The sequence below is a fragment of the Pristis pectinata genome, chromosome 23 (genome assembly GCF_009764475.1).
Source record: "Pristis pectinata isolate sPriPec2 chromosome 23, sPriPec2.1.pri, whole genome shotgun sequence".
Taxonomy (NCBI): Eukaryota; Metazoa; Chordata; class Chondrichthyes; order Rhinopristiformes; family Pristidae; genus Pristis; species Pristis pectinata.
This window is the reverse complement of record NC_067427.1, coordinates 4670393-4742481: the sequence shown is the minus strand read 5'-3', so window position 1 is coordinate 4742481 and position 72089 is coordinate 4670393. Positions and strand designations below refer to the sequence as shown.

General features: G+C 41.0%; 1 protein-coding gene across 1 annotated transcript; it reads left to right on the top strand.

Annotated features, from left to right (window-relative positions):
* Window positions 1–14657: 14657 nt before the first annotated feature.
* Window positions 14658–65140, top strand: psmb7 (proteasome 20S subunit beta 7). The gene is made up of 8 exons (XM_052036942.1): window positions 14658–14743; window positions 16262–16355; window positions 20005–20102; window positions 21102–21242; window positions 27466–27581; window positions 45343–45401; window positions 62246–62397; window positions 64898–65140. The coding sequence occupies exons 1-8, from the start codon at window positions 14682–14684 to the stop codon at window positions 65007–65009; spliced, it is 834 nt and encodes a 277-aa protein (XP_051892902.1). The 5' UTR covers window positions 14658–14681; the 3' UTR covers window positions 65010–65140.
* Window positions 65141–72089: the final 6949 nt, after the last annotated feature.

Here is a 72089-nt window from a genome sequence, read left to right as displayed (position 1 = left end):
AAGTGCAATAAACAACATGGAAAATAACCTACTTGAAGCAGAAGGCCACAGTTCCCACGAGGTTCCTTCACCAGGTTGCCCAAGACAATGTCAAACGGAATGGTTTCTGGAACGTTTTCTGCTCACAGGGTGACTGCTGTCACTGGTGGCTCTCTGGAAGATGCAGCTGCCGTCCAGTCTGTGCAGTTGATTACAAGAGCCAAATCCACCAGAAGTTTGGAAGGTAGGCTGCTCAACGATACTTCAAACAGCACATTTATCCTTTACTCTGCTTAGGGAATCTCTCAAGGTTCAGGATAACTTGCTTCTACTCTAGTTCTATTGTCTAGAGCTACACCTTATCCATAGAATTCTCGAGGATGACAACCAATGTAACACTATTCCCATAGCTATCTCCTTCAGCACTCTGAGTTGCAAATTATTGGACCCTGGGGATTTATTACCTTTTGGTGTCATTCATTTCATTCCAGCACTTTTTTCTTACTAATACTTATTTCCAATTCTTCATCTTCATTAGATTCCTGACTCTATAGTATTTCTGTAAAGTGACTTGTTTCCTCCTCTATAAAGACGGAACCAATTTATCTGTTTAATGGAAAAATCTGAACAAAAAACAGAGTGTTGGAGATACTTAGCAGGTCAGTCAGCATTTGTGGAGAGACAACGTTAATGTTTCAGATCAAAGACCCCTTGTCAGAACTGAGAAAGAAAGAAAACAAGTCACTTTGATGTTTTGGGGAAGGCTGGGGAGGGATGGACAGGTCAAAGGGAAAAATCTGTGATAGGGTGAGCCCAGGATTGCCCTGGGGATAAGTTGCAGAGGTCAGCTGGTTCACTGAGGAAAGACTTGCTTCTGAGAGAGTGGTTAGGATGTGGAAGGCAACTCCTGATAAGGTGATGGAGAAAGCTTTGATTATGGCCTTCAAACGGGAAATGGAAACAGAAGGGATAGAAGTTGAAAGGATATGGGAAAGGGAAGGAAGTATGGGATGAACTGGCTTCACCTTGAAAGGGCCAGCTCAGATATGATAAGCTGAATGTCATCCTTCTGTGCTGTACTATTCAAATCAATTGACCATTAATGTCCTGTGCATTAAACTTTGGTTAATGTGAAGATTTGTATTTCCTGTTTGTGGATGTCTCCAGTTGTTAGATAATAAATAGATTATATTTTACTCAAAGACTGAGTTTTATTTTAAGGAATAGTGGGCTTGGAAAATCATTGCAATGGCGTGTATGAGAATCATTGCATCTTTGCTGGAATTAACACAATTTTGTCTTTGGACATAGTTAAATGTTAGACTAACTGGCAAAAGGCTTATTTGTTGAAGTCTAACCACATTCTTTCTGAGTAAGCAGTTAGAACTGTGGCTGAAACAAGCTACATCATCCATAACAGCCCTAAAGGATCCTTTGGCAGGTTATATTGTCCAGTGAAAGCAACAAAGTAAATGCAGTGAGCAACCTGCCACAACATGACTCATACTGGGTGGTAACACTCAAAAGGTCCAGTTCTGGGAACACAGCTTTTAGTCAGGAATGTAGGCAGTGCCCAGCGAGCAGGAAGAATGGAGACTAAAGTTTGGACCGGAATCTTGAGGCTTTAAATTGTAAGGACCTGGTAAATTCTATGAAATTACATCAGAATTATTTAGTTTCAACTCCGGAAAAAAATTTGTCTGTGCTGTGCATCCTGAATAATTATACAAATATAAAATTAAAGACAAAAGCTAGTCTGAGTAATAGAACATACAGAACATACAGCACAAAACCTACAGCACAATTCAGGCCCTTTGGCCCAATGATAAACATGAAAGAGCCATGTGATGCACTAATGTCCTTCAGGGAAGGAATATCAGGCCAGAGGGACCACTAAGGAATGTGATTTATCCACACAGTCTTTTTCCAGGGAAAGGGGGCCTAAAAAGGCATAGGTTTAAGGTGGGAGGGGAAGGATTTAAAAGGGACATGAGGGGCAACTTCTTCACGCAGAGGGCGGTGAGTATATGGAACGAGCTGCCAGAGGAAGCAGTTGAGGCCGGTACAATAACAACAACTAAAGGACATTTGGATAAGTATATGGGTAGGGTTAGAGGGATACAGACCACACACAGGCAAATGGAACTGGCTGTGGTGGGCAAAAAACATGACGATGCTGCAGGAACTCAGCAGGCCAGGCAGCATCCGTGGAGAAAAGCAGGCGGTCTACGTTTTGGGTCAGGAGCCTTCTTCACGACCTCTAGCTTTAGCTGTTTCTCTAGCTTTCGTGGGTACCTGGGTCGGCATGGATGAGTTGGGCTGAAGGGCCCATTTCCATGCTGTATTGCTTTATGATTCTATGATTTGTGGAAATGTATCTGCAGAACTCAACTTTTTGTTTGAATTATTTATTAATGGAATATGACTGGCAGTGCCTGCATTTATTGACCATCCCCAATTGTCTCCGAATCGAGGAGCAGTTAAGAGTGAACCACACTGGTGTATCTGGAGTCAGACCAGGTAAGGGTGGCAGATTTCCTTCCCTGAAGGACATTAGTGCATCACATGGCTGTTTCATGTTTATCATTGGGCCGAAGGGCCTGAATTGTGCTGTAGGTTTTCTATGTTCTATTACTCAGACTAGCTTTTGTCTTTAATTTTATATTTGTATAATTATTCAGGATGCACAGCCCAAACAAATTTTACTTCAGCCTCCTCCCATCTTTCTTCATCTAAATCACTTAAATTCAAATTTTCCAGCTGCTATGGTGGGATTTGAACTCATGTCCCTTGATCAATACTACTGTCCTTGTTATAATTAATTTTTTCACCACAAAGGCATGATTAATCAAGTTACAACTCTACCATTTCTTTGTTGCTTGCACCTATAAAATAAACACTTTACTATTGTCGAGGAAGATGTGGATGTAAACCCAAGACCTTATGTAGCACGATGCTGCACATGGTACATAGAGTCTTGCATAGTTTCACTGTGCCGTGTCACCAATGTAGAAATACAAGATATCTTTATTAGTCACATATACATTGAAACACACAGTGAAATGCATCTTTTTGCGCAGTGTTCTGGGGGCAGCCTGCAAGTGTCGCCATGCTTCTGGCACCAACATAGCACGCCAACAACTACCTAACCCATACGTCTTTGGAATGTGGGAGGAAACCGGAGCACCCGGAGGAAACCCACGCAGACACGGGGAGAACGTAGAAACTCCTTACAGACAGCGGCCGGAATTGAGCCCGGGTCGCTGGCACTGTAAAGCGTTACGCTAACCACTACACTACCACGCCTGCCCTAAATGGTGGTTATGTCGTGGGCTGGATACTTTTAAGCAGTGGCAAAGCAATGATGTTCATCAACAACTTCAAACAGCAATAAAAATCTAACAATCTCAGGGGAAAGATTTAAAAGGGGATCCCAGGGGTAGCTCACCTTTTCAAGGACAATTTGGGATGGGCAATAACTGTTGGCCTTTCAACAATACCTACACCCCATAAAACAGTTCCGGTCGCCACACCACAGGAGAGATGTGGTAGCAGTAGAGTGAGTGCAGAAGAGATTCACCAGGACGTTGCCTGGAATGGAGGGCTGTAGTTATAAGGAGAGATTGGATAGGCTGGGTTTATTCTCACTGGAACAGGAGGCTGAGGGGTGACCTCACAGAGGTTTACAAGATTATGAGTGGTATAGATAGGGTAGAAAGTCAGAATCTCTTTCTAGGGCAGTGAAGTCCAGAATTAAGGGGCACAGGTGAGAGGGGGGGAATTTAAAGGAGATCTGAGGGGGCAAGTTTTTCACACAAAGGATGGTGAATATTTGAAGTGAGCTGTCAGAGGAGGTAATGGAGGCAAATACTATTACAATGTTTAAAAGGCATTTAGACTGGTACTTGGATAGGAAAGGCATAGAGGACATGTACAATGCAGGCAAATGGGATTAGTGTAAATAGGTATCACGGTCTGCATAGACGAGCTGAGCCATAAGGGCCTGTTTCTGTGCTGTAATATTTTATGATTCTATGAAAGCAAATGGAAAATTATCTTTGCTTAGAACCACTCTGTTCTTGAACCAACCGGCACAACCCTAATCACTAGTTTAGCAACACTATAACCAATTTGCATAAAAATGGACTTTTTTATTCTAATTGTGTTTGCTCTTGTATAAATTGGGTATAATTTATGTTTAGTTTATGTTTTTCTTGTGAATGCTGTGCATATGCTATGTTGCCTGTGATACAGCTGCAACTAAGTTTTTCATTGCACCTGTGCACACATGGACTTGTGCAGATGACAATAAATTCGACTTTGACTGAAGAATGCTATGGTTAGTAACTTTAATCTATCACTATATGCTAGAATTAGGTGGGAGCAGGGACTTAAAATGAGATAAAGAATCTGAATAATGGTTGTTGTTTGCACTTCGATGAAACAACTTTTTTTTTTAAATTTGCAGTTGGCAGAATTAATAGTACCTACAAATTAAAAACATCAATATCAGCAAAAAATTATTAGGCTTTTTTCCAATTAAAGTCTGCCAGAAGTATTAATAACTAGGTAGATTAATTACATTAAGGAATGGATCACAGATGCTCTACAAACTTGCCTCAGGTCTCAGTTCCAATTACTTTGTTATTTGTGAGATTGCAATTCTCCCTCTTATAATGGCCACCCGCCCACAGGAATTGCACTTACATATTCCAAGGCTCACACTGTCATTTGATTTAACAAGCTGCACTTAATGTTATTTTGCTGTAGAGACATCTGAATGCTTGGAATGCAACAATACTCAGTTCCCATTGCCAGCTTTTACTGGTTGGTGTTGTATTATCCTGAGTCTGGTGACCTTCACCTTTACTGAGACAAAGATATTCCTGTGAAATGCTCCATTATCAGTGTAATATTTTCATCATTTTACAGATTGATAAGTTCCATGAAAAAAGTTAAAACTGAGTTTATAATTCTGGGCGCTTTGTTTGCAGGAGCAACACTTCTATGGTAAATAGATTCTGGTAAATATTACATGGCTAACCATCAAAGCTAATTCAGCTGGTTATAATTGGATGCAGTAGTTTTTTATTAAACTATGGGAAGAGAAAAGTTGCTCCTCTAGTATCTCAGGTTTTAATTTCAGTTCAGTTTGTATAAAGCTATAAATGCTCGATATTGAAACCAAAGACAAAATATGCTGGAAATACTTAGCAGGTGAGTCGGTATCATACACATTAACATTTAAGGTATAAGGCATCATCAGAACTGACAAGACAGCTCTGTAATATAAACTATTTGGTCTGGAATGTGGAGATCAAGTGGCACTCTCAACCATCAATTTCCAGAAGAACACAAGTACAAAATAAGAAATAGGAATTGACAACAAGGCCCCTTGAGTCTGCTTCTCCATTTATAGAGTCAGAGAGTTGGATAGCACACAAGTGGCCCTTCAGACAAATCTTTTGCCCGTCTACACTAATCCCATTTGCATGCATTAGGTTCATATCCTTCTATGCCAGTCCTGATGCACGGTTCTGAGCCGAAATATCAACAATTCCTTTCCCTCCATCGAAAGATCCCCAATCGAAGGTTCCACCCAGCTGAGGTTGGGAGGGTTGAGAGCTTCGTTCCTTGGAGTGAGTATCACCAATAGCCTGTAGACGCCACAGCCAAGAAAGTGTACCAGTGCCTCTACTTCCTCAGAAGGCGAAAAAAATTTGGCATGAACCCTTTGACCTTCACCAATTTTTATCAATGCACCATAGAAATCATCCTACCCGGATGCATCACAGCTTGGTACGGCAACTGCTCTGGCCATGACTGCAAGAAACTGCAGAGAGTTGTGGACACAGCTCAGCACGTCACAGAAACCAGCCTCCCCTCCATGGACTCTGTCTACACTTCTCACTGCCTCAGTAAAGCAGCCAACATAATCAAAGACCCCACCCACTCTGGGCACTCTCTCTTCTCCTCCCATCAGGCAGAAGGTCTGAAAGCTCGTACCACCAGGCTCAGGGACAGCTTCAATCCCACTGTTATTAGACTACTGAACAGTCCCCTAGTACGGTAAGATGGACTCTTAACCTCACAATCTACCCCATATGAATTTGTACCTCATTGTCTGCCTGCTTTCTCTGTAACTGTAACACTTTATTTCTCATTCTGTTATTGGTTCCCCTTGTACTACCTCAATGCACCGATGTGATGAGATGATCTGTATGGGAGTCAAGCAAAGCAAAATTTTTCACTGTACCTCGGTACACGTGACAATAATAAACCAAATTACCATCTGATCTATATCCTGCTGTAGCCTTAGACAACCTTCCTCGCTATTCACAACACCACCAACTTTCGTATTATCCATTAACTTACTAATCATACCTCCTACATTCAGATCCAAGTTGTTAACATATATCACAAACAATGTGCCCCAGCACCAGTCCCTGCTGTACACCACTGGTCACAGACTTCCAATGAGAAAATCAGCCTCCCATCACTACCCTCTGCCTTCTATCACCAAGCCAGTTTTGAATCACATGTGCTTTAACCTTCTGAAGTAGCCTGTCAAATGCCTTACTGAAGTCCATATAGATCAGCCATTCAGGACACATCCTGAGTCTCAAGCTTCCTTCCCTACTTGATTCCCATGGCCTCTGATCCCCTTAGTGTCCAAAAATCCATCAACCTCAACGTAGTCAAGGATTCAAAACCTTCTGCTCTATGGGTTAGAGAATTACAAAGATTAAAGATTTCTGTATAAAGAAAGTTCTCTTCAGTTTAGTCCAAACGGCTGACTCCTTATCCTGTGACTTTTACCTCTGGTTCCAGATTCACCAACCTTCAGAAATCCTCACAGAATCTTTAACATCTCAACAGATTTTCTCTAATTCTTTTAAAATTACAGAATGTTTAGGCTGATTTTACTCAGACAATCTCCTAATCCCTCTTGATTACAGGAACCAAAGCAACGATTCTACATTGAACTGACTCCAAGTCAGGTATATCCTTCTTCAATTACAGAGATCATGATGGTTTACAAACTGGTATGTTTAAGAGACCTAGGTCATTACTGATTTCCAGAATACATTTAAAAGTGATCTATGTCGGCATCAGAAGCAACACCTGGTCAGAATTTGACTAAGTCACAATCACTTTAAAAAGCAGAACACTTAAAATTTCTCTACTTTCAACATTTTTATCTAATCTCCCATCTTAAACCTTTTTGGATTTTTCTCTGTCAAAGGCAAATATATTTATGAAAATTGCTGTTAGAAATACACACAAAGAACATTTTACCTTTAGCTACGTCCAACAAATTAAATGGATTTTTATTTGTTAAATTCATTCATCATTTTTAGTGTTACTTATTCTCCCCTCAGATCCTACCACTCACCTACACACTCGGGGCCAGTTACAGTGGCCAGTTAAACTGCCAACCTGCATGCCTTTGGCACGCAGGAGCAAACCCATGCAATCACAGGGAATATGTGCAAAGTGCACACGCACAGCACTGGAGGTCAGGATTGAACCTGGATCACTGCAGTTGTGAAGTAGCAGCTTTGTGCCACTGTGCAGTCAATGGTCAGATGTGACCATGTTTTGGGATTCATGTCTCAGGATCAAAGGCCTTGAGATTAATAGTTCAGTGACTTTACCATTGTGCTTTACCTCCCTCACTTCACAACCTTGAATCTTACCAAATACCCAAAAACAAAAAACTGCAGATGCTGTAAATCTGGAATAAAAGAGTATACTGGCAATACTCAGCAGATCAAGCAGCAGCTGTGAAGACAGTAAGACAATTTCAGATAGCCAGACATTCCTGCTTGTGGCAGAACTGACCAGTTCTTATGCAAGGCCATCCACCTGTAACATAGCTCAGATTTTCTCTCTCCACAGATGCTAGGTAATTCCAGCATTCTCTTTTAGTTCAGATTTCCAGCAACTGTTCCGTTCTGCATCTCACTGTTCCAGCATTATTTATCTTTTCTCTCCACTGCACTCATTCATCTCCCTCTATTCACATCTCCTCCAAACTGATCAGCAGTGATTAACAAGCAGTCATCTCCCTCTCTTTGATGGCATGCTATGTGCCTGTGATGCTGCTGCAAGTAAGTTTTTCATTGCACCTGTGCACACATGGACTTGTGCATGTGACAATAAACTCGACTTTGACTTTGATCAATAGCATTTGAGTCACCTGAATAATCTTGGTATCGACCATAGAACAGACTTTCCCCTGTATTCCCCTCTGCAACTTTTTCTCACTTTTCCAGTCCTGATCAAAGGGCAACAAGTCAAAACATTAACTCTGTTTCTCTATCCACAGATACTGCCTGACCGGCTGAGTTTTCTAGAAACATTTGCTTTTGTTTACCCAAATATCCATTCTGCAATTTTACACAGAAGAGAATTGGGAAAAGATGCAATGGATAAGATGAAGCAACTAGATAAACTAATTCCTTTTGCTTTTAATTATTTTCATTAATAGTGATTTTAATTATGGTGATGGTTTCATTCTACCCAGCAGAGTCAATCACATTCTATTTTTATGTGCTCAAATAAAAGCTGACACCCCAACAGGGTTCACTCAGAAAAACAGGTCTGCTCACTGGGAGGTGCCAAAGGGAAATTTTAGAGCCGCAGACCATGATTTTCCATCTACTTAATCAAACAGAACATCCGAGGCTTCCGGTCTGCAATTCCCTGGCCAGCTACACCCGTGAGTACACTTCTTACCAGGAGCCTCTGATTGGGAAACAGTTGCTGCTGTCTCTAAGTTTATACTAAGAAGCACACAAGGTATTATTTTCTGATAAAAGGAATTTAACTCACATTTCTTTACATGCCATCCGGGCCATGCCATTTTTTCACAGGGACCATCGGCAGGAGGTTCAGAAACCTGAAGTCCCAAACCACCAGGTTCAAGAACAGCTACTTCCCTTCAAACCCTAATCACTAGAGTTTGGCAACACCAGGATCACTTTGCACTAAGACAGACTTTTTTTTGTTCTAATTGTGTTCTTCCTTGTAAAAATTGTGTATTATTTTTCTTGTGAATGCTGCTTTTATGATGCTGTGTGCCTGTGCTACTGCTGCAAGAAAGTTTATCGTTGCACCCGTGCACACATAAACTTGACTTTGACGTTAGTCAGCAGAATTGGTTGATAATTGTCTTTATCCGATGATCAGTTTTACTCCTATAATGATTATCACTGATGGAAATGTAGGACTGCAACTGTACTCATTGAACTGATCGAGCCAGGTAATTGCTTTTACCCTACGCAAGAAGTTTGCATAAACTCCATGTTCACAGATCAGGCATTGAGGCTTCCTCTGTTCCATGGGTGGGTCTGAGCAGTCTCAGTTGTGTGCTGGAGAGCTTTAAATTTTCCTTTTCGCCCATCATGTTTCTGTTTTTCCCATTGTTTGTGTGGATATGGTCTGAAGCATCAACGAGTACCATAAAAGATCAATGCCAGGCACCTCCTGTGCAGTGTCTTTCACAGGAAATTTGTTTGCAACTTCTTGTCAACTCCATTTTCTAACTTCACCAGAGCTGAAGTCATATTAACAGATCACTGGCACACTGAATGATGAACCTCTGTGCTACAAATTTTTAGTGCTCATGGTAGTAATCTATATTATCAAGCTATTTTCTGGGGTGTTTCATGTAAGATACACATGAAACTGTATAACATAAAGACCATGAGGACGGTTTAAGACTAGATTATCAGATGACTGCTGATCAGAGTTGATAACTGGCTCAGTGATAGCTCATAACTCAGTCTGCAGTTTGTAGATTCTGATCCCATTCCAGAGAATTGAACGCAAAAATCTCTGATGTTGTACTATGGGAACCTCAGCAGGGATACTGTCTGCTCCTGATATCCAGAGCACATGTTGTCTTTTTGACTTCTTATCAGTCTAAGGTGATAAGTCCATGGTTGAGGAATTCCTTCCAGCATGTGCTGACTGCCTCTCTGTCCTTGAAAAGCTCTCCTTTATGCTTGTCTCTCAGCAGGTTGGGCCCTTGGAGGTTTGGGATATAGATGGCCTTGTCAGTGCTGAAGAATCCGCACATGCGATGTTCTCTGCTCTGTCACCTAAATATCTATCACACCCAAAGGGGTAACCTATGTGTGGAGGGAGGGATGTGGGCGAGGTCCTAAATGAATATTTCTCACCTGCATTCACCAAGGAGAAGGATACGGAAGATAGTGAGTTCAGGGAGGGGTAAGTGGATGATCTGGAGCAGGTCAGTATTAAGAAGTGCAATGTTTTAGATGTCACAGAACACATAATGGCTGATAAATTCCCAGGGCCAGATGAGCTCTATCCTGGGATCCTATAGGAAGCAAGGAAGCAGAAAGCTGGGGCCCTGATGGAGATTTTAGCTACAGGGGAGATATCAGAAGTCTGGAGGATAGCTAATGTTGTTCCTTTATTTAAGAAGAGCAACAGGGATAAGCCAGATAACTCCAGGCTGTTGAGCCTTAAGTCAGTGGTAGGGAAATTATTGGAGAAAATTCAAAGGGGTAGGATTTATGTAGATTTGGAAAGGCAGGGGCTGATCAGGGATAGTCAGCATGGCTTTGTGCAAGAGATATCCTGTCTCACTAACTTGACTGAGATTTTTGAGGAGCTAACTAAGAAGATTGAGGTAAGCAGGGTGGTAGATGTCGTCTATATGGACCGTAGTAAGGTATTTGACTATGTCCCGCACAGTAGGCTGGTTCTCCAAGGCGAGATCCAAATTTAGATCCAAAATTGGCTTGGTGATAGGAGACACAGGGTGGTGGTGGAAGGTTGCTATTCTGATTGTAAGCCTATGACCACCTGTGTACCACAGGGATCGGCGCTGGGACCCTTGTTGTTCGTGATATATATTAATGACTTGGATGTGAATGTGGAAAGTATGATTAGTAAGTTTGCAGATAACACAAACATTGGTGGTGTTGTGGTTAATGAAGAAGGTTGTCCAAAGCTACAACAAGAGATGGATCAGATTAAAAATTGGGTAGAATGGTGGCAGATGGAATTTAATCTGACAATGACAAGGTGATCCATTTTAGTAAATCAAATAGGGGTAGGACGTATACAGTAAATAGTAAGGGACTGAGGATTGTTGATGAACAGAGAGGCCTTGGGGTCCAAATCTATACTTCCCTGAAAATGGCAACTCAGGTTGACAGGGTGGTGAAGGTGGTATATGGCATGATTGCCTTCATAGGTCGGGGAATAGAATATAAAAGTTGGGACGTAATGTTGTAACTTCACAAACATTGGTTAGGCTTCACTTGGAGTATTGCATGCAGTTCTGGTCACCACACTATAGGAAGAAGGTGATTGTGCTGGAGAGAGTGCAGATGAGATTCACCAGGACGTTGTCTGGATTGCAGGACTTGTGTATTGGGAGAGGTTGGATAGGCTGGGCTTGTTTTCTCTGGAATGAAAGAGGCTGAGAGGTGACTTGATAGAGGTATATAGATTATAAGGGGCACATGCAAGACTATTGAATGGTCCCCTAGTGCAATAAGGTGGACTCTTGACCTCACAATCTACCTTGTTATGGCCCTTGCACCTTATCATCTGCCTGCTCTGCACTTTCTCTGTAACTGCAACACTTTATTCTGCATCCTGTTATTGTTTTCCCTTGTACTACCTCAATGCACTGTCGTAATGAAATGATCTGTATGGATGGCATACAAGACAAAGATTTTCACTGTACCTTGGTACATGTGACAATAATAAACCAATTTACCAGTTTACATCATTGATAACCTCAGAACTCAGGATTGACGAGGAAGCAAATTATTCTTGATGAAGGACAGTTGCGGAATCGACGGGGCTAATTTTCAGATAAGACATTAAAATGATGCCCCATTTTCTCTCTCAGGTGGATATAGAAGATCCCATGATATTTTTCCCCCCAAGGGGAAGCAGAAGAGATATGACTAGTGTCCTAGCATATATCTCTCCCTCCACTTACATCATTTCGACATTATCTATTCAACATCGGAATGCCTAAAGTGGGAGCTTGCTTGGTTGTAAAATCCTCTGGGAAGTCCCAAGAGGAGGCAAAAGGCACATCAGAAATACAAGTCAAGGTGCTTAAATCAGAATTTGTAACATCCACCAATCCCATTTCTGCATCCTCCCTGGAAATGTTCCCCACCAGATCTGTGTGCTAACATCCTGTGTGATACTTAGGTGTTAAAGCAGAGAATTCCCTGACCTCTGGGTCAGGATCTTGTGGTCAGTGGTGAAACAGGGCTCGCTGCTGACCTCAAAGAAAGGGAGGTCTCTCTCTCTCTGTGATAAGAACTACCCTTTCCAATGTTAATCCTGAAATCTCTCCAAGTCACACACCACCCTGACTTGAAATATAATCGCCAGAAAAGCCAGAATTTATTGCCAATCCATAATTGTTCCAGGTTTCTGGACCATTTCAGAGGACACTTAAGAGTCAACCACATTGTTGTGGATTTTGCGTCACACATAGGCCCGAATGGATTTGCTTCCCTGTAAGACATTAGTGAACCAGGTGGGTTTCTGCAACAATCCAGTGGTCTCATGGTTAACATTACTAAAGACTATTTCTGTTTTTGAAATTCCAGATTATTAACATAATTGAAATCCCACATCTCCCATGGTGGGATTTGAACCCTGGAATGGATGAACAGGGTAGCGGTGTATCTGCTGATATTATAGAAGAGTAAAGAGGTAACTGATTGGAATCTTGACAGGGCAGATGCGGAGAGAATGTTTCCTCTTGTGGGAGAATCTAGAACTGCAATCCAGCATTTGAAATTAAATGATCACCCATTTAAGACAGAGAGGTCGGGTTGTTTCTCCTCTCTCGCAGGGTCACGAGGCTTTGGAACTCTCTTCCTCAAAGGGTTGCGGAAGTAGAATCTTTGAATGTCTTTAGGGCTGAGGTAGAAAGATTCTTGATATGCAGGGGGGGGGTGGAAAGATTGATATTGATATTTCTTCATTAGTCACATGTACATCGAAACACACAGTGAAATGCATCTTTTGCGTAGAGTGTTCTGGGGGCAGCCTGCAAGTGTCGCCACGCTTCCAGCGCCAACATAGCATGCCAACAACTTCCTAACCCGTACGTCTTTGGAACGCGGCAGGAAACCGGAGCACCCGGAGGAAACCTACGCAGACACGGGGAGAACGTACAAACTCCTTACAGACAGCAGCCGGAATTGAACCCGGGTCGCTGGCGCTGTAATAGCGTTACGCTAACCGCTACACTACCGTGCCTGGATTCTTGATAAGCGGGGGGGTTGGTGAAAGATTACCATGGGCAGGCAGGAATGCAGGATTGAGGTTACAATTAGATCAAGCATAACCTTATTGAAAAACAGAACAACTCAAGGGGGCTCAATCTGTATTTTTTCTTTGTACATTTCAGGACTGCTGGTTCAGGCCTCTGGAACACTGTTAATTTAGCCACTGTACCCCAAATGATCTTGTACACCTTGTATATGGGTATTTATTAGATCCTGAATATAAAGTACCTACATTAACCTTAATAAATAAAACAAGTATTGTCTCACAACTGATCTGAAGGCTGAGGTGGGCAAGTTCCTTTTACTCACATCATGCTGTCGTTGTTTTGCTTCATCAGATTTCTAAAATGCTCAGTAGATGGAGCCATTGCAATAAGAGATTAGTTTGTTAAACAAGCCAGGCTGGAATAAATGTGTCTATCTGCACACCTGCACCAGAGCCAACCACATACCTGAGAGAGTATCAAACCGAAAAAAAAATTACACAGAGGAAAAAGACGTGGCATTGGACATCTGTTTGCATGATGAAACATTGGAGAGAACAAAACCTGTTTTACCCTTTAGCTGTTTTATATCCTGAGACCTGAATTACAAATTGCAAAGTTCTGGTTGTATGCCAATCAAATCCCAACACCTCTCAACTTCCCAAAGGTACGAAATCCAACATGGAACCAAAAAAGCACAACTCTAAAATTAAGTCTCCAGTTGGCTTTGCACAGTTCCCTTGAATTAAGAGCAAAAATGTAGTAATTCATTCATACATTTTTTAAAAAAATATCTGAGTAAAGTTGACATTTATGGTCCGACAAGTTACCCCACTCATTCCTCCTGCCTCTCTCTCCACCCTCCCCATCCCTCAGCCTCCTCCTCCTCCTCCCCCATCCCCCATCCCCCATCCTCCTCCCCATCCCCCTCCCCATCCCCCATCCTCCTCCCCATCCCTCAGCCTCCTCCTCCTCCTCCCCATCCCTCAGCCTCCTCCTCCTCCTCCCCATCCCTCAGCCTCCTCCTCCTCCCCATCCCTCAGCCTCCTCCTCCTCCTCCCCACCCCTCAGCCTCCTCCTCCCCACCCCTCAGCCTCCTCCTCCTCCTCCTCCCCATCCCTCAGCCTCCACCACCCTCCCCATCCCTCAGCCTCCTCCACCCTCCCCATCCCTCAGCCTCCTCCTCCTCCTCCCCATCCCTCAGCCTCCTCCTCCTCCTCCTCCCCATCCCTCAGCCTCCTCCTCCCTCCACCCTCCCTGTCCCTCATCCCACTCCTCAGAATTCCTCCCACCATCTCTCCCCTCAGAACCCTTCCCACCTCCATGTCCTCCTCCCTCCTCCTGACCCCTCCCCCGGAAAAGCCTCTGCCCGCCGCCCGGTCGCTCCGTCACTTCCGGCCAGGCTGTCATGGCGGCGCTCGCAGTTCTCCGTCAGCCGGAGGGCGGCTTCAGTTTCCAGAACTGCCGGAGGTGAGGGAGGGGGGGGCCCGGAGGGAGGGGGTGGCGGGGCTGGCTGGAGCCTTTCGCGGGCCTTCGCCGAGCTCCGGGGGCGCTGGGAGCGGCTCCGGCTCCTGGGGTGGAGGATGACTCGGCAGGTTGGCCCGGGGTGGGGGCCTCATCGCCGCCCCCCGATCAATCCCCCCCCCGATCAATCCCCCTCCCCCCCCCGATCAATCCCCCTCCCCCCCCCGATCAATCCCCCCTCCCCCCCCCGATCAATTCCCCTCCCCCCCCGGATCAATCCCCCCCCCCCGATCAATCCCCCCCCGATCAATCCCCCTCCCCCCGATCAATCCCCCCTCCCCCCCCCGATCAATCCCCCTCCCCCCGATCAATCCCCCCCCGATCAATCCCCCCTCCCCCCCGATCAATCCCCCTCCCCCCGATCAATCCCCCCTCCCCCCCGATCAATTCCCCTCCCCCCCCGGATCAATCCCCCTCCCCCCGATCAGTCCCCCCCGATCAATCCCCCCCTCCCTTCTCCCCCCGATCAATTCCCCTTTCCCCCCTCCCCCCCGATCAATTCCCCCCCTCCCCCCCGGATCAATTCCCCCCCTCCCCCCCGGATCAATATCCCCCCCCTCCCCCCCCCGGATCAATATCCCCCCCCTCCCCCCCCCCGGATCAATATCCCCCCCTCCCCCCCCCCGGATCAATATCCCCCCCCTCCCCCCCCGGATCAATATCCCCCCCTCTCCCCCCCCGGATCAATATCCCCCCCCTCCCCCCCCCCCGGATCAATATCCCCCCCCTCCCCCCCCCGGATCAATATCCCCCACTCCCCCCCCCCGGATCAATATCCCCCACTCCCCCCCCCGGATCAATATCCCCCACTCCCCCCCCCCCCCGGATCAATATCCCCCACTCCCCCCCCCCCCCGGATCAATATCCCCCACTCCCCCCCCCCCGGATCAATATCCCCCACTCCCCCCCCCCCGGATCAATATCCCCCACTCCCCCCCCCCCGGATCAATATCCCCCACTCCCCCCCCCCCCCGGATCAATATCCCCCACTCCCCCCCCCCCGGATCAATATCCCCCACTCCCCCCCCCCCGGATCAATATCCCCCACTCCCCCCCCCCGGATCAATATCCCCCACTGATCAGTATCCTCCCTGATCAATGCCCCCCAGCTGATCAATCCTCCCAGTATCGTCCCCCCCCCCACTGATCAATCATCACAACTGATCAATCCCCCTCCCTTCCCAATGTCCCCCCCTGATCAATCCCCCATTGATCAATCCCTCTTCCTTCCTGATCAAACCCCTCCCCTAATTAATCCCCGTTTCCCCCCAATCAATCACCCATCCCCTCCAATCAATCCCTCCCTCCACCTCGCCTCCCCCCTCTGCCTCTCGTCCTCCTTCCACCTCCTCTCCGCCCCTCCCCCCGCTTCTCCCCACATGCTCAAGATTTCAGTGTGTAAAACAATTAAAAAATTAAATTATAAATTCTGGCTGAATTCACCATTTTTTTTTCATTTTTCAGGAATGCCTTCATTGAAGCTCAACTTACCAAGCAAGGCTTGAAAGTTCTTGAAGCAAGGAAGACTGGTACTACTATTGCTGGGGTTATATTTAAGGTACTGTGTCTTTGACCTGTTAACTTGGTTGACTATTAATCCTTTTTAATTTGTGCATTGACATCATGGATCTAAGAAAAAGTATTGTACTTCAAGTCCTGCATGATGTTACATTTAACCATTTGAATATTGAATGATGTTGTTAATCTATATTCGCCAGGAGTAGACTACTATTAAATTGCAGTGTTGTTAAAATCAGAGTAATTTTATGACTTTAAAATTGCAAAAGTCAGCAGAAGATGTTTTTAAAAAAATCACTGACAGTGACTGCTCAAAATTAATTGGCTTTTTCTGTAAATGCTAATCTCTGCTCCCATTATATCTTCTGATCAGAGATGGATTTCAAATGTTGTACCTCTATTAGAAATTTAACATTGAATCATATCCATGGAAATGAGTAACATAAAACCATTTGTAACAGTTTTGTACAGCAGAAAGTATTGCTGGTCTAGGGATGAACTTGTGGTTGATTTCATGGGTTTGATACAACAATGATTTTTATCCACCCTACTGCACCCCTCCCAAACAGCCAAATCACAGAGATCAGCAAATATACTATTCCCATTTCACAGCAGCCACAATTACTCTGTGTTAATGTGTTAAGCATTGTAATACTACTGTTGAGCAGTGTTCTAAAGGTATTGATTCCCATTTCCTTTACTGTTCTTAAAAGTCAAGTTGTACTTGTCATTAATGTGTGTTAGACAAAGAATCCCTTTCAGTTATCACACACAACATTCATAGAATTAAATAAAGGTTTACAAGAGGCCACATATAGTCTATCGTGTCTGCGCCGGCTCTCTACTGAAGCAACCTTCTAGTTCTACCCTGGCCCCTTCTCCACAGTCTTGTAAACTTTTCTCCAGATTTTTATCCAACTCCCTTTTAAGGGTCACAGTAAAATATGCCTCCACAGCAGACAGTGCATTCTAACCACACCCTGTGTAAAACAATAACCTTTATGTCACTTAATTCTCTTCCCTTTACGTCTGACTGCTGGTCCTCAACTCCTCACTAAAGAGGACGTTATCCAACTATCTAGTCTGTCTAGATCCTTCTTTGTTTTATATATTTCTATCAAATCTCCCCTCAGCCTTCTGCAGCCTTCAGCCTTCAGCCCTCTTCATGGAGACTGTTCTCAGGTACATTTTCTGGACCCCCCCCCTAATGCCTTCACATCCTTATAATGTGGTGACCAGAACTGTAGACGGTATTCCAGTGGAGGTTGCACCACTGTTTTATAGAGGGTCAGCTTTTATACTCTGTGCCTCCACTGATAAAGCCCAATGTGCGTCTTTCACTGCTCTCTCAAACTGCCTTGCCGCTTTCAATGATTTGTGCACGAGTATTCCCATGACCCTTTGTTCCTGCACACCGTTTAGACCTGTATCCTTTATTATCAAATGCATCATCTCACAATCCTGCTACAATCTATCACTGCCCTCTTTGCAGTTCACAATACTGCCAAGTTTTGTGTCATCTGATGCATGGCATTCTTCAATTTTTTTTAACTTGGAATTGTTAACAGCAGCTTGCATTTATATAGTGCCTTTAACAACAACGAAAAGTTTTGTTGTGCCGTTGAACCATGCAAGAAGGTGTCAGAACAGAAGGTTTCAAGAAATGTCTTAAAGGAGGAAAGGTAGATGGACACCTTCAGAAAGGGAGTTCCAGAGCTTGGGTCCAGGCAGCTAAAGGCACAGCCATCTGTGACAGAGTATAAAGTACTGGATAGACAAGGTCCAAATTGGGAGACGAAAGATACTTTGGAGGAGATTAAAGGAAAGACTGTATAGCTCCTCTCGTAACCACTAATCATCCCAATGTGTTTTGTAGTCTAAGAGGTACTTTCGAAATGTACTCATTGTTCTAATATAGGAAGCATGGGACCCAAATTGCACATGGTAAAATCCCATAATAACAATGCAATAATAATGAAATGAGTTTTTAATGATGTTGAGAAATAACTAAATTGAGAATACAGTTTAAAGGGACATGATGCCAGTCAGTTTTCACCTGCATTAGGGTGAATACCACATAAATGTTTCAAGCTTCAATCTTTTGAGCAATAACATATGTCTACAAAATTACTGGCTTGGAACTTTTGTGAAGGTGACTATGGTAACTCTGGATCCACACTGATTAAAGTGGAAAAGTATTCTGATTATGGTTAAGTGTCAGATGCTGTGCCTCTGTTTCCTGGGTCTTTTATGCTAACTTGCCAGGAGGGGTGAGAGGGGAAAGGTTTAAAAGAGACCTGAGGGGCAACTTCTTCACACAGAATACGGTTTGTATATGGAACGAACTGCCAGAGGAAGTGGTTGAGGCAGGTACAACAACAACATTTAAAAGACACTTGGGACAGGTACATGAGTAGGAAAGGGTTAGAGGGATATGGGCCAAACATGGGCAATTGGGACTAGCTTAGATGGGCATCTTGGTCAGCAGGGACGAGTTGGGCCGAGGGGCCTGTTTCTGTGCTGTATTAAGTTGACTCTATAACTGCAGCCCAAAATTTGTGATCACAGATTCGCACAGAACAAGTGCTAATTGATTGCCATTTCTACCCATAGATCCTATTTATTGGTTTGAGATTTATGTCAACATTGTTTTTGTCAATACGAGCAGTTTCACTGGCTCTTTGTAGTCACTCTGCTGGAAATACGGAACAAATGCAATGAGAAGGAAGCTTTCAAACTTTTTAAGCTTTTGCTTAATATAGGAGGGATCTCGAGTTATAAGGAATCCCACTGAATCTGTGAGCTTTTTCTCCCAATCTTGTTGCAAGTTTGTGGTTGTAGGTGATGTCACTGTTAGGGCTTCAAGAGTGGTGTTTTCATTTATTAATGGTGGATAAATCCCTACTCCCCCACCCTGACCCACTTGTTCTCTTACAAAGAGTACAAACCTCTTAAAACCAACATGAATGTGGCCTCCATCTCCCTGCAAATATATCACTGGCTGTAGTATTTCTAAGTTGTTGCTGCACTTGCCTGTAGCATTGTTTTCCAGGACATTTTGGTACAAATCAAGTTACTGGAAATCTCAGCCGTTTGGAGCATCTGCAGAGGGAGGAATGAGCTTTTCACCGAGGAATTAGAATGTATAATGTTCCAATGTTGCAGGAAAATCATGATCAAATACAATTGTCATAATTTTGGGAATGTCTGCTATTGGCACAGTTGCATGAAATGTGTAATTTATACAGGTTCATGCCAGATTGTCTGTAGGTACCTGTATTTGTTGGTATTTATTTCGTTTTAAGGAAGGCAGTTGGGGGAGAAACCTTGTTTGAACTGTAGCAGCTCCTGTACTTGCAAACCTTTTTTGTTGTCAATTTTTGTTGTTAATTAGCCAACTGTTTTGTTAGGAGTTGTAACACATCCTGTTCGATCATCGTCTTCGTGCCAGTATTGTCTTGGTCTAGTTGTGAGAAGTTGAAATTGGAAATTAATTCTTTCTCCATACTCAGAGACAAGCAAGCAATATAGAAAATGCTGAATGTTTGTTTTCTAATTAAACCTTAACTTGGATGTGTGCTTTGTAGAATTTGATTAGTCAGCATAAACAATGCCACATTTGGTTAGAAATTGTGTATGATTTTCGAATAGTATGCTCTGGTTAACCAATCTCATTTGTTTTACTTAAGGATGGTGTAATTCTGGGTGCTGATACCAGAGCAACTGAAGGAATGGTTGTCGCAGATAAGAACTGCTCCAAGATTCACTACATTGCGCCTAACATTTAGTAAGTAATTACATTTTAATTTTTAATTTGGGTTTGTGTGACTGTTCCCATTGCTTTTTAAAAACTGCTGCGCATTTAAGACACTGATCAAAGTGAGAGCCTGAAGCTTGAATTTAAGTCGGTTCTCAAACAGATTCGATTCCTCAAAAAAGAAATAAAAATAAAGAGGAAGAAATCTAGCAAAAAAGACCTGTAAATGTGTTAAAATGTAAGAAATATCTAAGCAGTGAGTCAGCTTCTATAGGTTATGATGCTTTGGCTGCTGGATCTTTCCTCAGTTATGATGAAGTTTCACAAGCCTTAATCATCTGATATTGGCTCAGGATACTTTCCCAACCTTGAACCCTGCTTTGGTCTTGATTCCTTATGTGTAATGTCATGGGAGTTAAGCCTCTGAGTGAGAGAGTTTTGCACTTAAGTCCCACTCCAGAGTGAGAACATGATCCAGGCTGATCCTCTAATGGAGCCGACGGTGCTGGGGTGCTCTCTTTTGGATGAGATGTTACACTGAGGTGTGGCTACCTTCTCGGGGGATGGAGAAGACCCCATCGTGCTATTAAAAGGAAAGCAAAAAGTATTCACTTCAGATTCAGTTCCAAATTTATTCCCACAATTGACTCTTGTCAAAGTGGAAAATTCTTGACAACCCATCATAGTTTATTGGATGTTGCTGTGCACAAATTGGCTACTGTTTCTTATAACAGAAATTAATTTAGAAGTATTTCAATACCTTGAAAGCACTGGGAGGATGTGAAGTTGTGAATATTGCTTATTTTTTCATTATTTTCCTCTCCCACTCTTCATCTTTACTTCTTTTGACTGGCAGTCCTGTGTAACAAGGTTCTGATCCTTATTATCTTTTGTTTCAAATTTTATGTTTAAAATTATCTTATCCACTGTCGGCAGACAGTGACAGAAGCAAATCCAGAACTGCTACACGTGACAGCTTTATTTCAGGTGAGAATTCTCACTGGCTGTGCTTTCTGCCACCTCCTTTAGTTGCTGTGGTGCTGGTACTGCTGCAGACACAGAGATGACCACTCAGCTGATCTCGTCCAACATGGAGCTCCACTCATTGTCCACTGGGCGCCTTGCCCGTGTAGCTACTGCAAACCGCATGCTGAAGCAAATGCTGTTCAGGTAAGTAAACCTTGGTGCAATTACACTTAAATGTTTAAATTGTTCGATTTTAGCCCCACCTAGATGTCTGATTTCTAACAAGCAGAGGGTTTCTGTGATTCCTTTGTGATTTATGCATTCAGTTTATTATAGCTTTGCTGCTCATTGGCAGTCTTGACTTCAGCACTATGATACGCGTGTGATCTGCTGTTTCTGGAGGCTCCAACACATTGTTAGTGATGGTTTTCATGGTACCTGCAGAAGCAGTGGCCACCCTAGCAGCTGCTGGAAGCCCATTGTCTGTTTGCCACCAGATCAGGTGTGCCTGGCTTGTCCCATGTAGGCCTGGACGTAGTTTTGCGATCATTTCATTTTGCAATATGATATAGTATTGCGCAGTCCACTGCACAATCACAGCTATACGACTGACACAGCAACAGTTTGCTGAGGCAGTACCATAAGAATATTTCTGTAGTACCAATGTTCCACAAGACAAAAATTAGTAAGAATTGGTTTTCAAATTATGTCAGAAGTGAAAACCTTTGAGAGTATCTTCAGCCTGCACTTCAGAAACTGCTCTAAGTACAAGTTTCCATAATTTTTTAACTCTTCAGGTTACTTTGTATGAATTTAACAGGATATAAATTCATTGTGAGTTATAGCACAAAAGAAGCAACAATGAATCAGCAGTTATTTTATATGCTGTCCTTCTTTTTCGCTTCATACAGTCACTAGAACTTAAAACCCAGTTTATATTCCAGCCATTTCAGGCATTCAAGCCTGTCATCTCTCCCATGGAGCAGTCCATCCCAGCTACCTTTCCTGCATCATGATAGGTATAGGGATGGCAAGGGAGCAGACTGGGTGTTCTCTTAAGTGGGGGCAATGTTTACCACGCCCAAGGAGGGGCAGCTCATCCTGCACAGATGCATAGGAGAGGGCAATGGGAAGATCAGGTTCTTTATTGAACCCTTACCCATGTGCTGTACTCATCTGTTTCTTGTAGTGGGGGTGTTGCAACCCAGAACTGGCATGGCATCAACTTGATCTGTTTAACAAGTCTCACATGGCTTCTTTCTAAATTCCATTTTTCAGTGCTGCTCCCCAGGCTGCTGCTTCCTGGGCTTCGTTTCCTTGTCACTGAAGCTTGCAAGTGTTCATCGAATGACGACTATTCTAGTGCTGAGTGACCCACCTTGTGCCGGTTTTGCTGCTGGTGCTTGGGAGGGATAGAGCAAACATTGAAGGATAATGCAGCATTGGTTAAGCTCAGGCTGTGGGTGTCGATCACCCTGCAGAGAGGAACTCGCTCTCTTACTATCCTTGCCTGTCTAGCAACCCCGGCTGATGGGGATACTAGATCTCATACATTCCTGTTACCTATTCACGTGTGGTTCGCTCGGTGCGCTGCTACTCAGCTGCTGAATCTTCAGATTGTCGGCCGCAGAGCAAGCTACTCTTCTACTTTAGTAGTCTTCATGAGGCTCATTAGACAGTGCTCGTTGTCTCTGAGTCAAACTTTGCAATCTTCTGCTCCAGACTTCTCAGTACAGGCTCAATAGGCTGAATGCAGAGAGGACGCTTCCCTCAGCAGGGGTGTCTAGAACCAGAACTCAGTTGTGCGATATAAGAAAAGTCACTTAGGATTGAGCTGAGAAATCTCTTTACCTAGCGGTTGGTGAACTGGTGGAGTTCTCTGTCTCTAGTCTGGAGGCGAAGTTGCTGAATATATTTAAGGAAAAGAGATTTCTGGGCACAAAATGCATGTAGGGATGTGAGGAAGAGGATATAGATACGGTGTTTGTGATAGAGGTCAGCCATGATTGTATTGAGATGAGGCTCAGAGCTGAATATCCTATTTTTTTTTAATTTCCTCTGGTATCAATAACAGAATATCTGGGGTGTTATCACTCGGGATGCTCATTTATGAGACTTTGTCTACCTTTGGATGCAGAAGGCCCCAGGCTGCTGTTTTGCAGTCATTAAGCTGGAAAGAGTGCAAAGAAGATTTACGAGAATGGTGCTAGGACTTGAGGGTTGAGTTATAGGGAGAGGTTGGGCAGGCTGGGACTTTATTCCTTGTAGCGTAGGAGACTGAGGGGTGACCTTAAAGGTGTATAAAATCATGAGGGGCATGGATAGGGTGAATGCACACAGTCTTTTTCTCAGAGAAAGGAAATCAAAAAGTAGAGGAAATGGGTTTAAGGTGAGGGGGGGAAAGGCTTTAATGGACCTGAGGGGTAACTTCTTCTTGCAGAGGGTTGTGTGTACGTGGAACAAGCTGCTAGAGGAAGTGGTTGAGGCAGGTTCAATAACAATATTTAAAAGACATTTCAACAGGTACATGGATTGAAACGGTTTAGTGGGATTTGGGCCAATGGGACTAGCATAGGTGGGCATCTTTGATTAGTGCGGATGAGTTGGGCTGAAGGACTTGTTTCTGTGCAGTATTACTCTGAATCATCGCCCTCCAAGTCCTGCAGACTCCAACTACTGAAAAGGATATCAAAAGGGGAAGAGGGGTACTAGAGTCCAGCAGTAAAAGGCTAGGCAGCAGTTGCTGCTTGCATGAGTGATTGCTTGAAGAGGCAGCACTGATACAAGTAGTGACCAGGCATCATTTTGTGTGCCCTTACCTCTGGATGCCCATTGATGTCAATAGCTGTCCTTCCCATCAAGCAAAGCACTAGTGGCTTGCCCACCCTCCCCTCACACAGAGCTGTTTTCTTCAGTAGAGAAGAAAATGTTGTGGCAAGAAATGTGCAGATGCAAGGGGCTTCATTTAGTATAAATTGTGAGCAGGCTGAGGAAGTGGTCATTTCAAAAAATGGCTGGAATGTTTTCTGGCTGATGGGAGTGTAATCTTCAGCGGTTGTTACCTGCTTAGGACAATGCTTTTTATATCTGAAATGAGGGCAATAATATAACTGCGCACTTGGATCTGTTCTTTTAGTCTATTAAGAGTCTTAATGTTTAGACTTTTGTCCCATATCACACCACTGCACATTATTTGCCTGGAAATTAATTTTTGTGTCACAAAAATTTACCGTTGTCCTTGTGGCTTATATTAAACAGAAGAGGTCCCAGCACAGATCCCCAAAGCATTTTGATAATCCTACCTTGTCTATCTCTGTAGCCACAAGGTTACATTCCTTTGACACCATATGCCTTAATAGACTCTGGTATTTTGTCAATGACTTGAAATATTATATTTTCCATATTATATCCAAACAGTCTTTGATTTCCTCTAAAGATCCAATTAAATCAGTCCAGCACAATTTGCCCTTTACAAACCACTGCCTAATGTCCCTGAGTAGCCTGCGCTTTTGGAAGTGTTAATGAACTTCATTCCATCACTGCACAGATTAATTATCTTATAATTTATTTGCTTTTTCCTTTTTCTTAACGAGTGCTGCTCAACAGCTACCCTCTGAGCTTTTTGTCATAAAACAAAAATCACCAGTTCCCAAACCACGTGTCTTGCTCTGGGAATGTGTGCCATGTGGGCCTGGTGAATTTTCCATTTGTTCTTAAGGAAATAAACAATACTGGGAAAGATGACATTTATTTTCATTGCTGCACTGTACTTGCCCTGAGAAGGTAATCGTGAACCTCTCCTCAAAGCTGTGTCTTTTGGGATAGGATATCTGTCATTTTATCTGAACTGGTCACGATTTCCACTGGCTAAAGCTTTGAGGTTGGCTCTCATTTTGCTCCTTCCACCACATGGCATAACAAGTTACTTAAATGAAAAAGAATACACCCTTTTTATCTGAATGATTTTAAGTTGATGTGTACTTTTAAATGTTTATCTCCTGTTGTGACCACATTTGCTTGAGTGTGCCCACTGTGCTTCTTGGTCCCACTAATGTCTGTCTGTCTCTTTTAACAAAAAAAACAATGCGGAGTTCTTTAAGCAAAAAACAAACTGATGGTGGAACTTAGTGGGTCAGGCAGCATCCGTGGAGTGAAATGGACAGTGTTTCGGGTTGAGACTCTTCATCTGGACTGAGAGTAAAGGGGAGATAGCCAGCATCTGCAATCTCTTGTGTCTGCGGAGTTCTTTGAGACCTGTTTTGATATCTTCTCAGGATAACCTTTGTCTTTTAGGTTCCTGTCCCTATAGACCAAAACTTTTATTTCTCTACTTTTCAAACTTCTTGCTATTTTCCTTTTACAGGAACCACTAATTTGTTCCATGTGCTTTAGTTTGCCTCATCATACTTTAATCCTTTTAACATTGTTTACCTTCCTCATTAAGATGTTATAACCTTATATCTATTAAATGCCATTTAAAAAAAATAATCATTGCTGAAACCCTTCCTGTTGATGAGACAGTGCCATATCTAATTTGCATTGAAATCTCTCATAAGTTTAGCTTGCTATTTTATTGCCATTTTATTTCTTTAAGTAATTTGGGTTGTCACCTCACTGAATTTGGCAAATTTCCAGTCCAGTTTTCCTATCTTAAGCTTGCTATTATCAATGTTGACCTAAGTTAGATAACTTACCCAAGGATTCTACCTTCAGATTGTCAGCATTAGTAAATGTTCTCATGAAGTCTGTACTGCTAAAAGCCAGAACTTGCAGCCCCTTAGTTAGTACTAATAAGGCGCTTGCTTCTTGAGCAGGCAGTATTTCATATAGCTGAGTGATTTACGAAACCATGCCAGAGGAGAGCGATGAGTCAGCATATTAGAGGTGGACCGGAGACACCTATAGGCCAGACAGCAGTGAGTCAGCATGTTAGTGGTGGACAGGAGTCTCCCATAGACCAGACTATTAGGCTTTTCCTGGAAATACTTCAGTATTTATGGGATTCTGAATTTTAAAGTCACTTTTAGGAAGAGTGGTACTTCCAGAACTTTAAAAACTCAATTGAATGGGTTTGCACTTGCTGCCTCTGAATTTAGTTTGGGTCTCAGAATTACTATTTCAGTAACAATAAGCAGACTAACCCACAATCCTAAAACAGATTTGGCTTGACTTCCCTTATCAGACAAAACATATGATTTATTTAATCAGCCCTGCTGTGTTCAAGGAACCCTGCCACCAGTTTAATGATCAATTTTGTTTTATCTCTCTACCTGGCAGATTAAGCTCTCTGTAATTAATTTATTGCTGCAGATCTGTCTGACTTGCCTAAACTTTCATCCTCATCTATTCACTATTGACTAAAGTATAAAGTGTTTGCTTACTGATTCTTAGACCCAGCATGTTGTTGGTTAAAACTAATAACTCAAATGCTGTCTTTAATTGAAAGCATAACTACTGTAAACTTTTGTGTCATGCTAGTTTTTTTAATTTCCTTCTCTGCTGAAAAGTGTGTCTTGCTCTTGATCTATAACAACTGAGATGGTCACTCATTTGTTTAGTGTCAGGAACAGTCTAATCTCTTAAAAGTTTTGTTAAGGTGCTTAAAGGAAATGAATTATCCAGTAATAAATTGAGCTAGATGACAGCAAAATAGGAGCTTAGTGCTTCAGACATGTGTACAGTCATATATATGTTGATTAGAATAGCTTTGAATTAGGAGCAGAAAATGCTTGAAACGCTCCTTATATAGCAGTGTCAACTGAAAGAGAAAACTTGTAAGTATTTCTGAGCATTAACTTTTTCCACAGATGTTAATTCACCTACTGCTCCCACCATTTTTTGCTTTTTCTAAGTTACTATCATATGCAAAATTTTGTTTTTTCAATTAATGGATTACAATTCCTAAATTTTGGTGATTGTTAGTTGTGTCTAACTTCTGGTTTGTTGTTAGATGAGGCACAATATAAATTGGATTAATAAATTTAATTGTACCACAGGAAATCAAAATGTCTTTGGTAATTTCGCTAGTTGAGAGCCCACTGCACTGCCTGCATTTGAATCAAATAAATACTGAGATGAATTTGTACATTTGCATCATTTTTTGTATTGTTATTGTGGTGAGGAATGACGTAGTTAAAGAATCTTTCTGATTTTGGAGTTCCTGACCTTGAGTGAGACAGCAAGCAAAGGTAGGATGCTAACTCTGGGTGAGAGAGAGCACCCATTGGTACTTTGACAGTGAGGCATTTGTGAATGTTGGTGAATAAATATTTACGGTTTTTATTCTTCAACATTTGTATGTAATCATAACAAATAAATATTGTCGTTCACATTTTTTAAGGCCTGTTTATGCTTGAAATACTTTCAGATCCTTTAAACATGCACCTCTACTAGCAAATAAATAACCTATTCCTCTTTCCTGAACTAGATACCAAGGATACATTGGTGCAGCACTAGTACTTGGTGGAGTAGACTGTACTGGCCCCCATCTTTACAGCATTTATCCACATGGATCAACTGATACATTGCCATATGTAACTATGGGTGAGTTTTTCTTTGTTTGCTGAACATTCTTTGCTTGAGGAAGTAAACAGGGAGCAGACATTATTTTGCGCTGGGGCATTGCCATCTTACACACACTAATTGAGTTTTCCACTGCAATAGCGCTAAATTTGAGTTGGTATCGGTCATTTATTGGTAAAATATTTGAAAAGAAAACTGACTTATGGGGATAGAGAAGAGGAGAAGCCAGGACATACACAATGGAATAAATGGCATTCTCCTATGCAACAGATCTTATAAATGGGTTCTGGATTTGTGAGCCTGACTAAAATGGAAGATTGTCACTTGTAAGTGTGGAGGTGGTTTAAAAATAAAATTTACACTTGTGAATTGCTTTCACTTTGACATTGTTCCTTCTCCAACTTATTCAGCTATTTGCCCAATTATAATTTTTGATTGCATTAATATCTGTTCCTTGCATTGCCGTCCGCTGTTTGTGTTCTGTTATATGTCCCCTCATCTCTGTTAAAGCACTTTAGTTTGTGATGTACCTTCTCCCCTCGGCACACTCTAAAGCCTTCAAGATGTTGGGTAGTGGTATCCTCTACTGCCATCTTTCCTCTGCTTCACAGATGCGCTGTTATGGTTGCACTGCTCATCACCAGTGGTTTTAACATCATTCTAATGTATTTGACCCAATATTCCACCAGTGAATCCTTTCTATTTTTCATATATTTTCCCTTGATTGCATAGTAATTGCTGTGCTGATTGGATCAAAATCACAAGATCACAAGACAAGGGAGCAGAAGTAGGCCATTCGGCCCATCAAGTCTGCTCCAAAGAAAAGGGAGAAAAAAGAAAAAGAATGAGAAATGGGTGGGGGGAGGCAGGGGAGCAATGAGAAAAAAAAACTATTCTAACCCCAATTTCCAGCCTTATCCCCATATCCCTTGATACCTTGACTAATTAGATATCTATCTATCTCCTTAAAAGCCACCAGTGATCTAGCCTCCACTGCTGTATGTGACAAGGAATTCCATAAATTCACTATTCTCTGGCTAAAGAAATTTCTCCTCATCTCTGTTTTAAACCTGTACCCTCTAATTCTAAGATTGTGCCCTCTAGTCCTGGTCCTGGACTCACCCACCAAGGGAAACAGCTTGGCCACATCTAATCTGTCCAGTCCTTTCAACATTTTAAATGTTTTTATGAGGTCCCCTCTCATTCTTCTGTACTCCAATGAGTACAGTTGAAGAGCCGACAAATGCTCATTGTATTTAAGCCCTTTCATTCCAGGAATCATCCTCGTAAATCTGGTGGCTTCCAGTCAGCAAAGCCATCTGGTTTCACTGAGACGAATCCAAGCATCTCCCTAATAAAATCAGAATGTGCTGGCGATACTGCTGAAACAGTTCCGATGGAAGGCAATTGCCATGAAATGTTTATGGACTCAGTGAAAGTCCCTTTAAGATAGAGAGTGTGTGTGTATGTGTGTATGGGGCGTGCTTACGTCAATAGAAGATAAAGGACGTAATGACGTTGTTGAAGAGGTCAGAAGAAGAAGAAAGAGAGAGAGAGAAGGGAGAGAGACACCAGCCTGCTTGTTTTCTCTATCGATGGATGAGAAACAATAACTGTGTTTGCCACTGAAATCCATGTATGGAAGTTGGAAGTAATCCGGTGGAGTTCACTTTTTTCCACATTCATTCGATATGGGTGTTGTTTGATTGGTTTTGCATCCCCAACATCAACATCATGGGTAATTACCGATGTTCTGCGTTCCTGAATGGTTCTTAAAGTTCAGTTCCGCAAGCCATAAGGTGAAACATGAGCAAGGGCTTCTTCAACAACCACCGTTGTCTGAAGATAAGATGTAGATGTAGAAAAACATAGAGAGAGTACATACGAAATCCAAATGTTCCATGATGGAACCCAAACGACACTTCAGTGTTTACTCGGTAGTGACTTCCTCACCCCGAAAAGCATCCGAACCGTGGTCGTCCACACACAAATACCTGTTTCCTTCTACAGGTCAGCAACAAAGTGAACTCCACCGGATTACTTCCAACTTCCATACATGGATTTCAGTGGCAAACACAGTTATTGTTTCTCATCCATCGATAGAGAAAACAAGCAGGCTGGTGTCTCTCTCCCTTCTCTCTCTCTCTTTCTTCTTCTTCTGACCTCTTCAACAACGTCATTACGTCCTTTATCTTCTATTGACGTAAGCACGCCCCATACACACATACACACACACTCTCTATCTTAAAGGGACTTTCACTGAGTCCATAACATTTCTCTACAGATGCTGCCTGACCTGCTGAGTATCTCCAGCATTTTCTGTTTTTATTTCAGATTTCAAACGCCTGCAGTTTTTTGAATATTTTAGAATATCATCCTTGACGGCTTGGTCAAGTGATTTGAACTGAACCTCTACCTCTACCCTCTGTATCTTTCCTACCTCACCAATTGCTCCGCGTCATTAACTTGCCGTTCATGGCATTTTGGCTGCTTTTTTCTCTCTGCATTACAGCCTTAATCGTGCTTTATAAAGGTCCCGTTGGCTGTGAATCGATTTTGGCTGCTTTTTTTCTCTCTGCATTGCAACCTTAATTGTGCTTTATAAAGGTCCCGTTGGCTGTGAATCAATTTCAGACACTGATTTTGTGAATCCTATATACTGTAAGCCCATGTTTTTACTTTCCATCTGCAATTAATGTGTTCAAAACCCTGGATCCTACAACCATCACCTCTGCTTGCTCTCCATCCCCCAGTGTTAATTTCAGAGCCCTTCTGTGAACTCCCTCTAAAACTGAGATGAGGAGGAATTTCTTCAGCCAGAGGGTGGTGAATCTGTGGAATTCGTTGCCACAGAGGGCTGTGAAGGCCAAGTCATTGGTGTATTTAAGGCAGAGATTGATAGGTTCTTGTCGGTAAGGAGGTTAAGGGTTATGGGGAGAAGGCAGGAGAATGGGCTGTAAAAAAAACATTCAGACATGATTAAATGGTGGAGCAGATTGGATGGGCTGAATGGCCTAATTCTGCTCCTATATCTTATGGTCTTCTATAGCCTCATGGTATCCCTCGCACCTCTCCTTACCATAACAAGTTTCTTACGCCCTTTCATACAGCTGAATCCTGGTATTTTTCTTCTACATCTTTCTACCTCCCATTTCCTCCTGACTTCAACCATATCTGATTCCTGATGTGTGTCTCTCTGCTCCACCTATTCCCAGACTCTTTCCTCCCCAGCCATCGCTTTTGGAATGCATCTTGGAATTTATTGTTATATTATAGGTATTGTTTAAGTTGTACTATTGCTAATTATCTTAATTGTCTGTGGCTCCACTGTCGAGTTTGATCTCCCAGTGTATTGTGGCAGTTACCTGTCACTAATTCGTATAATGTGCTTGTAATGTTTTCAGTTGTGAGATTTAGTATCTCTTTTGCAAAAAATATTCTTTTAAAAAGTTGCAATTACTTTAGTATTTACAGTGTGTAAATGTAATACAAAGTGCTACTGTGTGCCAAGCAATACATCAGCATGGCCATCGAAGTAAATAGACATGTATTGTTGGTAGCTGTAGTAATTTATTGTACTAAATTGCATAATTTAGTCTGGCCAGAACGTTATGCCTTTGAACCAGGGAGCTACATATTAATGTGAAACAGTAGCAGAGGTCTGCAGAAAATCTAACCAACATCGGCTTCTCCTGTTTGACTTGCACCATCCACTGGATGATCAGACAGCTGCTGTATGCCTGTACAGTCTGCTTCTTCACAAAACTGCATCCTGCAAATGCAAGAACAAACTCTTTTAACAGCGCACATAAATTTGTAGTGTAGCGCATTTGGTGTTTTTAATATTGAAGGAAGTTGAGGCTTATGTAGCATGATTTATTTATATGCTCCACTGTTGTGTATTTTACAGTCCCCTAATGGTTGCCTACAACCATTGCTTATGAAAATGTACAAATTCTAACTGCATATCCCCAGTCTATGTTCCTTTACATAAATAAAACAGTATAAGCAGCAGGGTAGTACAAGCTGGAATAAATTATTTCTGCTTTGCTAAGCGTGCGATTTGCATTTTTGAAGTGCATCTCAGACAGCGGCAAAACGCTTTGTAAGCCAGTAGATGGTGTCATTGCATTAAAATTGAACCCAAACCTGGTCTGTCAAGAGGCTCCCTCAAAATCTGAAGCATGTAATTGTTTTGGAATTTGCATGTACAACGTATTGATGTGCAGTTTGCGATACAGAGATTTTACTTGCTTCTTGGGGTGCATTGTTTTTTCAAGTTTTAAGGCACTTTCATTTAAGATGCATACACAGAAAATCGTGCAAGTGTGCTGCACAGTGCACTTTAAATAGGTCAGAGATGATCATTGAAAATGCTGTAAACTGTTCTGCTCAGTCTTTTGTTGACTGACCCGCTCTTTTTTAAAATCCAGTTTATTTGGTCTTCAAGTGGGCTAGGCTCATGTTGGGCAGAAAGGGAGTAAAGAGGGAGTTATCTTGATATTTTTCTGAAAAGATTGTAAATTCTTAAACAGCTTCATTTCTTGTGCCCAGTGTATAACATTACTTGTGAACCAATTGCCTTTTGATCCTTTCATTGTCAGTCTCATGAGAGCTTCTGTAAAAAGAAAACTGTCAAACAGTACCATGGTTCCTTTCGTACCCGTGGGGTTGTTTTCTGAATTGTATTTTTGTCTCATCCAAAATATTCAATGCAGCCAAGTCCAGCTTTAGCATGGGTAACTGCAGCGAAAGGTAATGGTTAATCACTCATGAAAAATTATTCTCCTTCCCCCATCTTGCCCTCAGAAAGGGTGTCCAGTAATCTGGTGATTTGGAGAGTGGATGTGGGATACAGATGTCGCTGCTATTTTAATCTGCTATATCACGTACAGAATGGAGATTTGTACAGTATTCACAGGCGTAATGAAAGATAAATGTGCTAAAGCTTTTAAAATGGAATTGTGGAGTTACTAATGAAACACAAAAAAAAACTTGTTTTTAAAATTCTCCAAGAAATGTCTTGAGAAATGCATTTTATCTCCCGTTCACACTGAGATTCATCTATTTCTTTATTGTATTTGTTTTTGATCATTAAGATCTCAGCTTTTTCTTATTACTTCGGATTCTTGCTGCTGATTAGTTGAATAATTGCTAACAGTTTCCATCCACTTTTAATAATTGACACAACTTGTATCACCCAAATGTAAGTTTGATTGGCTTGGCCTGAAGAGATACCTGGCTTATATATTTATTCAGAACTTTGCTTCCAGGCAGCATGTTTTAAATTTATGGAATGCATAGGTAACACTCCTTGCATTCCAATCCATTATTCAGTTCAGTGTCCAGGAGATCAATGAACTTGGTTTGGCAGTACTTTGCAGTTATGGGACATGTTGTATGAAGCCAAAGTAGATGTTGGAGCTGATTTTTTGGTATTGCAAACCACTGTTTGCTGGAGTCAGCTGGAACCCAGCATGAATTATACATTACTTCCCATGACACCAATACCTTTGTCAATACTATGCAGAAATGCTCATTGTGGAATTGCACTGGTAAGTTTGCATGGATTGTATACAGTAGATACATTTACGCACTGTTAGCCATGGCAAGGGTTGTACTCTGGAATGCGGCAGAAAATGTTCACGTCACAACTTAGAGATTGAAACTGTCATCATTTTGCCTATCTTCTGGATGAAAAACAGGAGCACAGGTGACCAGTTCACTTGCTGCTATAAAGCTGCCCGAGAGTAACTGGATGCCCTATTGCTTCTTGAGTCAGCAGGTGACAGATGACATGAGAGACAGCAGCACATCTCTTTACTGAGGCAGTGCTGCACTGTAGAGATTGTCCTCTTTTGTATGAGACGTAAACTGAGAGCCTTTGGCATGCAAGACACAAGTATACCTTCTTGTAGTTAGATAATTTCCGGGCATCATGAACAGCCACCCAACACAGTGCATTAGAGCCGTTGCTCTGCTGTGGGGACCCTCGGGGAGATTGAGTTGCATGAACACAGCAGGGTTGAGCATGTTCTGGCTCAGGTTTACTTCACGTGGATTCAGCATGGCTGCTGCTGGAATGGTGAGTTTTCATTGTTTCATTAATTCATTTTTTCCTCCCATCTTCCATGGTCTTCCTTGTTGCTGCTGCTGGCCACAGTTGACTCATCTTGGAAAATGATGCTGGTACATTTCTGTCCTTGTGCCTTGTGAAATGTTAGTAATTGAATGCGTCACAGTAGCATAGCTTCTGGAGCTGCTACCTCCCAGATCCAGCAACATGGGTTCGGTCCTGACCTCCAGTGCTGTCTGTGTGGAGTTTGCACGTTCCCTCTCTGACTGTGTGGGTTTTCTCCCAAGTGCTCTCATTTCCTCCCTCAACCTCCTTGGGTTGACCTAAGGGTCTGTTTCCGTGCTGTAAGACTCATACTTAGTAATTGTCCCATTGTCAACCAATTAGACATTTGTTTATTTCAAATTCACGATTTGCTTTTTTTTAAATGTTTGTGTTCCTGCAAGATCTGTCACTTAAAAGTAATAATATCTTGTACAATTGGTGCTCAAGTCTTCGAAACTGAGTCTTTTTGTTGTTTGCAAGTGGTTTGGTGGAAAGGGTTAGGGTTAGGGAGGAGTTCTTGCTTGTATGTAAAGCAGACCTTCACCAAAGCCTATCCCAGGAACTATAGCTCTTCAGTTTAAGTCACTGCCAGTTTTTTTCAAACTCCGATTTGTTACATTGACAGTGATGCTGGACCTATGGGTCTGTGCAAAAAGCTGGAGAATTATACGGGCAGAAAAGCCAATTTTTCAGAGCTTAGAAAACAATAATGACTGATCCCAGTACTTCATTATGAGTTTTTTCCTCCAACTTGTGATTGCAGGAGGATTAAAGTACCCATATGTACTATTCTGGCAATATATCCAGTTCACTTAATTTAAAATCGTGGTACCTCCTAAAGTTTACACTCTTAAATATTGAGAATAGATTTACAGTAAACTGTGTCCATTTTCCTGTGTTAGAGAATAGGGAACAATGTCAATATTGCTTATTATTTAACCCATTTTCATTATAAAGTTTTACGGAAATCAATTCCCTATTTGTCGAGATAGTTACTCTTGAAAATTTCAGTAAAATCATGCTTTTGAGATATTGGTGTTCTTCAAATGAATTGAAAACTTATTTTGTGGGGTTAGAGGAAATCATTCTTTTACCTTTTTTTGTTACTGGGTGTAGAGCTGATTTCTATCATTGTGATTTTTTTTGGAGAAGGTGGTGATTAGGTTGAATTAGTATTGGAGAGAAAGGACAATTAATCAGTGAATCCAATAATGACTTTAAAAATTTACATGCATATTTCCAGCTCCTTTCCACTGACATGTTTAACTTTCTTCAGTTTCAGTTGAATATTTTTAGTGAAATCCCAGTATTAATTCTTTAATCTGTATTGAGTGGCTGATGCAGCAAACAAAAGTGTAGCTTTATAGGAGGATTAAATGTACAATTTAGAATAATTTAACAAAATCGCTCTTAAAAAGATCTCTATGTACTTCCCTCCATAACTTCTACAAACCTCTGCTTTAGATAAACTACACCATGTAACGCATTTCACCTGGCGCTCTCCTTACTGACACTGACTTATAAGAAAATAAGCACCTCTTTGAACAAGCTTTTGTCATTACTTCTCATTCTTCCTTTGGCTTAGTGTCCAATTTCCTTACTTCTGCACCAGTTTCCAACATTAAAAGAATCAATGTTAATGCATTTCTTGACCATCTGACCAGAATATATCTAGTAATGTGCATTAATCAAGTATTTCTAATTATACTATGATCGTCCTTGCCTTGATCCTAAGTTTGCTACTGCTGCATAGATATCTTATTGTCCAAAAAACATTCATTGAAAGTATATAATTCTGCAATTTAATAGAGGGAGCTGTAATCTTGTGCCTTATTAAAAATGTACACTGGCAAAAAAGAGCTATTTTGTAATATAAAATAATTTTGTTTGTTTTCTCACCCCTATAAAGTTGGGATTGACGAATACATAACAATGAATGGCTGTCTTCAAAATGTGATCCCAAGGCTTTATAACATTGGGGGAAAGAACAACTTCATTTGGAAAGTTATTTAGTCAGCCCTCTCAGTTTATTCCAAATTGTCAGTGAATTGTAAACTCTAATTTCAATGCAGTATAGAAGTAATTACTGGAATCTTCAGGTTGGTGTTATCTCCATCTTTTATGTTTGGAAGGTCGTGTGTGTGTGTGTGTGTGTGTGTGTGTGTGTGTGTGTGTGTGTGTGTTACTTCTCAAGAATGAAGACCATTCAATTCCCTCAGTTCTGGTAGATGGGTATTTAAAAGCATTTTAGAATTTCTTTCCATGTGATGGTCTTAATTGATAATAAAGGAAGTTGGATGTGCATTGATTTTTAATTTTTCCATCTGGATTTACGATGCTAAACATTTTTGTCTTTTTCCTCTTGTTCTATTGGCAGGATTAAATATTGTTTCACTCTAGTTGTTTGCTGCAAAAAATAGCTGCATTAGAAATTGCGACCCAAGCCATTCAAAAGATTAAAAATGCTTTGCTTGCTCGGGACTGAAATCATCAAATTAAACGATTTGTGCTGACAAAAGACAAATTTGGTTTTCAGCAAGCTGTGCAAGATAGTTTGATTGCTTGGCTTGTCCAGGGATGCTCTTGGCAGACACTTGTAATGAAGTGTGGAGCGTTTGCATAAAATTAGAGTGTAGCAGGCGATCAGCAGTTCAGCTATAGGAAGGCAAGAGGAGATCTTCTTCAATCTCTTGTGGATAAACTTACTCCCCTGACACTGAAGTTGTTTCATATTCATAAATCAGCTTTTTGTACATTGGCAATGTCGGCCTGTGGAGCAAGCATTACCACCAAGAGACTAGGCCTCTCAGCCAGGAACCAGGGTGAAAAATGATCACAATTGATGGGGCTGCGGAGTGCACCAAATTTTTACACAGAACAAGCAGCAAATTGAATAACAATGAGTAAGTGTGAATAAGCACTCTGTCATGCCATTCTGACACTGATGAATGAGAAGGTCCTAAATGTTGTACTTTCGCCACTGCGCGGATCCTGTTCTGTGGCAGGCTTCAGAATAAGGAACAGGCTGAAGTGGCAAATGGGGCCTTGGGTACTTAAAATGGACTGCTGTGTAACATAACAGCAGGGTTAGGAGAATGCCACAAAAGGCATTTAGGAAAAATGAGAAATCCTGTTTAAAGGAACTAATTATAATGTTCGTGAAAAGGTGACAGCGTCTCAAACAGTGAGGCTCGTATAACCCCAGGACCTTCTGTTAGTGTTTAAATTTAATGCATGCAGGTATATAGGAAAAGTAGAAATTCTTCAAGTCGTCTTGTAAAGTCTACTTATGACGGTGGCTTGTACATCCTTAAAAAACTAAATGTCTTCTATATTCAAAAAGAAGTGGCACTTAAAGGTCAGGCTTCAGAATGTTGCCTTGCAGTGGAATTTGTGTCAATGATCAGGTGTGTCAGTTTTTACCATTTTAATACAAACATTGTACCACTCTTTACAGTTAATGTATCTTTGCTTTGTCTATCACATTGAAAATCTACTGGGCTGCCATGTTTTACAAAACTAGCCTTGTGTCCATCAATGTTTTGCAATGGAGGAATAAAAGAGCGATATTCCATAATTGCAGATTAACTGTTGATGTAGACAAAGGAAATGCAATATGTTTTTATTCTTTTGCTGTTGCACTTAAAGCAGTACATTCATTGCATTTGGAGCAGTATATTCATTGCGGAATGGTTAGTGGTGAGTTTGTCCTGAGGTTATGCCGATGAGGTTGAAGGGCTGGGTCACTGAATGGAAGACTGGACTGGGAGATATATTAGAGAAAATCCTACCCCATGACATTGCTGCATACCGGCTGATGACGAAGTTGAAAGCTACAGTGCTGCAGGAGTGAAAGCATGTCCCCCCCCCCCCCCCCCCCCCCCCCCGCCCGCCCGCCCGCCCGCCCGCCCAAACCAGGAAGCCTGAAGGGAGGTGAAGGAGAGAAGATGCATCTGGGTTTGGGATTGACAGTAGGCAGTAGTGAAGCAATATTAACATACAATCCATGCAAAGTGAGCAAGATAAGTAGAGGACCCCTCAGAAGAAAAGAGGGAGCTGGGATCAAAGAGTTTAAAAAATGCTTAATTGGATGATCCTTGTAAAGACAAAGGAAAACTGCAGGTGCTGTAAATCTGAAATTAAAAAGAGTAAATGCTGGAAAAACTCACAGGTCAGGCAGTATCAGTGAAAAGAAAAACAGTTTAATGTTTCAGAATTGAGAAAGAGAAAACAAGCTAGTCTAGGAGGCAGAGAAAATGAAAGGCAATATCTGTGATGGGATGAAATTAGGTAGCCATAAAAATATTAGTTAGTGGATGTATATATTTTGAAAGTTTTGCAATATCTTGATTTGCAGTGAAATAAAACCAATCTCATCGTGGAACCTATTTTCTAAAAGTTCCTGTTAAATGGAAGGTGGCTAAAGCAGATGCTTTACCAAATGGTCAAAGTAGCATAACCACTCCCTGAGTACAGCTACAGAAATGTCAGTTTAGGAGTTTTCTTGCCTTGCGAAGTGGGCTGTGAGTAAACCTGTCCACCTTTTTAGTTTAAGGGTACTCTGGGTGGGTTGTTGAACCTATCTAAGGAGAATAAAATAGTTTACTTGCCAGTTTGGAAATAAAATTCCTCTTCAGAGTCGAGTTAACTTGTGGACACCAATTTATTTCTTTCTTTTATCCTTTGAACTTTAATTTGAACAAAGAACAGGACCTCATTGGTGTCTGATTTGGTTGTCCACTGGTAAGATAAAATTCAATGTAATTAGAGCTAGTACTTGTACATAAATGATCATTATTGGAAAATTATTGTGTGTGCACTTAAAATCCAGTTTTAAGGGAAAGTTAGATCCGGTAGTTTGTGTCATATGACCTTGTGTTAATTAGCTGCACCTGGGGGAAAATAGAGATTAAGAATGCAAAAGGTCCTACTGGAGAACTAAAATTCCTTTAAAGAGGGGGTGTATTTTCTGCTTGTTTTTGCCAATTGTATTAACATGTAGAACTGAGATGAACAGTTCTCTAATTTATGTGTAGTAATCTCCAGAGTACTTCTGTCTTGGATTTCAAGGGAGTCAGAAGCTGTTTTTCAACATTAGAATCAATTTTGTACAGAGTTATCTGTAAATATGCTCTAGTTTTAATTCAGAATCTCTTTGCATTTTTCTTTAGAATGTGGATGCATTCTTGCATTTTGAACATAAAGGACTACTGTTCAAACAGTGTCCTCAATTCAACTTATTCTGTATTTTTGTTTTATAATTCGGTATTTAGGGTGTATGACTTGCAAAGAGATTAACTTTCCTGATTTATTCATATTATCTGCATTCAAGCCAATCTCATTTGGGAGCAGGAGGTGAACACCACCAAAATGTTAATTGTTCATTCTTACCTGAGAATAGATGCCCATAAATATCCAAGATGTTTCTTTAAAAAAATACTATTCTCTTTGTGAGGCTCCTTAAGTGTCTACCTCTATAAATTGCAATCAAATTGTAGTTGTAATTACACATGGTGAACTTGTGAAATTCGTGTCTAATTGAACTGAGAAATGAATATTAGTTCATTATAGCAATGAGCGAAGCTTAGAACCTTAAGATATTGAAATTGTCTAATTCTTAGAATGAACAAGTTTAATATTAAAATAAAACTGAATTTCAGAAATGTTGGTATTCAGAACGTCTACAATTTATTCTTTAAGACTTCATGAGCACTGTAGTGGCTCAGCAGTTAGGGCTATTGTCTCACAGATCCAGTCAATCCTGACCTCCAGAATTGTCTATGAGAAGTTTTCCTGTTCTCACTTTGAGCACATGGATTTCCCCGAGATATTCTGGCCCCCTCTCAACCTAAAGATGTGCTGGTTGATGGGTTAATTGGTTCTTGTATATTGTCCCTAGTATAGATGGGGAGTTAGGAGGATCAGGGTGAAGTTGATGGGTATATGAAACAGTAAATTACCAGAAAATAAGTGGGGGAATGGGATTGCTATGGGAATCGGCAGGTTCTTGACAGGCCAAATGCCTATGTCAAAAGGAAAGATGAAAATATGCTGATGGTAGTACAATGTCCTGTGTCACATTGTTGATTGTATTCTGATGTTTAGGAAACTGTTAGGACAGTATTAATATACATATTTTGCATTCACCCTAAATACTTGCAGAGAAATATATATATAGCTGTTTCAGGTTGTACTAAATCGATTGGGTTTGGATGAATCATGCAGAGACAGAGAAATCTGAAAGAATGTCAACCTGTTTAGTGTATTTTTCTTACCATATGGCCGTAGTGGCAACTTATTGATGTGTGGGTTTTGAAGCCAGTGTACCCCATCCAGGGTCAGCTATGGGTAAAGATCAGAGGGGACAGTCTATAATGTGTTTCATTGTTTGACTTCTGTTACCACACATAAATTAAGATATGAGTTTCTATTAATGTAAAAGCTGCCAGTTTCCTTGCCTGGTTCCTTTCCATTTCTAGGCTGTCCATATATTGAGTGGTAGGCCCTAGTCCAGTTACTGTTCCCTTGGAGTATTTTCTGGGTGTCTCAAAAGATCCCACAAAGCAAATGAATATTGCTTGTATAACCTCCATTTCCTGATGTTATCGAATATTAGTCATAACACACCAGTCTCTATACTTGCCGCTGAATGACTTTGAAGAACTTTTTTGCCTACCTGGGTAAGTAGGTATTTGGCTTGTTAACCAAAACTGGCAACGTATCTCTTCTCTCAACATGTCACGGAATTGTAAACATGGAATATTTGGTTCATAAAGGGGTTGAATCCACACTTCTTTGACTTGGGCAAGCGTATGATCAGGTGAGCTAAGCTAAAAACTCTCTGCTTTACTCCTCTAGTGGATATGTACCCAGAAAATGAGGCTGTTTGGATACACACTTTAAATCTCCAATGGGTAGTCATTGCTTATTACGTACCCTTTTGGTTCCCGACAGCTTTAAGCAATATATTTTGTTACAGAAAATTGCTTTACTCTAATCGTTCTGAATTTAGTGATATTTTATCCCAGGGTTCACTGTCAGATTGAATACGACTATTCAGCTCACTGATCAATTTATTTTTTGTAAATTTACTGCTTCTAGGCTTTGTATTTGATCTATAATCAGACTGCTTAAATGTTGCTGATGAGAAAGTCAGTATTTTTTTTCTCCCTACACTATAACTGTCAGGTTGTATTACACCATTACATATTCACTAGAATTGATAAAGTCAGCAGGACATCTCATTCAAAAGCCTTTAATCGCTACCTCTTTTCAATTCAAATCCATTGTGGAGGTCGACCAGTATTCACAAATCACTTTAAATGGGAAACGCTGTTCCTTGTGCAGGCCTGGTAAATGAGAAGTCGTATGCAGAGTTACTTAAAACAGTAATAAATGCCAAAAAGTTATTTTAATTGGATTGAAAAATAGGCACCAAATGCATTTTTCAGCAGAAATAGAAGTTTCTAAACCAGTTAGTAACTATATAGCAGATGGGATGATGTGTTTTAAAGCCCCATGCTTTGCGCGGTATGGCACAAATTGTTAACATTTCTCATTTTCAGAATGATGTTGAATTGCTTTTAATGCCCAATATAGAAACTGTTATATATTTTCCGTTTGGGGTGGGGGCAGCATTGGGGAGATCACACCACATAGTGTTGCAGGCCCATTCCATTGGTGTGCTTTGACCTTTCCAAGTTGGCATAGAATAGGTCTGCTTGCCATTTCTAAATTTTACAATCACTTTTTAAACTAGGGAGATAGTGAATGCTTATGCACCTATGCCAACCCAAGCAGAGCAGGCACAGATTTGTGATTTAACTTGTGAAAATTGCTTTGATCGGTGGAGGTCAGTGAAAGAAACTGTGGTAAGTAGAACAATGTCGTTAACTTTGACCAGAAACTAAACTGGAATGGCCATATACACGGTATGGCTACAAGAGCAAGTCAGAGCCAAGGACCCTTACGGTGAGTAACTCACCTCCTAACTCCACAAAGCCTGACTATCATCTACAAAACTCAAGTCAGGAGAGTGATGGAATACTCTGTGTTGCCTGGATGAGTGCAGCTTCAACAACACTCAAGAAATTCGACATCATGCAGGACACAGCAGCCCGCTTGATGGGCACTCCATCCACAACCATTTACTCACTCCACCACCGACACACTGTAGCATCAATTTGTACCATCTGCAGGATGCACTGCAGTGACTCACGAAGACTCCTCAGACAGCGTCTTCTAAACCCACCAGCTGGACAAGGCAGCAAAAGCACGGGGAACACCAGCACCTGGAAGTTGCCCTCCAAGCCACCCACTTTCCTGACTTGGAAATATATCACCGTTCCTTCACTGTCGCTGGGTCAAAATCCTGGAACTCTCTCCCTAACAGTGTTTAGTTACACCCACACCTCAAGGACTGCAGTGTCTCATGAAGGCAGCTCATCACCACCTTCTCAAGGATACTTAGGGATGGGCAATTAAATAGTGGCTGAACCTGCGAAGCTGACATCCCTTGAGTGAATAATAAAACAATTGTAAAATGGATGGATAAAGCAGGGTGTAACTTGTCTCGTGGGCAGTCTTGGAGCTTGTTACGCTGTATAGTGATGGACATCTCTCAAGGCATTGTTTCTAGTATACGTTCAAGTACTGCATTTTTCTCCCACAATTTGATCCCTCTTTGATTATATATGTTCTATCAGCTTCAGTTTGAAATTAATTCTGTACAATGACATTCCTGTCTTGGGCTTTTTTGTGGGACCCACCTCCACATTGAAAAGGGAAATTCCTGTTTGCTGCTTTGGTGTCTGGTAGAGGCACAGATCATTGAAATTTATGGCAATGTGGCCATTTGGCCCATTAAATTCATGACAACTAACAAAGTACGACCCGGCCTAATTTCACTTCCATCTTCAGTCGGTAACCTTGTAGGTTATAGTACATGAAGTGTTCATCCACTTTCCAAATAGGGTGAGATTTTCTACTCCCACCAACCTTTCGGACAGTTCCAAACCATCAGCACCATTGGGTGCAATAATTTTTTCCACAACTGATCTTTAAAATTTCTTCCTATTACATTAAATCCAACCCCAAGTTATTGATCTATCTGCAAAGGGAAAAGGTTTCTTTCTATCTGCCTAATCAAAGCTGCTCATAAAATTATATACAGGGGCTTCCCAGATTATGGATGACCTGACTTGTGGAAATCTGACTTTATGCAAATTCTCCCATATTTTTAAAGCATTTTTCAAGATAGTGGTAATAACAATAATAAAGTGCTTCCTGGTGTTCATTAGTGACTGGTTACAATATATTTTCCATTGGTTTAATTATTGGTGGGGTTAGGATGAAGATTCGATGAAATGAAAGAATTATACTGTGTATGTAGAGTGATACGATATGGATAGCTATAGAAAATGGACGTTTCTCATTGACAGAGAAATCGGCTAATCGGCTTACGGACAATTCTCAACAGGTCGGGTAGTATCTGTGGAAAGAGAATCAGAGTAACCTCCTGATGAAGGGTCATCATCCAGTTATGAAACAAACTGGAAAGACTGACTATCTGCAATTGTTGAATTCTCTGACGGTTTTAGTGGAGGAGATGCTATTCCTGGAACTTGTATTGGGCTTCATTGGAATAATGTAAGAGGTCAAAGGCAGAAAGGCAAGAGTGGGGATGGAGATTTAAAGTGACAGGCAACTGGAAGTTTGAGGTCATTCCTGCAGACTGAATGGAAGTGTTTGACAGTCAATTTGTGTCTGGTTTCTGATATTCAGTATTCTAGGTTGGAAGAGGTACAAGTAAATTGCTGCTTCTGGGAAGGGTGTTTGAGTTGCTGCATATGGTGAAAGGGCAAACATTGTATGGGATGGCATTGGGAGAAGGGGGGTAGGTGCTGGCGGTGGAGATGGAAGAGTGCACTAGGGTGTCATAGAGGAAGTGGTCCCTTTTACTTTTATGTGGTCCATCTCTGGGACTCTTTTGTGTCATTTCTTGACTTCTCCATCCCCATCACAGGGGGTGCAGTAGCTACCAATATACAGTACAAAACCTAGCTCCCTGTAAGGATTCCATTCTGTTCTCCTGGTTTCTGCTTAGTCATATCAGTTTTGATGACTGCTTTCACCCGACCAACCTTCGTATTCAATAAATTTCTATAATTTCCACCACTTTCAATGTGCTGCCATCACTAGGCACATCTTCTCCTTCCCTCCCCATTGAGATTTGCAAAGGACAGGTTCCTTCCCTGATCTTATGGTTCACTATTGTAACTCTATCAACTCCCCTCCTCATTGACAGCCTCCAGTGTGGAAGATACGGCACCACTTCCCCCTCTGACATCCTGGGATCAAAACACATTTGTACGTCTTCCAGTTTAGTGTACTGCATTCAGTGCTCATGATGTCCTTTCCTCTACATTGAGGAAACTAAATGCAGATTGGGTGACCATTTTAACTGAGCAGAGGTGTTCTGCATCAAGGGTGTCCCTGGCTTGCAGTTCCCTGTCACTTTAATTCTCCATTGCACTCCTACTCTCTTGTGTCTATTGCTTCTTACACTGCTCCAATAAAGACCAGTGTTAGCTTGAGGAACAACATCTCATCTTCCAGCTTTGTACATTGTAGCCCTTGGGCTTTAACATTGAATTCAACAATTTCAGATAACCAGCCTTTCCAGTTATGGACAGCCATCAACCTGAAACATTAACTCTTTCTGTCTCCACAAATAGTGCCTAACATGTTAAGTATTTCTGGTGTTTTCTGTTTTAAATTCAGATTTCTGGCATTGGTGGCGTTTTGCTTCTCTAACATGTGTCTTACAAATCCAGGATTTTTTTTTCTTTCTCTCCTCCTGTTTTCATACATCATCTTCTATTTACATCTCTAGACAGATTGTGATTAACAAGTCTTCACCAGCCTCTCTGAGTTGGCACTGTCACCACTTGTGTCATTCAGTCTTTCTTGGTCTCCATCCTATCACAAATGTTCCCTCCAGCTCTCCCCATTCTCTGCAATTTAAAGGATAATTGATTTCTAAATTTTGCCAGTTCTGGTGTTGGTTGTCACCTCAATTTTGACCTTCTCTCTCCACAGATACAGGTTAACTCGCTGAGTTTTGCAGCTTTATTTTAATACTATTTGCTTGCATTTTTTCTTCAATCCACTCCTAATTTCTGTAATTGGCATAGGTTCTAATAGCTGCTTGCCATAAGATATTCAATACCGTGATGTTTTTTTCCCAAAAGAAAATCCTTCCAACACACTGAATGCTCATCCTATATGCTCCCACTTTCTTGCAGACTTGCATTTATTTGCAAACAGCAACCAACACAACACATCTGTTCCTAAATCTTCTGCAACTGACTAGACAGCAAATGTGGAAGGACCATGACTGATTTGATCTGAAGGTCATTTTCCTCACTAAATTGAAAAAAATGTAGGTAACCACAGGAATTTGTGATTGCTTTATTAGATTGGAAGGGAAGTAAGTTGTGCTGTTGTCAGTTTACATTACATTTAGCAATCTGCTAATGAACTTTAGAAATATCTATGCAATTAACTACATGTAAGTATAATAAAGTGCCAGAATGTTTTCGCATTTATATTGAGTTTTGGAAGTTCCTGACTTTTTTAATGCGTTTAATCTGTACACAGGTTCTGGGTCTTTGGCAGCAATGGCAGTATTTGAAGATCGATACAAACAGGATATGGAGGTAAGAGAGTGTCGATAACAGGGCTGATCTTATTCAAAGTTGATATAAAAGGAAAGAATGTTCGGTGTTGTTTTTTCAGTTCTCCAATTCCTGTTCTCAAAAGCGATCAAAGCACATTGTTTGAAAATGAACCTTTAAATTTCAGTGATAAGAGGCACAGGATCTGGATCTGCTTTTACTATATAGTATGTATTGGGTTATTTTGGTTTTATGTGGTAAGATCATCTCCAAAATTTGTATGATGAATGTTGAAAATTGAAAAGAGCCAAGTTATGGAGAAATTAATAGAAAGTGAAGCTTTTTAAAAATAGTTTGGAGGGATGTTGCAACTTTAATTCCTCTAGCGAGGGCAATAAGCAAGAACTGATGAAGGTGGAAGTAGTTATTTTGAAATTTACAGAGGGTTGCAAGTTTCTGAAGGCTGCAAGATATTTTTGTGATTTCTTTTAATCATCAAAAGAAAATGTTCATTGGAGGAGATAAAATAGAGATGAAACATCTATGTCTTTAGAGCATTGACAGACATGCATGTGGATGTAATGGTATTTAACTTGAACTCAGGTTGCAGAGCTGGAGGAGATCAATATAAAATCAGCAAATCTCGTGAGGCTGGAGGAAATGTTCTTTTCCCTACAAAGGAGTAAATGTATGAAATTGTTCCATTAATGTTAAGCTTCTGAGAGGTTCTTTGGTGATGTAGAAATACAGTGCAAGAGTTTTGCACTTGTTTCCTTTATACTGGACAGAATTTGCTTACAGCAATTTTGTAGTAAAGCAGAAATCATATGCCATCTCCAAGCTTGTATAGATCACAGGAAAAATATTCTGAAAGTGACTGCTCTCTCTTGAAGGAGAAGTCGTGCTAGAGAATAAAAAGAATCTAGGAAGAGGGCAGAAACATTTGCTGCAAAGGGTTAATTGCATTATAAAATTAGGTGATATGGAAGAGCTTGACAATTTTTTTTGATTTAAGGTTGTTTATTTTAATAGGCATGGAATTCCTAGAACAGTTGCATGGGAGATACATAGAGACAGAAGTTAGTGATGGAATGGTCCTGTGTCTGATCCAATATCTGAGGTCACGTGTATTTCTGTTAAATTTTCAATTTTTGCTTTCTCTAAAAAAAACAAAATTCAGAAGGTCTGGGTGGTGGGGCAATGATTTCCCCCACTGAATAAAACAGAGTTGGTAAAGACTCAGTTCCCATTGGATAATCCAGCATCATGACAAGGACTGCCTAGCTTAAGTGAAGGTTATTTGTCGCATTGAAGAAACTTTTCAAGTTAAGAACTTTAAAAGCTAAATTGAAAAGTTGTCTGTAGCAAGAGTATCACTGTTACCAAGTGCCACATACAATGCTTGCAGAAATTCATTTCATAGGTTTTTCTTTCTGCTGGCCAATGAAATATTTGCAATGTTGAGGATGAATGGAATAGCTTGTCTATTAGTACTATAATATTTCCGAGTGCAAAAAGGAATCATACAGCTTTGTGTAAGCAGTTTTTTAAACATTTATATATTTGTTGACTGAATTTATCCCAAAGGAGGGAACTTGGAGTGCTCTGTTACCCACCTGTTTGTGTACTTCATGCACAGCAGAACGACAATTTTCTTTCCTACTGTTGAAGAAATGTTTAGATGCACAATGAAATTAAAAATTTAGTTCAACACTGTAGGTTATGGGAGGAAATACCTTGACAGAGTATGGACTGCAAAAAGAATGACATATTATTCTTTGAACAAATGTGAAATAAACTGCAACTAGTTCTGGTCGCCTCACTACAGGAAGGATGTGGAAGCCATAGAAAGGGTGCAGAGGAGATTTACAAGGATGCTGCCTGGATTGGGGAGCATGCCTTATGAAAACAGGTTGAGGGAACTTGGCCTTTTCTCCTTGGAGCGACGGAGGATGAGGGGGGGACCTGATAGAGGTGTATAAGATGATGAGAGACATTGATCGTGTGGATAGTCAGAGGCTTTTTCCCAGGGCTGAAGTGGTTGCCACAAGAGGACACAGGTTTAAGGTGCTGGGGAGTAGGTATAAAGGAGATGTCAGGGGTAAGTTTTTTACTCAGAGAGTGGTGAGTGCGTGGAATGGGCTGCCGGCAACGGTGGTGGAGGCAGATACGATAGGGTCTTTTAAGAGACTGTTGGATAGATACATGGAGCTGAGAAAAATAGAGGGCTATGGGTAAGCCTAGTAATTTCTACGGTAGGGACATGTTTGGCACAGCTTTGTGGGCTGAAGGGCCTGAATTGTGCTGTAGGTTTTCCATGTTTCTATGATGAAAGGGGGTGAATGGGAAGATGTGAGCATCATGTATATTTTCCTATAAAACAATTTCTAGATGGTGAAATGTCCCGTTCCATTGTGTTTTCTAAGAAGGATGTGGATATTAAAGTAAAAGAAGAATCTTAGAAAGTGAGCCTAATGCAGCTGAACTTGGCATTGAGAAAAGATCGAAGACCCAAGTGGTTGTATGATGTTACTATAGGTCTAATATTTCAACTTTGGCCTTGTTCAAATTTAAAGGGTCTTTATAAAAGAAATTTTGCAAAAATGTTCCAGATGCCAAGGATGTTTCCTTCCATAGGTGGGGCCATGTTGGATTCTCATCCCAATTTTTCAAGAGTTTTATCTCAAGTATTTTACCAAAGTCTTAAATTGGGAGGAATAGTTTAATAATCTTTAATTTGTACCCTAATTTGTGAATGAAATGGATGTGATGAGATGCTCTCTGATTGAGTGTGAATGTCACTTGTAGGCGTGGACATGTTAAAATTTAAGAAATGTTTTACTTTGGATAATTTAAGCTCTACAATAATGTACTATAAGCATCAGTATTGGAAAAAGTGTAAAGCTCCATTAAGGTTGTCACATTGTAATGTGCTACTAACATAGGTGTATGTAGCAGAGGGATTTAAAATTGCCAGGAAAATCGGGGCCTGGGCAGCAGGCACTTACAGCCATCTAGGAGATTTGGCTAAAGGTGGTACATTGTTCTGTATTGGCATTTGAATGAGCTGTGGAAGTAGCTTGACGGAAACTAGGGAACAGAAGTAGACCATCCCACCGATGGACCCTGTGATGCCATTCAGCCAGATCACTCCTCATCTGTGTCTTAACTCCGGCTACCTGACTTGGACCCATAAACCCTTCATACTCGTGCCTCACAGTAAAGTTATCACAAGGAGCAGAAGTAGGCCATTCGGCCCATCGAGTCTGTATGAATATTCAGAGCAATAGAGAGATGCAGCACAGAAATGGGCCTTTTGACTCACTGAGTCTGCACTGATTATCAACCAGTCATTTACTCTGGTTCTACATTAATACATATTTACATTTTAAAAATTATGAATCCCAGTCTTGAAATGTTCTCAGTAATTTGTCTCTTTAAGGAAGAGTTCCAGATTTCCACCACACTAAAGTGCTTCTGGAATGGCCAAGCTCTGATCTGCTCTGGACTCTTTACCAGTTAAAATATGTTCCTTTATCGAGTCTATGACGCCCTTCAATCCTTTTTAAAAACTCAAACATTAAAGTCAGATAATTATTTCAAGAAAATGTAAGCTTCATCTGTGCAGTGTGCTTTCAATTCTTAATTTAGTTTGACTATTATTGTGCTGAATCCAAGCTGCAGCCATCCCCTTTCAAGTCCTGTGCTCCCTGCAAACTGAATTCTGTACTCCAGGTGGGTTCTTGCCAGAGCTCAGTATATCTCCACTTCCTCCTCTCTCCATGGGATGAAGACCACCATTCCACTGGCCCTGGAGACACAAGAGACTGTAGACTGGAATCTGGAGCAACAAACAATCTGCTGAAGGAACTCAGTGGGTCGAGCAGCATCTGTGAAGGGGGCTGTAGGAGGAACTGTCGATGTTTCGGGACAAAACCCTACATCGGGTCTTATTGGTCTTGGTTGTTTGATTATGAAAAGTATTGAAGACAATTGTATGTGTAAATTTAGATGATCATAAGCACTGTGGAACAATTTCCAAATCGTGCAGGAACCATGACAGAGCTGTCTGTGAAATGCAGAGTTGTTGGGTTGTTTGTTGGAAATTATTAACTTAGAGAAATAATCTGGAACTTGTAAACTGGGGGAAAAGTAAGAGTCATTTCTTAGAAACTGGTCTACTGATCCTGGAGGAGAGTAAAGTGAGTATTCTTACTGCGAGATGTATATGTGTCTTGTTAGGGGCATTTGGTTAAATGGCCTTTTTTAGTTGGTCTTGTAAAGTATAAATGGTTAACTGAAACATTTTAATATAAACCCTAATGTCACTATATCATGTATAATTTTAAAATACATCAAGATAAATGCCTTGAACTAAATGTTTTTGTGCAATGCATGTCTTGGTTCTGTTTTCAACTATGAGCACGTTAGTTATAGGTTTTGGCAGATTTGTATATTTTCCACTTCGTTCACGTAGGCTGCACAGACAAAAAAGTTGTAGCAATTTGTGAGAGTTTTTTTTCTGCAGATACTTGGTGTGTAGCCACCATATTTCCTCAGCACTTTGTTGTTCAGTAGGAATGAAATATAACTTTTTATGTGCATTCTGCAAAGTACAATTGTTTTCAAGCTGAGCTGTAGTAATCTGTAAAAATAATTGTAATCTTTAGACTTTCTCTGTACCTGACACATCAGCAATGCACTCAGAATGGTATTTGGAAAGTCATCAATTTCCCAATTTATTGCTTCAGCATAGTGTTTTGAGATTTGAAGATGATTATTTAACAGCCATGCTATTGATGTTCATGCCATAACTTGAGTTGTTACGTGTATAGGCTTCGGGTCAGTAAGCTGAAAGCTGGCAAGGGTGCTGTGCTGTCATCCACTCCCATCCTCCACAGCATCCGTTGATCACATTGTGTAATGTCACAGTTTAGTGGAACAGCTTAGCTGGAGGTCAAAGGGGGATGTAGACTTGAACTAGATATTCAGCCATGATATTACTGAATAGAGGAGCAGGCTCAAGATGTTGGTTGGCCCTTGCTTCTGTTTGTATCTTATGCTTGCCTGAATTGCAAAGAACTGGCATGGACCCAAGTGACAGAATGGCTGTCTTCTGCGCTGTTGTGACTCTGACTTCCTCATGGCTATCAAGAGAGAGTGCATTGGCCATTCTCATCCAGCTAGAGCCATAGAGACGTACATCAGTGCAGCAGACCTCAAGGCCCACCGACTCTGTGCCATCCTGGCACTGATGAACAGTAATCTTGCACTAATCCCGTTTATTCGCACCGCATTCCCATCAACTCCTTCCCAGATTCTGCTGCTCACCTACATGCTAGAGGCAATTTACAGCGGCCCGTTAACCTCTCAACCTGCATGTCTTTGGGATTTGGGAGGAAACTGGAGCTCCTGTGGGGAAACCCACAAGGTCATAAATAACGTGCAAACTCCACACAGACAGCGCCTGAGGTCAAGATCGAACTGGGTCGCTGGAGTTGTGAGGCAGCAGCTCTACCAGCTGCACCAGTGCTCTGCCCCCAGCTCTTGTAATTAAGAGTTTCAGCAGCTTGGGAAGGCTTCCTGCTCATTTCCATGAGCTTGGGTGTAGATGGAGAACAGGAGTCACTAGGGAAGAAACCTTTCATTAGAGAGAGATCCTAAGAACAAAATTACATTGAGATAGAACCCCATTGTCTAATTGTACCAAAAACGCTACAAGATCTTGGGGCACTAGTATACTTGCTGACATGTTATTAACCAAGTTTGCACATTATTTATTCAGTGGGATGAGTATTATCATTTGTTTGTACCTGTGATTTGGTAATCTTCTGACTTGCCAGTCCTGAACTACACTGATGTGCAATGGCACTTGATCGAAGTCAGGAGTGGTCTTCCTAGGAGTGTTGTAAAAATACTAATATATTTTTACATGTAGGCCATTCCTAGTTTGTTTCTGTATAATGTTTTGGAGGCCACAATGAATTCTCATGCTTCCTGAGGTTGTGTGGTGAAGCTAGTGTTGAAAAAGAATTTCTTAAATTTTTTTAAAAAAATTACATACTCTTGGGCATCTTAAAGGATTTTTTTGTGCTGTTGATCCAGTCTCCTCGATGTTTTCAAGCAGCATAGTGTACACCCATCAAATTTTGTGTGCATCTATCTATGGAGAAAGATCCTTGTGGAATGCAATCATTGGTATGTAGACTGTTTACTGTGATGAAAGCTGTACTTTCCAATGCTGTTTGGTGGTTTGGACATTAGTGAAGATGGCCATCACCATCCCCATAAACTTAACTATTTTTAAATCAATGTAGCACAATGATTTGTGTGTGTATTCACACTTGGTCAGACTGTGATGAATTCTGGAGAAGTCTGCTATCCCAGGAACAGGAAATTATGCCCTTTTCGCATAATGTCTGATATATGGAGACTATTAGCTTTCTTAAAAAAAACATAAACTGTGTTCAAATAATCCTGGCATGATGTCTGGGTAAGCTGATTCAGACAATTTACCCGGTACTAGGAAAGGCAGAATATACAGGGGTTTACGTAGCTCATGAAGGCATCCCAACAAGTGCAAGGAATAGATTTTCCAGCCTTACGCAAAAGAAATATAAACGGAAACATCTTACACTTCAGTATCTGGGAATAAGGGTTCAAAAATATGAATGCTTCATAGATAATAAGGTATTTCACCTGTCTTAATATGAGTGCATGTCGGGTAGTAACACTCAACATATTAGAAAAGTATGTAATTAACAGGTAAAGAAGGATGTTATATATGGCTGAATTCCAAGCAGGTAATGATTTTAAAAATAGTTGCTTTTTTCAAAGCCATTAAACTACTTGTTAACATTGGGTTTTTAAAGCTGCTCTGTCAGTGAGTAAGCTGTTTCCCTGTGTATGTGGTGAGAGATGTTTAAAAACTATAGCAGTCTCTGCTGGCAGCATAGAGTGTGAACATGGCTCATTAAGGTGGCTGTTCCTCCAAGTCCAAGGTTGTTTCTTGCTAATTTTAATTGATTTTTTTTGTCAATCAATTTTTCTTGCATTTTATTTAACTTGCTTTTAATGTCCTCTTAATTTTTTCTCCCTGAAGTGTAAGCACTCTTGCAATTCGAACACTGGGGCATGGCAACTAAACGAGTGCCTACTCAATACCTAGTCATGTGAGACTTTGGATGATTCCCTTTTTCCCCTATTCCCACCTGGAGTGCTAAGGGAAATTGTAAAGCCTTGTTGGAACAGAGGGCGAAACTGGTCACAGACTTTCTGATCCTTATGGTTCAGATCCACCCTGAGGCAGTGCTCAAATCCACTGAGCCCTGGGGAGTTGTACGTTTTATTTACCTAGCTAGCTGCAGATCATTCAGTGACTGAGGTACAACACATGCTCTTGCTCCTTTTCTCCTTTTGCTATTGAGTGTTGAGAAATATGATTCATGAGCACCCAGCAGTAGGGAGGAAATGTGCAAAGCTGATTTACTTCACATTCACTACTTCAGTTTGAGACTGGCTTTTAAAAATTAGAGAGCAAGCAAGCTTTGTAAAACGGCACATTGCACCCTTTGAGTGTGGTGTTAAACTACGCTTTTGTTCATCACAGTTGTGCAGGTTTTAAGGGGGAAGGGGACTGAGGAATTTGAGGAATTGTGGCCTTTTTAGGTCTTTCATCTTTGCGTTTTCAATGTGCGTTTCTTTTAACAATATTCCCCTTTGTACTAATTGTCAGACTGCCTTAGCGGGACTAAAGTGGCTATAGGGTACACATGCAGCAGCATATCACAGGGGTACAATTCAACGGCAAATGTCCTGCAGCCTCTGGTTTCGACTTGTAAATTGGCATTTGGAAAGTAATTAAGCTAGCATAATTAAGACTGCAATTGAAATACATTGGAAATAAAATCAGATACCTGCTGCACTAAATCTACTTAGTTAAAGTAATCAGTGAATGGATAAAATGTCGGCAAAGTGAAAGTGAGATTTTTCAAAAGAACAGGCATGTATTTTTCATTCTCTTATGTTGTCACGTAGTAGGGTCCCATGAGAAGCTCAGCACGGCAGATAGTGAGCAATATTTATAAACCCATGACAGGCAATAATGGCAACTTGAAATATTCTTTTGCATGAATCTTGAGTACTACTCAAAACTGGAGCCATCTCGGGTTTGTGATGGCAGCTGTTGAGCCCTGCAGTTACATTTCTGGGCTTTGAACATTCTCCAGTTCAAGGAATAGAGGCCGGAGGCTTCCTGTGTTTCTGTGGGTTGCATGCACTCAGGCGCTCTGCCTTTTGAAGACATGCCACCACCAATTCTGCTGGTGCCCAAGGCAAGGCAGTACCAGCAGGACCTGTTTTTTTTTTACACAGCCTCCAAGTTGTAGTCTTCAGATGTAAGCTGCACATGCTTTGTCAATGCCAGTTGCTTGATTGTCTGGTCCCTTGTTGCTCTGCTGAAAGATAAGCTCTACCCAAGACCCTTCAGAGAGGAGTGGTGAGATAGATGGTGATGTGTGCGAGTGCCACTTCTGCAGCCTGATTTATGGTATCATATTTCATACTGATGCTGGTACTGGCCTCCAGAGGGACACTTATGGATTGCTGAAGATCTGAGCAGTTTCAGCCCTGATGGGCCCATAGGCTTCAGTACTGTGATGCCAAGCACCAAACAACGACTGTAGAATGATATTAATTTGTCATCTGGGCAGCTATGGATCTACTTTAAACAACTAAAGTGGGAAAGCATTACAGCACAGTGCTTTTATAAACTAGAATGTGAATATTGTTGTGCTTTGGTGCTACAGTTTATAAATGTTGATTTTTTTTTTCCCTGCTTGGTTTAAAGCAATTTTATGTGAGAAAGCTGGCTTAAATAGGAATGAAACATTCTCACTATACCTTGTATAGATATCCAGTGCTCCTGTTTCTTAATGTACTTCGCTTTTTATATCTCATCTTACACAGTAAGAAAATGTTTCTCGGATCAGTAAACTCTCGGTAGTTTCCAATATTTACCAGTATATTTGTCTGTGCAAAGTTCTAATAATGCATTTCTGGTTTGTCATTTTTAATCTATCTTTTTGTCTTATTATTTTGTTTTTTTTGTAGTTTTCCATCGCTTTATTTTCTTTGAGTCTGGTAGCCTGGATATGAAATAATTGATCCTTCCTGATACTTAACATCTCTGGATATTTCTGCAGTTAAACAAGGTGACCTCAAGAGGATGTTTAATCATATCTTGTTGTGAGAGCAGGAGGAATTAGATTTGGGCTGGCATCTCTGGTAAAATGTAATTTCATGTCCAACCCAACAAGTATTTGAGAGCACTGAATCTGATCTTTAAATGGCATTCCCACCCTTACCCTGCTACATGTTAAAAACTTCACATGTTTCGACCACAAAGCAAGGATAAAATTGATCACGAATCTGGCTGTTGACTATGAAATGTTTGCCCTGCTGCAACTGCAAGTTTGACTTGCTGGGTAAATGAGATTAGGCTTACTGGGAAAGCTAGTAATGGTGTAATAATAGTAATAGAAAGTCCAGTGATGATGAGCAGTGCCTGGGTATGGTCCACTGGAAGTCTTTGAAAGTGCAAAATATGCTGAAGTTGATTTGATCTTCTAATTTCTGCCATTTACTAGTGTGGCCTTAGAGTGAATGTCAAAAATTTACTGATTTATTGGTGGCTTTGTCTAAGATTATACTGCCTTTACTGCATCACTGCTGGGTCTACATTCGGGAGCTCCCTACCCAAATGTACTGTGGAGCACTTTCACCAGAAGGACTGCAGTGGTTTAAGGAGGTGGCCAACTACCACGTTCTCCAGAGTAGTTGAGGATGGACATAATGCTGGCCCAAGCTGAGATACCCTCGCATCCTACAAAACAACAAAGCTACATGTTCTTTTGGAAACTACTTGAGCCTCTCGTTCATCTGATATTTTTAAAGGCTAAGTATCTACAAATGCCAAGCAGTCTATTTTTCTGTAGCTATTGACTCTGATTGCTACCAGGGCATGAAGGCCAAGGAAATGAGGAACATAATCGTCAAGCAAAAATTGTTTAAACTGAGAAAAGAAGTCAGTAAAAAAAAACCATAAATGTCCACTCCTTATGCAAAAGAATAAAGAAGTGTTATTCCCAAAAAAAGATGATTATTGGTAGCGATTTCATCTGGAATTTGCCTAATAAAGGAGGACTACAAAGAAACCTATTAAATTTGTCTTCCCATTGATCAAGGCCCTGTAGTCAAACACGGAATTCCAGGTTTAGAAAACAAATCTGAGCTTGAAATTGAATTTTGCTAATGCCTCTTTACCTAAGGAAGGATATTCTTGCTTTGAGTGACTGTGCAGTAAAGATTTACTAGATTTGATTTCTGAGATGAGGGGATTATTAGGGATTGAATAAGATCTGTCTATTCTTGAGTTTAGAATTCATTGGGACATGCAGGATTCTGAAAGGAACGGATAACCTCAACTTGTTTGGAGAAGTGGGGATAAGGGAATGTAGTCTGTTGGAAGAGGGTCATCTAGGAACAAACTGAGATTTCTTTTCCCCCAGAGTGGTAAATTTCTGGAAATTTCTACCAAAGTAGGTTATGGTTCAATGTATCTAAGACTGAAGCCAATATATTTTTCAATGATTTTGTACTAGTTTTACATGTAAGACCATGTAATTTCGTGAATTAAGATATATCACTATTGATGCTCAGAACTATTAGGGTTTCATAGCAACATCTAAATTTGAGAAATTTTCAACTATTTGTTTTTTGTATACTTAAGCTGCTAAATTTGGATAAATAAAAGTAAGTGATAGTAAGTGATAATGAAGGAGACACTTATCTATGCACAGGCAAAGGGAGGAAAGATTAGTTCTGCCAAAAATGCTGATATTCATTAAGCAGGCTGAGCATTGTGTGTGGGGATTTCTACACTTGCCAGTTATTGTAGGGTTAGCTGGTCTTTTAACTTCAATGTCTAAAGTGGAAGCAGCAAAAATGTTTGCTTTCGAACACTAAATGACTTCCCTTATTTATAGACAGTCTGCTATTCTTCCCTTTTTAGTAACAGTTACATTTGCACAATTAACGTTGCAATGGAACGTAGTTTGAAGGCAGTCTGCAGATGTGAGGAGTGGGGTGGTAGTGGGGGTGTCACGCAGAGGGAACCATAAATGAAACCATCATGCCATAATAACATGCATGCATTTCTTTCATATTCTTAGGAGCAGACATAAAAATAAACAGTTTTGCTGTGAACTTGGAAACTTTATCTGAAAATGCACACAGTTTAATCAATCTCATTTAGTCCACATCTGTCAGATGCGAAAACCGGAGAGTAATGACGGGCTGCATATGAATTCAGTGTTTGTTACTGACAGTGATCCAAACAGCCTGCCACAGGGCTCAGGTGTGGAAGTCCGCAGGCTAGTACCACCAGCTGACATCTTAAGTTTTAATGACTCCATGCGAAGGTGACCGCTTGCTGTGAGGTTTGCTTACCAGATCAAGACAGCAGGCAATGGAGATAAAGCAAGACTATTAGTGTCTCAGTGAATACTCTGACAAAGCAGTTTTTAAAAAAAAGTCATGAGTCTTGGATTATTGTGTCATTATTTCCGTAGCTGTAGTCTCTTGTCCTGACTGTTCGGACAATTACATTGCAGTACCTCGAGCAAGCAAAGTGCCATTTCCTAAAAAGACTTATGAATATATTGTCCTTTCCCACAGGGATGCTTAAAGCCAATATTTTATTGAATAATGGTGAACAGAGCTGGATTATAGAATACATTACTTTTATTTATTTTTGAGTACAAGCACTTTTTGTCTTTTTATAAAAGATGAATGTTAGCCCAGATCGTACTTTCTCCTGGTATAAGCTGCTTTCTTCACTTTTGTGTGTGAAGTGATTGTTAATGGTGAATTAATCATTTTAAATTTCCATTGATATGATTGTAATCCCATCAGTTTTATTTGAAAGAGATATGGCTAATGAATTCATTTAAACTTGTCAGACGTATCTTGAAATGATCCTAATGCTCCAGAGGCAGCAGATGTTAAATTTGCATTAAAAATAACATGGCTAATGTAAGAACTGTTAGGTCAATGGGCAAAAGACATTTTGTTTAAATTTGTAATCACATTTGGCTTTTTTTCCAAATAACCAAGACTAACAGTGGAAAGCAATTTGGTTTGACGTTTGGGTAATTTTATAGATAAATCCAGAAGTATCTCTAAATTTTAAATACCTTGCTTTGTTTAGATATTTCTGTTTTCTAATATTCCTATAACTATAGGTCATTTGTTGTTACAGAGACTGTGTGCATATTTCTGTAATATGCATAGTGTAGTCATCATGGAGACTACAAATTAGTCACAGAAGATGTAGGAACTGCTTTAACAGTTAATATATATTAATTGCGATGTGACTAAAAGGTGCCACTGTTTTAGTAGTTTAATTGATATGAAAAATAAACTATAATTCACAGTTCTTAAAAAATGAAGTATTGCTGATCGCAAAGCAGACTACTGGGCCCAGCTCTGGAGAATTGTTTTTGTTAAATATGATGGAAAACAGCCATACATTAATGCAAGAGAGATGAGAAGCTGCAATGTTGTAGCCTCCAGTGGTTTGGATCGTCTGATCCATGAAGATGTATCTACTTTTTAACTTGTAATAAAAAAATGTTATTTCACTTGTAAAGTAAAAATCACAACTTAGGATCACTGCAGTTAGCATAGATAAGGATTACCCACTCATACCCATATGGTTTAAAGTACTTAAAATCATTACCATTCTCTCTGGTGTTGACAACACTGTTTTGCCAGCCAGCATCTATCAGGAGTGGGAGTGCAGATGAAGGCAAAACTTATCGTCAAACGCATACCTTTCGCAGCTCTAAAAGCAGGACTGTACCCGAGATGTCACATTCTCCTTTTTAAACGATGCTGCCTGGCTTGCTGAGTGTTTTGAACATTTTCTGTGGTATTCACAGTCTGAGAAATAGCAGAAAAAGAGGGAAAAAACAATGTGCTCTGTTAGAGATTTTAGAACTTTGGTATGACGGAGGGAGAACTAACACTGGCTGTGGTTCGTAAATAGGGAGCTGGATCTGGTACTGATGAAAGTCCTTTTGCTAAATAATTTGCCACTTTAACAAAGCCAGAAAATGGTGTACGGTCTAATAATTTCATAGAATAAATTGGTTGCAGAAATCTTATTTTAAAAGATGTATTTCAATTTGATAAATTTTAATTTCCATTTAAACTTAAATGTTATTGAATTAAATTTTTTTTATATTTTTAAATCATTATTCATTTAAATCAGGACTGAAGTAATACTTAGCATGGAAGTCTCCAAGAATTTTTCCCTGGTTGGGCAATATTTTATGGCCAACCAACTACTTGGGGATTTGCAGGTGGCAGCAGAAATTTATTGTCATTTTTCCTCTGTGTCTGTTTTAAAATTATGTTTTTCTTTGAGGATACTGCCTCTTAAATAGTGTGCGGTAAAATTCACAGCTCAGTGATTGTTTGAAATTCCTGATGCTCCAAATCGACTGTTGTTTGTACCTGTGAATTGATAGCTTGCCAGCTTAGGATTCCTGACAAGATTTTTTTTTTGTTAAAGAACCAGAATCTGCTCTTGATGGGCTCCAATTCCTGTTGGTATGCAGTTCTTCAGATAATGAGCCTGGAAGCAATATTCAACTGTCAGAAACTCATTTGTATAATCTCGGATTGCATGGCCAGAAACACAAGTTACATGCAGTTCAGTATTGCAGCAATGTATAAATCATTTTCTAGAATGACAATGCTCAGAATGCCTGCTTGTTCTAAATGCACCAGATTGGCAGAGTTATAAATATTTTATCAAACACTGTTGTTGATTAGCAGTACATGCTGAGATTTTTATTTATCTCACAGGGTGTTAATTCCTTTGGTACCTTCCGAAAATGGCTATTAGTGGTCAATTTAATGACTTTTGCTATTGCTTTAGCTATGATGCCGCTGAGGTGACCGTTACATGACTGGTGTAGACCTTTTCACACTTCCCGCAAGTGCAGCTCATTTGTCATCTGGCAGTAAATCGAGCTGCACATAAGAGCCCAGGGACACATTCTGTGATGGTCTGATGGAAGTGAGCAGATAGTGCTGTAAAGGCTGCTTGTCACAGATGACTTGTGCTGCAGCACATCATTCCATTCAGGCACCTTTAAGGTAAAGCGCTTGAGCTTGCGGGAATGGCATTGCCTCGAGTATGTTATTGCAGGCAATTGGGTGTTTTCACTGTGTTCTAAGTCACTGAGTTCACATAGTGAATATTTTTTCTGTAAGCATGTTAGAACATGCATAGAAGACTACAGCACAGGAGCAGGCCCTTCGGCCCACAATATCTGTGCCAAACATGATGTTGAATTAAACTAAATCTCTTCTGCCTGTATGTGATCCATATCCCTCCATTCCCTGCATATTCATCTGTTTATCTAATAACCTCTCAAACACCACTATCGTATCTGCTTCCATGACTACCCCTGGCAGCCTGTTCCAGGCACCCACCACTCTGTGTAAACAAAAACTTGCACACTACCTTTAAATTTTCCCCCTCAGCTTAAGTGTTCAAGTACTCTATGCATGATATCTGTACGAAAGACGCAAGAAGTTTCTGTGTTTTTAATTAAATTAAACTTGTTATATGGGCATTTTAAAAATTGCCTGAAGTCGTATAGCTGAGAGTTCCCATGCTTAAAGAAACTGACCATCTAAACGGTTTCTGACTTGGGTCCTGGCTGTGGAGGTGTATTGCCTTTAATTTAATGGCATTATTTTTGCCTCACTAATCATTCACAAAAGTACAACTGCCCGAATTTTGTGGTAAGAATAAGGATGTAAATTGGACAGTAACTTCTGGCAAGTATGCATGTGAGGTAAAATGGAGGAACAAGAGGATCGTCTACGTAACTGCAAATTAACGTCTGTGCGATAACTCGGTTGCTGCCAATCCACTTCTGTCATTGCAAATCATTTTCAAGTTTGGAATAAAACAAAAGGTTAGAAATGCTCAGCAGGTCAGGGAGCATTGTGCAATAACGTATTGTTGGAGACTTTAAAACTTTCAAACCTTTCTGACTGATCTCTTTCCCTTGTTTTGCTTTCTGTACATGATTTCACAATGAAATGGAATTTACCCTCCCTGGTTTAAACATAGTCTTTTTCAATCTCATTAGTTGTGTAGATATTGTGCTGTGGTTACACGAATGTCTGGATGGGAGAGGGGCTGAGATTGAATAGACCAGAGGATACAATGAGAGGGCTCAGAATGGTGAGGCAGGGTTGAGTGAAGATGTGGATTTCAAACTCAGTTCACTAGGAAACAGAACCAGTAGATACTGAAAACTGTAAAGTTCTGTATGCAGTGGAATATCAGAGCTGGTAAGGGGAGTGTGTGTGTGTGTGTGTGTGTGTGTGAGAGAGAGAGAGAGAGAGAAATCTTTACGTTGGCAAAGCCTAGACATAGTGTGAGCACCATACAGCTTACCGGCAAGTGATCCAGATGAAGAAATAAGGAGTGTTGATGTATTGATCTGGTGTCTTGTTTAAAGCTCACCTGATGGTAAATTCTCTTTCCTGCTGTTTTATTTTTTATTTTCCTTCCCCTGCATTTGAATCTTTTATCAGAGTAAGCAATCTATCCTAATCAATTTTCTTCCTAATCACTGGCCTCTTTTTCTAAAGAATGCGAGCCTGACAGCTTGGGGTCACGGTGCCTTGTGTCTTTCCTCCTAATATCTGGTGTTGGCCACAAATATCAGCACCAGTGGTTGCTGCAGTATCTGCCAAATGGCTTATTGAGGAGCTTCACGGAATTTAGTTTGTTAAATTTGAGCTGAGGCTCTTATTATGTACCGGATGATATATTTTTCATTCGTTTAGGAAAAAAAACTGTGATACAAGGAGATAAAAAGCAAATAAACCTGCAAAAACAGGAGGTTGAATAATTTAAATGACTCGTATGCCCCCAAAACAAATCACTCGGAGATGAAAGTCTTGGCTAATCCTGTGGAATATGAATGTGTTTTTAATAACTATCATGTAATGCTGAGGGAGTGGGTTGATTGTTGCTGAGAATGCTTTAGGATTCTCTTCATATTTACATGACCACACAGCATATAAGTGCTGCATCATCTGAGTGGACTCTGTGAAATTGCACAGGTTCTTTGGTGCAGGTAAACTTTCAGGGCTGTTAATGGTGTAAAATGGCACTGTGGTTGAATGGAAGCATTTCTTGACTAAAGTAACAAACATCCACCAGGAATGTGTCAAAATCAGGAAGATAAGCTTAATTAAGTCTCCTGTAATTTTTCTTTTAAATTGTGGCTTCCAGGCATATTGCCACATAACATGTAATTTACTGTATTTCTAAAGAATTAAAATTTCAATCATAGCATTTCCAAAAAGTAGAATTGCCTTACCACATGCATACACTGCCACATCGTGAGCTTGGTTTAGAAAAGTCCCCAGAAAGAAAATCCTCAATTAGTTTAAAATCCCAAGGAATTACATTTTGGAAATGTGTGTAAACTTGTTTCTATAGTTTTTCCCAGCAGAGGGGGCTATTGCTGCTTCATTGTAATGCCCATTAATGCATGCAAGGTGGAGAATGCAGAAACTGACTGATAGTTGGGCAGGAAAATGCCTCAAATTGCCCTTCACTGAAAGTTGCAAATAGCTGCTGCCTGCATATAGGTCTTTGAAACTGAAGAGAAACAATTTTCCCTTCAGAGATCATAATCCAATGCTTGTGGGCAGACAAATTTTATCCTTAACGGTTTCCAAATAATTTTAACTCAGTGTGATCCTCCCCAAAACTTTTCCATCAGGAAGAAGAAGCAAAGCAGCTTGTCCAGGATGCCATTGCTGCTGGAATTTTCAGTGACCTCGGGTCCGGGAGTAACATCGATTTGTGTGTGATAACAAAGAATAAGATGGACTACCTAAGACCACATGATATTGCCAATAAAAAGGGTGTAAGGTAAGCACTTGTTCGTTTTTACACAATCTTTTAACATAGTACAGCACAGGAAGAGACCCTTCAGCCCACGATGTCTGTGCCGAACACAATACCCAATTAAACTAAATCTCTTCTGCCTGCACTCGATCCATATCCCTCCAATTCCCTGCATATTCATGTATCTAACAGCATCTTAAATGCCACTATCATTCCTGCTTCTACCACTTCCCTGGCAGCCCGTTCCAGGCACCCACTACTCTCTGTGTAAAAAAAAAACTTGCCTTACATATCTCCTTTAAACTTACTCCCTTTCACCTTGTATGCATGCACTCTAGTACTTGACATTTCTACCCTGCAAAGAAATTCTTGCTATCTACCCTACTTATGCCTCATAATTTTATAAACCTCTATGAGGTCTCCCCTCAGCTTCCTACACTACCGAGAAAACAACCCAAGTTTGCCCAACCTCTCCTTATAGCTAATATCCTCTAATCCAGGCAGCATCCTGGTAAACCTCTTCTGCATCCTTTCAAAGCATCCACATCCCTCCTATAATGGGGCTACTGGAATTGCATGCAATACTCCAAGTGCAGCCTAACCAAAGTTTTATATGGCTGCAACATGACTTACTTTTTTTGCAACTTTATCATAGAGTTCACAATTCCGTCACCTTAACCCAATCGAGTTTACCCTTCTGTTGGCGCAAGGGGCTTTTCCCCCATCTACTCTTAAAACTCTCAATTTGAACATCTCTCTTAAATCTCTTCCTTGTTTTTTTTCTGAGGGAAATCTAGCCTCTCTCTCCACAGAATTAGTGCTATTTTGATAAGACTTCACAGCACCACCTGTGAGTGTTTGGCAAGCCTCACAAACTGTGGTGCGCAGTATTGGCCACTATAATCATTTCATTTAAAAGGGGTAATCAGCCTTTCCAGTTTATCTGAGCTAGTCAGTTTTGATGAAAGATATTTCAGCCTGCAATGTTTCTTTCTCCACAGATGCTTCCTAACTTGCTGAGTTTCTCCAACATTTTTTTTTTATTTTGGATTTCCAGCATCTGCAGGTTTTTGTCTGTCCAGTTTGAATTGGAGCTCCAGCATTGGTGTTAGCCTTTGTCCCTCTCTCGCCTATTTTCACTTGTCTCCAAACAGATCAGTCCCTCTTCATCCCCTCCCTATCACAGACTCCCTTCGTTCTCTTCTCTCTTCTCTACTCCGTAAAACATATCAGATTCCAAACTTTTACTAGTTCTAGCTGAAGATCATGGACTTAATGTTAAATCTGTTTTTCACTGGCCTGAATATTTCCAGCATTCTGTTTATTTCTGCAAATGACTTCTTTGCTTTAGAACTCGATGCTACTACTAAGCCGCGGATGCTGTAGGCTTTTATAACAGCCTTCTCAATTCGTCCTGCCGCTTTAAAGAACATTCATGTTCTTCATTCATGTTTCTGCATCACCTCATTTTTCCTCCCCAGATGCATCAAAATGTCCTACCAAAGGCTTTGTTCATTTGTGTACTGCATTAGTTTTACATTCTATTGGTAAAGAGACTGCAGTGACAGGCACTTTGTCCATAGCAGAATGGTCGCAGAGAAAGGCCGAGGTCAATGACCAGCTAATTTGTTTGCAGGAGGAATGTTAGCAGGATGCCAGTGCTCCTTGCTCTGGGAAGATAAGATGTTCAACATCTACTTGAATAGCTAATATGCAGGCAGGTACTTGATTCAGTACCATTAGTGAATGAGAATGATTTATTTTCCATGTGGCCTGTTTTATACATTGTATATGTCACAGGACAAAATCTGATTCAGACTTCACAAGGATTGCACAGACTGCTTCGTAGCTTTAACTTTGCAATGCCCTCTCACCCCCCCCCCCCCCCCTTGAAAGGAGGAAGAGAAGGCCACGGCCTGTTATTTATAGATCCTTTGACCAACTTTGAGGAAGGCGGACTAGTTGTTTAGTTCAGTCTTTTCCCACCTTATTGGGAGAATGGATATTTTTCTCTCTATTTAACATAAATCATTGATCTGACTGCATTTCTTTCTGCTCTCAACAAAACATTCCCCCAGCATTCTTAGAATCTCATTGAACCCTAATTGTTTAATAAGCCTCCCATTCTTGGATGTTTTATACAAGAATTTCACTATAAGTAAATAACATCTGCTTAACAGTGCAGATGTTTTGTTGCTTCTGTTATTTCTCGCCAGCATTTGCACAAATTGGATAGCAACTTTTGAAGATGGCTCTAGTTTTGCAAAGTACTGTTTCTGTGTTGGGACTGAAGGTTGCATGGACTAAGGGACCCTGACTTGGAAACATAAGCACAGCTTTAGAGAAGTTGAAACCAATTATTTGCAGATTCCTTTAGTATTTCCCTGTTCAAAAACAAAATTCAGAATAAAAGTCTTCAAAGTTGAATCAACTTTTGAATCTCAATAAGAGAAATAATTCCAGTGCTCAGAAAGTTTTGTTTTCTCTGCTGTAGAGATTTATTGCATCTTCTCTGTCCCTTCAGGCAAGGCAACTACAAGTACAGGAGGGGTGTAACAGGAGTCCTAACACAGTCGGTTACTCCACTGGAACTCGAAATGGTGGAGGAAGTTGTGCATACAATGGACACGTCCTGAAGAACCTGACCATCGTTCTTTTTTAACCGCTCTGATGTGGATGTCCAGAAGATCATATGTACATTGAAAGAATAAGTGTAATAACAGGAGACGTGTTCAATTTTTTTTTTGCAAATAAAGTTGGTCTCCCAAAATGTCTTCTGTTGTGAGTTTTCTTATTTAAAGCCCATTTTCCCAAGAGAGATTCCCTCTTTGTAACTGTCCTCCTTTCTGCATAATCCTTTGTTCTGCAGTTGTTTAGTTATGTCTGTGCATCCTGAGTTTCACAAAGTCAAAGAGCCAGCAGTGAGGATTGCCATGAATTTGACATCTTTCCTCTCTTAAAAATCGAGTGGGTTGTTAGTCTGCATTGTGATATTTAAAATATTTATACAGTTATTGCTTTTAATAGGCATTAAGCTGCATGCGTGAGGTTATTCTGTCAATTAAATATGGATGAATTCATGGTTAATTGAAACGACTATAGAGTATAGATCAAATATCAGTGTATGGTGTAGTTTAAGACAAGTCAAAATCAAAGTCGAGTTTATTACCATATCCATAAGTCCATGTGTGCACAGGTGCAATGAAAAACTTACTTGCAGCAGCATTGTAGGCACATAGCATCAGATAACCAGCATTCACAAGAAAATAATGACATTCACATAAATTAATGACATAACTTATACAATTAGAACAAAAGAAAAGTCCATTGTAGAGCAAAGTGGTCATGGTGTTACAAAACTGAGGCAGTGATTAGGGTTATGCCAGTTGGTTCAAGAACCAAATGGATGAAGGGAAGTAGCTCTTATGGAGTCATACAGTAACAGGCTCTTCAGCCCAACTTGTTCATGCTGACTGTGCTGCCCAGCGGGCTAGTCCCATCCACCTGCGTTTGGGCCACAGCCCTCTACACCTCCCCTATCCATGTACTCATCTAGATGGCTTTTAAACGTTGCTAATGTGCCCAACTCAACCACTATTTCTGGCGGCTCATTCCAAATGCGCACCACACTCTGCATGGAGAAGCTGCCCCTGATGTCCCTTTTAAATCTCTCACCTCTGATCATAAACCTATGCCGTTTTGTTCTTGAACCTGGTGGTGTGGGACTTCAGGCTTCTGTACCTCCTGCCCGATGGTAGCTGCGAGAAGATGGCACGGCCCGGATGGTGAGGATCTTTAATGATGGATGTTGCCTTCTTGAGGCAGCGCCTCCTGTAGATACCACCGATGATGGGAAGGATGCGCCTGTGGTGTATTGGGCTGAGTCTACTCTCTGCAGATTCTTGCATTACTGCACATTTGAATTGCCGTACCAGACCATGATGCAACCAGTCAGGATACTTTCAACAGTACATCTGTAGAAGTTTGTTAACGTGTTTAGTATCATGCCGAACCTCCATAACCTTCTAAGAAAGTAAAGATGCTGGTGTGTCTTCCTTGTGAAATCTGAAATAAAAGTGCTTGGAGGAAATAAGGCCAAGCAGCAACATGAAACTGTCAATTTATCAGGTCACTGACCTTTCATCAAGCCAAATCCTTGAATGAAGATGTATGTACATTGAATTTTAAAATTTAAAACCAGATTTCACTGTAACTATCTCAGGTTTCGCTGGTGGCTTTGAACTGAACTGTCAACGTTTACCCATTTAACTGGAAGCAGGCCTGGGACTCTGCCCTCGTGCAGTTAAACACAGTTCCTGTGTGACAGTCGTGGGCCTGTCAAGGCAATTCTCAGTCTTTCCCTAGCATTTCCCCTGGGGGATGAACCTCCAGATCCTGCAGCAGGTTAGATATGGTGTGGTATCTGTGACCCTTTCCAGTAGGGCAATGGTGAAAGTAAAGGGGAACTTAGGTTCTTTTTAATTATTTAAAAACAAGGATCCAAATTTGAGGATCTCCAGCGTGGTGCAAATAATTCCTTCATTACCCTAGAGGATATGATTTGCCCCAGTCGCATATGATTTTCTTATCAACTGAAAAATTGGAGAGGTCTCTGAAAATATGGTCAGGTATAGATGTCAGATGTTGTGCGGAACAATCCAATGCTAACCCTGGGCGCAGTACTTCACTGAATATGGTGGTGTAATCATACTGTTAGTTTGTATATTTATTTAAAGGATGAATAGAAAGTTTTATATCTTAGTAGGGTTCTTCAGAAGCAATGGGACAGTTCATGGTAGTGTGAAGTGTATTTTGTTCTTCACTAAAAATATTCCTGAGTGAGGACAAAACAATGAATGCTGCTGAGTCAGAGTGATGTAACACAGAAACGGGCCCTTCAATCCACCACATCCAATTACAGCTGCAAAAGAAGTGGCATCTCTTGAAGGTTAAGCTGCAAAGTTCTTCAGTTCCTGTAATGACTGCGTGATATCACCCCTCTCGTTACCGCAATCTATTTTGGGTGTTTAGTTGTATTTCTGATAAGATAACTGTTCCATTCGGAGCCTGTCTGGTGAGTTCTTGTGGTTTGTGAGGACCTTTTGCGTTATAAAGTAAGGCAGATAAAGCCTCTTTAAGACAATCTGATTTAAGTACTCAGAGTGATACAGCACGGAAACAGGCCTTTTGGCTCAACTAGTCCATGCCAACCAGGATTCCCATCTAAGCTAGTTCCATTTGACCCATATCCCTTTCCTATCCATGTACCTGTCCAAGTACCTTTTAAATGTTGTTAATGTACCTGCCTCAACCACTTCCTCTGGCAGCTCATTCCATATATTAGCAACCCTCTGGGTGAAAAAGTTGCCCCTTGGGTCCCTTTTAAATTTTTCCCCTCTCATCTTAAACCTCTGCCCATTAATCTTGATTCCCCAGCCCTGGGAAAAAGACTGTGGGCATTCACCCTATCTATGTCCCTCACAATTTTATACACCTCTATAAGATCACCTCTCAGTCTCCTACTCTCTGTGGAAAAAGCCCTAACCAGCTCAACCTCTCTCCATAACTCAGTCCCTCAAATCCCGGCAACATCCTTGTAAGTCTCCTCTGCACTCTTTCCAGTTTAATGGTCCTGTAGCAGGGTGACCAAAACTGAACACAATATTCTAATTGCGGCCTCACCGACCTCTTGTACAACTGCAACATAACATCCCAACTTCTGTACTGAATGCCCTGACCGACGAAGGCCAAGGTGCCAAGTGCCTTCTTCACCACCCTGTCTACCTGCGACGCCACTTTCAGGGATCAATGTACCTTGGTCCCTCTGTTCTACAACACTCCCCAGGGCCCTACCGTTCACTGTGAAACTTGCTGGTATCAGGGCATGGTATCAAAAATATGCTGTTGATGATTAAGTCAGTAGGGTTATGGGCCAAGTGGTGGTAAATGGAATTATTATTGGTAGGTTAGCATAGATTGGTGAAGTGTTTCTGTGCTATATGACTCTGACTCAGCGGTGTTGCTGCACTTGTGGAAAAGGTAAAAAGATTGAGGTATTTTAAATCGCCTAGAATATCAAAGTGGGGTTTTAAAATATTTACTTTAAATTGTTATATAAATTGATTTGAATAGTTTTTAACTGTCTCCACCTGTTCAGGACTTTTAAGTAGTTGAAAGCCTTTAACAATAGTGAGCTGTCAAACAGAATATTTTAAATGGAGCTTTCTCTTGTTGGCAAGATGTAACAGGCCGTACTCCATTGGGATCAGTGCGATATAAATCAATGATTTCAAGGTACCATTGCTGAATTTACTGATCATACAAGTTTGAACATAGTTGAGAACATAAAGGGGGTGGCAAAGCGAAAGGTCAACTGAGTGGGCAAACTTGTGGCAGATGGAGAATGACATGGGAAAATATGATGTTCATTTGGCAGAAAACAGGTATATTATTGAAATGCTGATCTGTAAAATGCAGAAATATCTGGATTTCCTAGTACATGATTTGCAAAATGCTAGTACATAGGTGCTGTAAGTAATTTGGTAAGCTAACAATGTTATTGTTTATTGCTGTGGAAATTGTATACAAATGTAAGGAGGTTATACTTCACTTCTAGGGAACATCAGTGAGATTGTATGTGGAATACTGTACAAAGTTAGTCTCCTTAGTTAAAGAAGGATATCAGTTGTAAGCAGGTTTACATAACATAAGAACAGAAGAAGTAGGAGCAGGAGTCGGCCATCTGGCCCGTCGAGCCTGCTCCGCCACTCAATAAGATAATGGCTGATCCGCCTGTGGACTCAGATCCACCTATCTGCCTTTTCCCCATAGCCTTTAATTCCCCTACTATGCAAAAATCTATCTAACTATGCCTTAAATATATTTAATGAGGTAGCCTCCACTGCTTCCCTAGGCAGAGAATTCCACAGATTCATTACTCTCTGGGAAAAGCAGTTTCTCCTCATCTCCGTCCTAAATCTACTCCCCCGAATCGGGAGGCTATGTCCCCTAGTTGCAGTCTCACCTACCAGTGGAAACAACTTTCCTGCCTCTATCTTGTCTATCCCTTTCATAATTTTTTATGTTTCTATAAGATCCCCTCTCATTCTTCTGAATTCCAGTGAGTATTGTCCCAGGCAACTCAATTTCTCCTCAAAGGCTGACCCCCTCATCTCCAGAATCAACCTGGTGAACCTCCTCTGCACCACCTCCAAAGCCAGTCTATATTTCCTCAAGTAAGGAGACCAGAACTGCACGCAGTACTCCAGATGTGACCTCACCAGTACCCTATACAGTTGCAGCATAACCTCCCTGCTCTTAAATTCAATCCCTCTAACAATGAAGGGCAATGTCCCATTTGCCTTCTCGACAACCTGTTGCACCTGCAAACCAACCTTTTGCAATTCGTGCACAAGCACTCCCAAGTCCCTCTGCACAACAGCATGCTGCAATCTTTCATCAATAATCTGATCTTCTATTTTTCCCTCCAAAGTAGATGACCTTGCATTTACCAACATTATACTCCATCTGCTAGACCCTTGCCCACTTACTTAACCTATCTATATCTCTCTGCAGACTCTCTGCATCCTCTGCACAATTTGCTTTTCCACTCAATTTAGTGTCATCACCAAACTTAGATATGCTACATCCAGTCCCCTCTTCCAAATCGTTAATGTGTATTGTGAACAGTTTTGGGCCCAGCACCGACCCCTGCGGCACCCCACTCACCACTGATTGCCAACCAGAGAAATGCCCATTTATCCCAACTCTCTGCCTTCTATTGGTTAACCAATCCTCTGTCCATGCTAATACATTACCCCCAACTCCATACATCCTTATCTTATGGATAAGTCTTTTATGCGGCACCTTATCAAACGCCTTCTGGAAATCCAAGATTACAACATCCATCTGTTCCCCTCTATCCACTGCACTCATTATATCCCCAAAGAACTCCAGAAAGTTTGTCAAACAGGACCTGCTCTTCCTGAATCCATGCTTGTTGGCCTCTTGGAACCACTTCCATCCAGGTTTTCTAGACTGCTACCTGGAATGGGCAGGTTGTCTTATGAGGAAAGGTTGGACAGCCTTAGCTTGTTTCTGCTGGAAAAAAGGAAGAGTCTTGACAGTGTAAATGGGGGTGTGTGGAGGAGGATGTTTCTCTCTTGTGGGAGATTCACTGAGGGTGTTTCTCTCTTGTGGGAGGTGTCACTGTCTAAAAATAAGGGTCACTTTTTTTCCAAAGGTTGACTATCTTTGGGACTTTCTTCATAAGGTGATATCAGCAGAGTCTTTGAATATTTTTAAGGTAGAGGAAGATAGATTCTTGATGAGTTAGAATGCAAAAGGTTACTGGTATGTGGAGCTGAGGTCACAATCCGATCTTATTAACTGGTGGAGCAGGGGACCAAGGAGCCAACTCATTCATATGTGCTGCTGTGCCTCAGCTGTTTTTTATACAACTTATCCCTTGATAGGAAGATTGTTTCAGGAGCAGGTATAAAACTGAAGCACCACACAGTGCAGGAACCCATGCTTCTTTGCTGAAGAAGAATCAAGTTGTGTCAATGGTCTGGTACATCGGATGCACAGACTGTGACCTTGGACACCAGAGAATGATTTGGCCTCACTAATGAAGTCTTCAAGGAATCAATCTGCATGATGGAGATTCCTTACATCTGGAACTCACTTTGAGTGAAAATGTACAGCTGTCTCAGTTCAGTTCCATGGCTCAAGGTAAGTACTCTCACAAGGGTAAGCCACCGGGCATCTGAAGTATCAATAACATTAGAACATAGAACATTAGAGCACAGTACAGGCCCTTCGGCCCACGATGTGGTGCCGACATTTTGTCCTGCTCTAAGATCTATCTAACCCTTCCCTCCCACATAGCCCTCCATTTTTCTATTTAAGAGTCTCTTAAATGCCCCTAATGTATCTGCCCCCACAACCTCTGCTGGCAGTGCGTTCCACACACCCACCACTCTCTATATTAAAAACTTACCTCTGACATCCCCCCTATACCTTCCTCCAGTCACCTTAAAATTATGCCCCCTCATGTTAGCCATCTTTGCTCTGGGAGAAAGTCTCTGACCGTCCACTCGATCTATGCCTCTTATCATCTTGTACACCTCTATCAAGTCTCCTCTCATCCTCCTTCTCTCCAAAGAGAAAAGCCCTAACTCGCTCAACCTATCCTCATAAGACATGCTCTCCAATCCAGGCAGCATCCTGGTAAATCTCCTCCGCACCCTCTCTGAAGCTTCCATATCCTTCCTATAATAAGGTGACCAGAATTGAACACAATACTCCAAGTGTGGTCTAACCAGAGTTTTATAGAGCTGCAGGGAGTTGTGGACACAGCCCAGCACATCATGGAAACCAGCCTCCCTTCCATGGACTCTGTCTGTACCTCTCGCTGCCTTGGTGAAGCAACCAGCATAATCAAAGACCCCACCCATCTGGGTCATTCTCTCTTCTCTCACATCAGGCAGAAGATACAGGAGCCTGAGGGCATGTACCACCAGGCTTAAAGACAGCTTCTATCCCACTGTGATAAGACTATTGAATGGTTCCCTTATACGATGAGATGGACTTGTTTGACTTTGCACCTTATTGTCTACCTGCAGTGGACTTCCCTGTAGCTGTGACACTTTACTCTGTATTCTGCTTTTGCTTTTACCCTGTACTACCTCAATGCTCTCTGTATTACCTCAATG

Coding starts and splice junctions, on each gene's coding strand:
- psmb7 (XM_052036942.1), top strand. CDS start 14,682: ATGGCGGCGCTCGCAGTTCTCCGTCAGCCGGAGGGCGGCTTCAGTTTC. Junction 14,744..16,261: donor AGTTTCCAGAACTGCCGGAG/GTGAGGGAGGGG, acceptor TTCATTTTTCAG/GAATGCCTTCATTGAAGCTC. Junction 45,402..62,245: donor GATACAAACAGGATATGGAG/GTAAGAGAGTGT, acceptor CTTTTCCATCAG/GAAGAAGAAGCAAAGCAGCT.